This window comes from Zootoca vivipara, chromosome Z2, assembly GCF_965207765.1.
Source record: "Zootoca vivipara chromosome Z2, rZooViv2.hap1.1, whole genome shotgun sequence".
Classification (NCBI taxonomy): Eukaryota; Metazoa; Chordata; class Lepidosauria; order Squamata; family Lacertidae; genus Zootoca; species Zootoca vivipara.
This window is the reverse complement of record NC_142585.1, coordinates 32594767-32666855: the sequence shown is the minus strand read 5'-3', so window position 1 is coordinate 32666855 and position 72089 is coordinate 32594767. Positions and strand designations below refer to the sequence as shown.

General features: G+C 45.5%; 1 protein-coding gene across 2 annotated transcripts; it reads left to right on the top strand.

The window, feature by feature from the left end:
* The first annotated feature begins 15642 nt into the window (after positions 1-15642).
* OLFM1 (olfactomedin 1) lies at positions 15643-64940 on the top strand. 2 transcript variants are annotated; one of them, XM_035113493.3, is made up of 6 exons: positions 15643-16540; positions 45011-45160; positions 51710-51865; positions 54475-54694; positions 61706-61812; positions 63259-64940. In XM_035113493.3, the coding sequence occupies exons 1-6, from the start codon at positions 16475-16477 to the stop codon at positions 63931-63933; spliced, it is 1374 nt and encodes a 457-aa protein (XP_034969384.2). In that variant the 5' UTR covers positions 15643-16474; the 3' UTR covers positions 63934-64940. The 2 variants fall into 2 exon arrangements, with proteins under 2 accessions (XP_034969384.2, XP_034969383.1); XM_035113492.3 differs by lacking the exon at positions 15643-16540 and adding an exon at positions 36838-37574.
* Positions 64941-72089: the final 7149 nt, after the last annotated feature.

Sequence of the window (72089 nt, the reverse complement as noted above, 5' to 3'; positions counted from 1 at the left end):
TAATCAGCAGGACATGGAAATCTGCTGATGTGGGCAGCTGCCAGTCAGAGCGTGTCCTTTTTCTTTGCAAACCATGAACCTTGTATCCTTAATTAGGACTCCCTGATGGGCTGTGAAATGTACTGGGCTGGAGTTCACACTGAAGGTTTCTTTGCTTGTATACACAATTGCATGTTTCCATGGAATCCTTGAGTCACTGAGCACTTGCAAGGCCATCTAGCCCATCCCCTGTTTGATGCAAGAAATCCAAATACATAAGATCCCCAACAGATATCTGTCCTGCCCCTGACGCACTCTACATGGCAACCCTAGCCTACCTTTCCCAAAATTAGTGTGCATGGGGTGGGGTGGAGAGGGCAAAATTATATTTAGATCAGAAGCAGAAATATTTTGTTATTGCGGGGAAGGAAAGCAAGAAACACACAGCACAGGACATGCAGGCATAGTCCTCTCCTGCAACATTCTCCCTGTCCGCATAAAGCTGGGTGACTGTTAAGAAGGAGGGGGGTATACACAGCTGCTCAAGGGGGTCCATTTCATGCTCGAACAGTTCTTACTGTCAAAAAGTTCTTACTGATGTTTAGTCAGAATCTCCTTTCTTGTAACTTGAAGCCATTGGTTCAAGTCCTGCCCTCCAGAGCAGCAGAAAACAAGCTTGCTCCATCTTCCAAGTGACAACCCTTAAGATATTTAAAGATGGCTATCATATCTCCTCTCTGTTCCCTCTTCTCCAAGCTAAACATAACCAGCTCCTTCAACCGCTCCTCATAAGGCCTGACCGCTGGGGGAGGGCGGCGGACAGCTTATGCTGACCAGAGCCCAGCAAGGTCTGACTCTTGTGGGGGGGGGAATCCTTCAGAATTACATCCCCCTCCCCCCTCACCTAATGGCTGTAAGTTTCCCTTTGTGGCATCTGGCTGGCCACTGTGAGAATGGGATTCTGGACTAGATGGGCCATTGGCCTGATCTAGCAAGGTTCTTCTTATGTTCTCATCACTCCGGCCACTTGGGTGCCATCTCTTCCATTGAAAACCTATGTCACAAGGCCCATTGAATCAAGTGACCCCCATAGCTGTAGCAAAAGCCAGCTCTACTATCATTAGCCATGTGCTAATGTGTTAAGCGACGGTCTTCCCGATAGAGATAGAGTCTCTGGCTATCCAAGCAGACATAATCCCAATAAGAGCATCTCTTCTGTCGCACAAGCAGAAATGGTGCACCCCCCCTTCCCCCTCCCCAAAGTAAGAGGGTTAGCCAATCAGCTCAGAGCGCTGAGGTGGAGAGAGAAAATGTCTGCCTGATCTATACATCAAGCAGGCAAAGATGGCAGGGTGCACAAAGAATGAATTGAGCTCTCCTCTCCATACCGGCAGCGCTGCCAGCCTTTGTTTCTCCGCCGGTTTCACCCCCCTCAAGTATTTATTCCCCACTGCCCTCATTCTTCACTCACCTAAAAATGGGAGACCTGCTCCCCAGCCCTTGGAAGTTGATTTAATGCTACTAAATAGGAATATCAAAGTTCCAGCATGGGCCTGGCTTTAATTAAAATGACAAAGGGAAAGGGATCTACAGGGGTGATTTACTGGAGTGGGGGGCAGCAGTGGGGAGGGGAGGGGAATGTTATATTTGCCTCCAGCTTTTTTAATTAAAAATAAAGCATGCCAGGCATCTCAGGTGCGAGAAGCTGCTGGGTGAGTATGTGAATGGGAGACAGGGATGCTTTCAGGCTGAACCATGGTGGGGAAATATCAAGAAAGCTCCCCGTACATGATTGTTAAATCTCCCTGCCTGTTGCTCCGCCACCACAATCCAGCAGCCCAAAGCAGAGAGCGGTAAAGTTGTCCATGTCCCACCGCCCAAAGTAGGGATGGTGAAACCATGGACAGACATGGCTGTAGATGCCTTGGGGAATCTCTGGTGAAAATGGGCTCATCGGGGGTTATTCATAACGGTCAGAGAACGCACAAAATCGATTTAAGATGCACACATTCCCCAGGGTTTATTGGAGAATATGCATACTTGCATTTGTATTGCATCTGTTTTATTTATATCCCGTCTTTTTCTCCAGGGATCTCATGGTGATATACATGCTTCTTCTCCTCTTCATTCAATCAATCCCTGAAGCATCAACCCTGTGAGTTAAATTAGACTGAAATGGCAGTGGCTGGCCCAGGGTCAACCAGGGAGCTTCATGGTCAAGTGGGGATTTGAACCCTGGTCTCCCAGGCCTTAGTCTGACACTCTAACCACTACAGTACACTGGTTCTCATAGCTGGAGAGTGTACAAAGTTCAGTTTATATATGCACATTTTCCAAGCCCTGTTGGAGATTAGACTGGGAAATTATGGAAGGATTGTGTGCACTTTAACTTTAACCTGGGGCCCTCCCTGCTGGATGCTCCAAACTACAACCATCAGCGGAGGACACCTGGGGCAGGGTGAACTGCCCATAGGGGTGGGGTTGGGCGCACAGCACCCATAGGGAGGGACAGGATGGGTGGCACCCATAGGGACAGCACACAACAAGCAGTGCCCATAGGGATGGGGCATGCCGTGGGGCCTCAGCGGCCCAAAGGCGAGGGAGGCAGCAGGTGGACAGCGTGGAGCCTGCAGGCACCGGAGACGCATGGGTTGGGCACGCTGCAGGCCCTGCAATGAGTGCCACCCGCCATTTTGTCACACCCCCCCTCAGTGGGGACACCCGGGGTGCACCGCACCTACCACACACCCCTTGCTACGCCCCTGACTACAACTCCCATCAGCCCCAGCCAGCGTACAGCACAGGGCTAATGGGAGCTGTGGTGCGAGGATGGTGAAAAGTGCTTTCTCACTTGGCTAGCATTCTAACCTTGGAAAACCTACAAAGCAGTTGTTGTGTGTGGGTGGCTAGAGCTCTAGACCAGGCACCCCCAAACTGCGGCCCTCCAGATGTTTTGGCCTACAACTCCCATGATCCCTAGCTAACAGGACCAGTGGTCAGGGAAGATGGGAATTGTAGTCCAAAACATCTGGCGGGCCGAAGTTTGGGGATGCTTGCTCTAGACCCTGTATAAACACAGGAGGGCTGGAGGTACCTTCCTGCTATATGACACAATTCTCTCCAACCTCACCTCACCCCCCCCCCACCCCTGCTTTTGTTTTTTGAAGTAGCAACTCATGTTCAAGGCCAGCTTGTGTTCAACCTTGCAGAAGGAGCAAATTAGTGGATGAGGAGTTTGCGAGCCCCTGGGAGCCCTTTGCACCATCCTACAGTCTATCGCTATGTCTCTTGCTCCTGTCCTGATGTTTCTGCTTACATCCTATGAACTGCATCTCCCAGGTCACAAGGGGGTAGCTTTCTTCCCTCAAAAAGCTTCCCTGTCATTCATTTATTGTTTCATGTCTTTGCATCCAGCCTTTCTCCCAAGCTGGAATTCAGGGTGGCTTCTTGTATTTTAAAACTGTCGTTACGAAATACAAAGTAATAGTGCCCTAAAACTGTAGAGTTGGAAGGGACCCCAAGGGTCACCTAGTCCCAATCCCTTGCAATGCAGGAATCACAGCCAGTTCTTTTTAAATAGTTACATCAGATACATTTTAAAGATATATCAGAACAAGCAAATGAAATCCAGTTCACGCTGAAAGCAGTGCAGTGGATCAGCATCTCCTGGAACCTTAGGGCAATTCCACACTTTTGCTTCCCTGTGCTTCCTAGGCATGGGTCCTAAAAAATTTCTGTTTGCTACTTTCCCCGGGAAAAACCCACTGAATCAGAACAAATGTCAATCCTCACAAAACCCAACTGGCACTTGTTCTGATTCAGCGGTAAAGAAGGGGTTTTCCTAGGGAAAGCAATGGAACTCGTGGAAGTGTTGGACGAGCCCTTTTGGAACAGGGGTTAGGGGTTCAGGAACACATGTTGTAATGAAGGGAGGTCTTAGCCTTTCATATGCTGCTTGGTTGCGAAAAGAAAAGGATTTCCAAAAAGAACAAAACAATAGAATTAACCGTAAAAACAACTAAAGGTTTTTTTTTAAAAAAAAGAATTAAAAGCAGCAATAAAGTAAAAAACACTGGCATTCTAGATATATGGGCAGGCTTCCCGAAACAAAACTGTTTTCAGATGAGAAGAGTACAGCGGAGGTGCTCATCTGATATCAATAGGCAGGGAGTTACAAAATGCATAGGTATTACTATACCAAAAATATCTATTTTTACAAAATGCATATTGTGTGGCTCCTGTAACACACACACACACACACACAGAGAGAGAGAGAGAGAGAGAGAGAGAGAGAGAGAGAGAGAGAGAGAGAGAGTAGCCTGTGATGTTATTTACTCATATTCCAGTAGTTTATTGCTGTTTCAAGCTACAGGCAGATGATCTCAATCCTAAAATCATAGAATTGTAGAGTTGGAAGAGACCACAAGGGTCATCAAGTCTAATTCCCGGCAATGCAGGAATCTTTTGCCCAACATGGGGCTTGAACACATTACCCTCATGCTCTACCAGCTGAACCCTTTGCAGACAACCAGATTAAAAGCAGTAAGAGAACTTTCTGTGCTTTGTCTACCCAAAGAGCTCAAGGTGCCGTGCATAGTTCTTCACATCCCATTCATCCTTACAACAACCCTGTGAGGTAGGTTATTTATCTGTCTGTCTATACATACATACATACATACACACACACACACACAGAGAGAGAGAGAGAGAGACAGACAGACAGACAGACAGACAGAAAGACAGAAAGACAGAAAGACAGAAAGACAGAAAGACAGAAAGACAGAGAGACAGAGAGAGAGATTCTTTTAGACCTTTCTAGAAAAAAGTAGATTGCTCTTGCTGTTCTCGATATTGGTCTGTGTGGCTGTGGGGGAGATATTCTGCTTGATTTACTGGTAGGCTGGCCGTGACAGGGACCAGATCCCCAGACATGTTTTCTTTTAAACCCTGGGAGGTTGTCTGCTCTGCCTCACAAATGGAATTAAATAATTATTCTCTGTTCCTTGCCTCCCTCCAGGATGAGGCTTATTAAAGGCAAGAGCCGGATTGCAGACTGTCTACTATCTCCTCACAGCCTGTCTAGATTGGATTGTGTTCTTTTATCTCCATAATCCCCCAAGCGTTTTAATGCTGGGAAAGTAATGGCATCCTAAAGCCAAATTTAATTTAAGACTTTCCCTCGCTTTTCAGAGTTGGATTTTTTGCAGAGACAGCGATAAGTCTTGCTCACTGTCTGTATTTAAAATATCAATCATGTTTTGAAAGCGAGGGATCTTTGTGTGTATGTGTGTGTGTGTGTGTGTGTGCGCACGCGCACACACACACACACACACACAGAGCAGTCTGGGCTAAAGAGACAGCTGTATGGGTATGTGTTGTATTGAGATGTGATAAAAGGCAGGAAATTGCTTATTTATAGAATCATAGAATCGTAAAGGGATCCAAAGGGTCATCTAGCCCAACCCCCTGCAGTGCACAACACTCAACTAAAGCATCCTTGAAAGGTGACCATCCAACCTCCAAAAACATGTGACAACCCTTTACATATTCAAAGATGGCTATCCTGTCTCCTCTCAGTCTCCTCTTTTCTAGGCTAAACATACCCAACTCCTTCAACCATTCCTCATAAGGCTCAATGGTAGAGCATCTGCTTTGCCTGCAGAAGGCCCCAGATCCAATCCCCAGGTAAATCTCGGAAAAGACTCGTCTCCAACACCCTGGAGAGCTGCTGCTAGTCAGTGAACATAAGAACTTAAGAAGAGGCTGCTGCATCAGACTAAAGGAAGTCCCATCTGGTCCAGCATCCTGTTCTCACAGTGGCCAACCAGATGCCCTGATGAGAAACCCACAAGCAGGACCTGAACCCAAAAGTCCTCTCCCCTCCGGCAGTTTCTAGCAACTGGCAGTCAGATGCATAACTGGTTTTGATGATGGAGGCCAGATATACCCATTGTGGCTAGTAGCCATTGACAACCTTGTCCTCAATGTATTTGTCCAATCCTCTTTTAAAGGCATCCAAGTTGGTAGCCATCACTGTCTCCTGTGACAGTGAGTTCTATAGTTTAACTGTGAAGAATAGTTTTCTTTCTTCTGCAGCATTTCTTCCTAGGGGAGTTGCTCTACCACCATTTTTGTCAGTTTGGTTGCCCTTTCCTGGACCTTTCCCATCCCTGCTTAATCTTCTCTAAGTGTCTAAATAATGAGCAAGATGGACCTAACGCAGTTTCTTATAATATGAATGACCAAAAATTGTTGGAAGGTTGGAAGGCATCCTGAAAAATCAAACACACATGAGGTTTTAATTTTATTTTATTTTATTTTCAACCACTCTGCCAAGAAACATTTGTGAAAAACTGTGAGCAGTTTTTGGCTCAGCCTGGACTGCATCAAATCTAAAAATATAATGCTATGTGTGAGATAATTACGGGCTATTCGGCTTAAATCAATGTTAGCTTTTCAATGCAAAAACAGAGAGGCATTATGGGGGGGGGGGACGACAAGTGGGCAAGTTTGTTTAAGAACAGTTGCTCTGGCAGAGGCCCTTGTTGATGGAACTGAAAGAGAACCCTAAGGTCATCTAGTACAACCCCTGCAATGCAGGATTAACATTTAAATAATCCCTGATAGACAGCCACCCAACCTCTATTCAACTTAAGCATCCTTGACAGGTGACCATCTAGACTCTGCTCAAAAACTTCCAATGAGGCACACCTTTCCATAATAGGTGGGATATAAATATTTTAATAAAATATATGTTATTCAGACAGTCATTTTTTTTAAACCAACCATTATCAACTGATGGCTTTTTAATTGATGTTTTTATTCCCATCATTGATATTTTACCTGGCATATGTTGCCTTGCTGTAACTTTATGAAAGTGTAGATTACCAAATACCTGCATTGCATGGGGTTGGACTAGATGACCCTAAGGGCCCCTCCCAACTATAAAATTCTATGATTCTATGAAATGAAATAAATAAAGGAATCACCCCACCCCACCCCAAATTACAATTAAATCTGACTGTTATAAACCTTCTATCTGAGTGTGTTATTTCTTGCCAATATTCTTCAGCAAAACATTTTCTCCCGATTATGTCCACCACCCTGAGCAGGACTGCATGCTGAGCCTTGCACTGGAAGAGATGAGATTCTCATGCGTAACAACTCCATCTGACTATCTTCATAAGCACAAACCCCGAAAAAGTGTCTCCCTCCCTTTAAAAACTTCAGTTGGGATATTTTGTTTTGACACACACACACACACACACACACACACACACAAAAAGCAGGGGGGGTTACTGCTCAATTATAATAAGCAAAGTCATCTGGTTCTCAACAATTGTACCACAGTATAAGAAAGTTGGGAGCCTAAGAAGATTTTGTTTTCTGCAAAAATTCTGCAACACTTCCAATAATTAATTTTTTTAAGCATGAAGCTAAATTATTTCCAGGTATTACTTGATTTGGTTAAAACATGCACAAGAACATGAGAAGAGCCTGCTGCTGGATCAGGACAAAGGGGGCTCACCCAGTCCAGCTTCTACTTTTCCCAGTTGCCAACCAGGTGTCTATTTTGGGTCTGAGCACAACAACAGCTCTCCTCCCCTGTAGCTTCCTGCAACTGGTGTTCAGAAGCACTGCTCAAACCATGGAAGCAAGTACGGTAGCCATCGATAGCCCTCTCCTACATGAATATGTCCAATACTCTTTCAAAGCCACTTAGATCAGTGGCCATCACTGCTTCCTGTGGCAATGAGTTCCATAGTTCACCTGATAGGTCAAAAACTAGATGGACATCCAAATCATTCTTGCATCTCATTATATACAACACATTTCATTGTGCAATGTCTTGCAAACCCATTTTCCACCCCCACTGCCCCAATAAATTCACTGGTGGTGATAGTACTAGTTTTGGATATTTATCCCTGCTTAATGTTAATATCTCATAACTATGGAACTTACTCCCACAAGTGGCAGTAATGCTCACCAACTTGAACAGCTTTTTAAAAGTATTGGACAAATGAAGCTGTTGATGGCTACAAGCCATGGTGGCTTGGCTTTGCCTCCACAGTCTAGAGGCAGCAATGCTTCTGAACCCCAGTTGCTGAAATTGTAGGAGAGGAGGGGACTCTTGGGTTCAGGTCCTGCTTGAAGACTTTCCATTGGAGCATCTGCTTGGCCAGTGTGAGAGCAGGATGGATGGCTGGATGGACTGCATTTGGCCTTATCCAGCGGGCCAAATGGACTTCCTATTGGGGCATCTGCTTGGCCACTGTGAGAAGAGGTTGCTGGACTAGATGGGCCATTGGTCTGATCCAAGAGGGCTCTTCTTATGCATTTGCATTGCAAATTGACTAAAACATACAAAACTCTTGTCAGCGCATTGCTGAACAGAAACACACATCCACCAGAATTTGCCTCCTCACTTGCAACCTGCTCTGTTTCAATCCACTGCGTAGCACAAAAGCCCAGTGGAAGTATTTATTTCCAGACGGTCTCTCTTCCTACACTAACGGAAGTAAAATTAGACTTCGGGGAACAGATTGCTGGAGGGGCGGCTGGCTGAGGCTGCCAAATCACTCTCCAAGCGTGCCATCTCAGGCTTTGTAGCAAAATGACTGTCATTGTCACCATGAATTAAAACAAACTCAACCGTTGATGGATGGCTTCTTGAGAATGGCTGAGGGAGAGAGGGCGGGTCTGATGGATGGATGAACAGTGCCGTTCTAATTCATGCACTCCAAGGAAATTTTAATTAACGCAAACAAGAACCATTTTGTATTGATACAGCAAACAGCAGTGGTTAAGAACATGTGAATGCAAGTGCATGCTGGGTCATCCCAAAAGGAGCCCATCTAGTCCAGAATCCTGTTCTCACAGGGGACCACCAGCTGCCCTAATGGGAAGCCGACAAGCAGAACCTGAGCACAAGAGCAGCCCCCTCTCCTCCTGCAGTTTCCATCGTTATTCAGACTCATGACTGCCTCTCCAACTTAAAATAAAACTAGTCCTCAGTGTGGTGTAGTGGTTAAGAGCAGTAGTCTCGTAATCTGGTGAACCAGCTTCACTGTCCCGCTCCTCCACATGCAGCTGCTGGGTGACCTTGGGCTAGTCACACTTCTCTGAAGTCTCTCAGCCCCACCCACCTCACAGGGTGTCTGTTGTGGGGGAGGAGGGGAAAGGAGAATGTTAGCCGCTTTCAGACTCCTTAGGGTAGTGATAAAGCGGGATATCAAATCCAATCTCCTCCTCCTCCTCCTCCTCCTCCTCCTCTTCCTCTTCTTCTTCTTCTTCTTCTTCTTCTTCTTCTTCTTCTTCTTCTTCTTCTTCTTCTTCTTCTTCTTCTTCTCCTCCTCCTCCTCCTCCTCCTCCTCCTCCTCCATAGTTCCAAACAATGGAACTTACATAACATAAGAAGCTGCCTTAGACTGAGACAATTGGGCCCATCTAGTTCAGTGATGCCTACACTGACTGGCAGAGGTTCTCTGGGGTTTCAGGCAGAGAGTCTTTTCACAGCCATATCTGAGACGCCATTGGGGATTAAACCTAGGGCTTTCTGCATGCAAAGCAGATGCTCCACCTCTGAGCTACAGCTCCCTCTGTGTTATTATTATAGAAGCACTTGTTCTAAACCGAACAGCACTTGGATTGACTTGTTTATTACATTTCTCTATTACAAAGCAGCAGATGCTACATAAAAGAAAATTAAAAATCCTGCCATGTTAACATATAGTGGGAGTGGAATTGTATGTGCAGATTAAATACAGCAAACTTCCCTAACCTCCTCTTCTCACAGTGGCCAGCCTGATGCCCAATGGCAGAACCTGAGGACAAGAACACTCTCCTCTCCTGCAGTTTCCACCAGCTGATATCTAATTGTAGAGGCAGAAAACAGCTGTCATGGCTAGTAGTCATAGAAAACCTCCTCCTCCTCCTCCTCCTCCTCCTCCTCCTCCTCCTCCTCCTCCTCCTCCTCAGATTTGTCCATTTCTCTTTTAAAGCCTCCAAGTTGGTAGCCATCACTGCCTCCTGTGGGAGTGAGTTCCATAGTTTAACTACATGCTGTGCAAAGGACTTTCTTTTATCCATCCTGAATCTTCCTACACCCTGCTTCATTGCATGTCCCCAAGTTCGGGGGGGGGGCGACTTTTCTGTATTCACTTTCTCTGTGCCATGCATAATTTTATAAACTTCCACCATGTTACCTCTTGCTCACTTTTTCTCTAAACTAAGAAGTCCCAAATGCTGTGCCTTTTGTCATAGGGATGTCACTTTTTTGATCTTTTGGGTTGCCCTTTTTCTCAACCTTTTCCAACTCTACAATATCCTTTCTCAGGCAGGTGAGTGACCTTCACAGCCCAAACTGTAGACAAATAGAAAGATGGATAATTAGATTGACTTACAGGTAGGTAGCCATGTTGGTCTGACATAGTCAAAACAAAATTAAAAAATTCCTTCCAGTAGCACCTTAGAGACCAACTAAGTTTGTGTGCATGCAAAAGCTCATACCAATGACAAACTTAGTTGGTCTCTAAGGTGCTACTGGAAGGAATTTTTTTTATTTTGTTTAGATTTACTTACCGGTACTTACTTACTTACTTACTTACTTACTTACTTACTTACTTACTTACTTATTTCAACAGATTTATACACCACTTGATTGCCAAAAAAGCCCCACCCAAACCACAAAGCAGTTTACAAAGAGAATGAAGCAATTTGTAACTCATGTAAAATATTTGCCCATAACAAGATACATTACCCGATAAGCTATTAATTGCCTTTAGGAAGAGACTCTAGGAAGGGACTGATTGCAGCGTTAGCTGGCAGAGAAGGTATCCTAGTTTACACTTACTTTTCAGAGCCAGAGGTTGGAAAATAAACAACAGGATGGGAAATTCACTTTAATGCCTAGCTTTGAAATTCCCAGTATTATTATTGTTGTGGTGTTGCTCCTGGAAATAGTAAACGGTACCAATTTTTTTCTGTGATCTAGCAAAGTCAGTATTGATGCCAGGCCCGAGGACTAAGGAAGTTATAACTATCAACTATTTTGTTTTAATTTTTCATAAAATTTATACACTGTTTGATTGTGGGGGGGTTGGGGGGATGACGACAATGACCTCAAAGGGATTTACAAAAAGAATAAAACAATAACTTTATCAGTATATTTTAAAAATCAGCAATACACTAAAAACAGATTAAAATGTACATCACTATTCTACATGGGGTAGGCTTGTCTAAATGAAAATGTTTGTAGTGGGCTCTGAAAAGAGTACAATGAAGGGACCTGCCTGGTTTCAAGAGACAGAGTTCCAAAGTGCACAGGTGCTGCCACACTTCAAACAACAACAACAACAACAACAACAACAACAACAACAACAACAACAACAACAACAACAACAACGAGTTCTTGGAAATGTGGAATGGTTATTCTGTGCCAGTGGTTGAGTGAGTGCAGGTGGGGCAAGGCAACATTGCGAGTAAACTGGTCCCTGTATCTCGCAAGATTTGGTCCTTTTTCCCTGCTGCAAAGCTCACCTATTTCAAGCACTGTGTGCCATCAAACCTCTTCCTGGAAGATGCAAGTGGTGAGGAACAGGGCCCAGCTTCTCCAGACGATTAAAACCAGTGTGTGTCCCTTTAAGAGGGGGCTCCCCATCCCTCAGGCAAAGCATAAAGCTAATGCAATGAGGCAGTTGCCACGGTAACAGCACCAACATCCTTTTTTGAAAGGGAGGGGAGAAGAAAGTAAAAGGGAGTCTTCTAGAGCAAATTGGCATCCAGCAGTAAAACCCACATCTGATGCCAGAGCATATGTTAATCTGGCCGATGGGTAACATCTATTTAAGAGATGGCTCTTCCTTTAATTTTTTTTATTTAAAAAAGAGCCTTTGTGTTTCATGAGTGTGTCTGTGTGTGCCAGAATAATGCTTGTTTTAAACTGCTGCTCACACTAGGAGATTCTTCCCTCAATCCCCAGAGCCTGACTGCTTGCTAAATATTATTTTTTCCTATCCTCCTCCTCCTTCTCCATTGCTCTATAAACAACGTTAAGAGTACTGCCATTATTTATTGATTTATTTAAATTTATTATTATAATACCACTCACTATGGAATATTAAATTATTTGATGTTGTTATTTATTTATCTATTTGTTTCTTTAAAAACTATTTGTACACTGCTGCGTCATAATAAAAGCATCAGAGTGGTTTAGAGCAACGAAAACATAAAAGCATACAATAAAAGCATTAAAAAGTTTAAAACAGACATCAATTAACCACTGTGGAAGGATGCACTTGTGTTTTGTTGGAAATAAATGCCATTCATCAAAAAGAAAAGAACACTTGTATCCATTCTATGTTTGCATCCGTGGTCAACACTGTTTCTCTTCTAGAAGAGTCAAAGATGCAGATGTCAAAGAATCATAGAACTGTATAACTGGAAAGGCACCCAAGGGTCACCTAGCACAGATAAATAATCCCTGGCAGATGGCCACCCAACTTCTTCTTAAAAATCTCCAGTGAAGGAGAGTCCACCACTTTCTAAGGGAGTCCTTTCCACTGCCAAACAAAACCCTTACCACCAGAAAGTTCTTCCAAATTATTCAGATTCTCCTTTCCTGTCATTTGAATTTCCTTTGTTGGAGGTTTTTAAAGAGAGGTTAGACCAGTGTTTCCCAACCTTGTGCCTCCAGCTGTTTTCGGACTACAATTCCCATCATTCCTCACCAGTGGTCTTGCTAGCTAGGGATGATGGGAGTTGTAGTCCAAAAACAGCTGGAGGCACAAGGTTGGGAAACACTGGGTTAGACTCTCACAGGGATTCTTTAGCTGTGCTTCCTGAATTGCAGGGGGCTGGACCATTCGATGATTCCATGAGTCTGACATGAGGAAGGTGTGTTGTGGTTTGGGATAAATGTCCTCCTTGGCCAAATTGGGAGCCAGTGCTAAAGGAAGCTGTGGTGCAGCTGCTCACCCTTCTATGGATACCTACAGTACTCTAGATTTCCAGAGATCATTCTTTGCAAGCTGTTAGAGCATTGCTGCCTATACATTATGCCTCTAAAGCACATTTTTTACCTCAAAGAAGTCTGGGTACAGTACTTTGTGCCTCACATAATTGTGATTTCCAGAAACCCTGAACAAACAACAGCGCATGGGCGTACCCAGCATGGGGCAGGGGGGGAGCTGCCCCCAGAAGCAGTATATATATATATAAATAAAGTGAAGATCACGTGGCTCCTCAAGAAGCACAAGGCGGCCGCTGCAGCCGCCGCCGCAGTGTCGTCGGACCCGCTGGCCCTGCTCAGCCCCTGCAGCAATGCCTTGGAGCCGTCGTGACTGCGGCCCTGCCTTGCCTCACCCTCGCCCGCCCCGCCACCCCCCCTCTCACTCAAACTTCTGCCCCGTGCTCAGCCAGAGACTCCGCTGCCCGTTTCCCTCGAAGCGGGAAAGAGAGACGGCTCTGGAGCAAGTGCGAGCCTGCCTTGGAAACGAACTCCTCCTAGCAAGGCTGCAGTGCGCGGTGCGGCGAGCAGAGGCTGTGCTTGGAAGCAGCGCTCGCCGCGGCTCCAGGAGCCGATCCAGGCCGGGCAAGCGCAGTCGCTCGCGCCCCTCGAATGGCAGAAGGCGAAGCGGAGTGCTCCGCCAGGCACCCTTCTCTCTGCCGCCGCCAGCCAGGGATTAATTGAGCATCCTGAGAAGCGATTGGCTGGAGTCTTGGGAGATATTTGCATGAGCACCAGAGCCGAGGGAGGAAGGCTCCCCCTTGGATTTCTTTCCCCCTTCCCCTCCAAGGGAGGCTTCTTGTGGCTTTCTCTCCCCATCACTCCTCCCTCCCTCCCTTCCCCACGCAGTAGACCCTCAATGCCCACATTTGGAATGAGCAGCTGAGGGAATGAGACCTGGCGCAGTTCGCCACTGTCCCTAGGATCCATCCAGGTGGCTCCCGGGGAAGAGGCACCGGCCGCTGGCTATGGGACAGCAATCCAGCCCTGGGAGCAGCACAAGCGCCGGTCAGAGGAACCTGCCGGTACGCTAAGCAGGGGCGTGGGGTGGGGTGTTTGGAGGCTGCAGTTCTGGTCCGTTTGCACTTCTTTGGGAGGATGGCGATGCCGTCGGGCCCGCTGGCCTTGTAGCCCCACCCACGTTCCTACCCACTTCATGGCTCCTCCCCTCCCGTGCCTTGGCCCCACCCCTAAACTACCATGTCTCTCCCCCCCCCTAGTTTTGATCCTGGGAACGTCCATGCCACAGCGGTCACCATCTTGATAAATTGTGTCCTATTTTTATACAAAAAGTATAAGACACCATATGATTTTCTTCTGAATTTGTAAATATTGGTTGTTGTTTTTAAGCGCACTGCTGCTGCCATTGCAGATAGTCTATCATTAGGGTGTGATTCCTGCATTGCAGGACTGGATGAGTCTGTGGTCACTTCCAACTCTAAATATTCTATGATCCGATGATGATGATGATGTCCATATTGCAGTTGGAATGAACAAGCAAAAGGGGGAAGATGCTCTGAGTCAGGATCTCATTGGAAAATCCTACCACTGTGAGTTTCTGGGTGGCAAGAGGCAGCAGCACCAGCATATGGGGAGTCAGGGCTTTGGGATATAGGACACAGTTCAGAGGCATATCTAGGGGTTGATGAAACTGGTCCCCGCCATGGGCACAAGCTCAGGGTGGTGCAAAAATGCCAAAGTGATATGAAGGTAGACCACTGGAGACTATGGCGTGTATAATGTATATTAATGTGGTAATGTGACACCTCTGTCATGGTGGGATCTTGCACCATGGCACAAAGATGCGTGAGTATTTTCACCCTTCCTCCTTGCCAAATAGTTACTCCAGATGCTTCGAGAACTTGAGTAACTTAAAATGTAGTCATTTCTAATGTGGCTATTGCAGTAAAGTGTTTTTTTCCCCTGTGGGGGTGCTGATACAGCTTGCCAAAGGCAAAAGGTACCCTAGGTATGCCTCTGAAACTTCCTTTCTGTATAAGGAAGTTTCTGTATAAGGAAGTTCTGTATAAGGAAGTCATGCTGGTCCAGCTAGCACAGTGGTGTAGACACTGACTGGGAGCAGCAGCAGCAGCAGCTATCCAGAGTTTCCCAGCTCTATGTGGAAACACCACTAAGCTTGAACCTGGGAACTTCTGCAAGCAAAACAGGTACTCTTCCACCAAGCTATACATCATCCCAGAAATATAAAGTATGGTTCTAGTCCTCATGGTTCTGAATAAAGAACTGAATGAAATAGGGAGAAAGCTGCCTTATATCTCAGCATTAATTATCTACACTGACTGGCAGCAGAGCTCCGGGGTTTCAGGCAGGGGGCATTTCCAGCCCTGCCTAGAGATGCAACTGGGGTTTGAGCCTGAGACCTTCTGCATGCAAAGCAGGTGTCCTGTACGCTGAGCTACCTCTCTTCCACAGAGGGACTGCTCTTCCTGGAAAGGCTATTACTGTACTGCCAGGGCGTGTCCGCTCAGTCGCTGCCCCCACCCACCCACCCAGCTCCTTCACCTTGCATATTCAAAGCAAAGCAGTTGTCATTATTGGAGGAGGGGCACCCAATATGTCCCAATTTATCTCCAGTAAAGGTTCACTGACCGCGTGGACCTGCCCCTGAACTCCCCCATCCGTGGGAATATTGGGGTGGAGAGGGCATGAAGCGTAGCTGAAACAGGAGGTTTAGACGAGGGGCTACGTTTTCCCATTTGGAGCTGGGTGCATCTTCAGACGCGGAGGTCGGACCATAGAGAGCTGCTCTCGATCTGGGGGGAGGGGAAGTCTTTCCAAACACCCTGGACCCCTGGTCAGCCCCCTTCCCCTCCCTCCCAATGCATCCACCCACCCGATCCAGCCTCACTTTCCCTCTGTTTAGTCAAATTCACCCCGCCTTGGCTGATGTCACATCCTGCTCCGACAGCCCCCCTCCTCCCAGTCAGTGCCTTGCAAAGCTTCCTCTCTTTCTCTCTTTTTCTTATTTTTAATCCCTACTTTAGCCCCCCCTTCTTTCCTCCTTCCTCCTCAACCCCCCCCCCCGCGCTTTTTTTCCAAGGCAAACTTTTGGCAGGAGAGAGAAAGGAGAAAGACACACCATCCTTTGGGGTTGGCTTGAAATCCTTCCTCTCCGATGCTTTTCCGATCAGGGGAGCCATTGAAACACCCAGTGGGGGGGAATCATATAACCAGAGACCGGGAAAGGAAAGAGCTCTGAGAGGACGAGAGATAGAGGGGAACTGGGGGGCGCATTGCCAGAAATAGAGGAAGATGCCCGGGGGCGCTGAAGCTGGTCGCTGTCCCTTCCCAGGGTGGTGCTGAACCTCCTCAAGAGAGGCAGCGAAGCATCCTTTGCAACGGGCTGCGACGGAATCTGGGAGCTGAAGAGGCGGCGGCAGCAGGAAGGAAGAGACCCCCCCACCCCACCAAGCCCCGAGGACGAGGTGGCTCAGTCTATGCCCGAGCCTGGAGCCCCCCGCAAGAGCCATGCGACCCGCCAGCAAGCTCCTCAGCCTCGTCTTCCTCCTCCTGATGGGCACAGAACTCACCCAAGTAGGTGCCTTTCACCCTAACGTCACCCCATCCTTCCTTCCCCCCTCCCATTAATGCCATGCACAACCAACACCACTCCACACACACACACACACCCCAAAGCACAGAAGCTTTTCAGCTGTCCCCTCTCCACTGTTTCCCCTCACCCCACATTTCCAAACCAGCATGCCATTAAAGGTCATTATTTTCTCCTCCTCCTGTGTGTGTGGGGGGGCGGCTAAAATTGGTCTGGAGAGGGTGGGGGTGTCTAAGGCTGATGTATTTCATTTGTGGAGAACCGCTGCATCTTTGGAGATCAGGTGCCTGAATGCTCCCCCGCGCGCGCACACAAGCTGCAACTTCAATTAAAAGTTGAGGTCCTGCCCCAAAGGGCAGAGTCCCTTTTTCTGTTGTGCTTTCGCACTTTTCGTTTGGGGCGAAAGAGTGGGAAGGAGAGGAGACAGAGGTCGGCAGTGGCAGGAGCTATCCAATGTTCTGAGGCCGGGTCCTAGGTGCTTCCCCCACCACCCACAAGCTTGGGAGTGGTGCGGAGCAGGTGGGACGCAAGGGAGGAAGGGAGGGAGGGGGAAAATGGGGGCGTTGCTTCTAGGGGAAGCCTTTAAAGGAAGTCTGGCCTGGCAGACACTTCTCAAGTTATTTAGCAAGAGGATCAGAAAGGAGGAGATGGGCATCCAAGACTTGAAACTGAAAAAGAGCTGCAGATCTCAAAATATCTATTATTTCATAGTTTTCAAGAATTGTAGAGTTGGAAGGGACCCAAGGGGTTTTCTACTCCAACCCCCTGCAATGCTTCTGAATATATATGCTTCCGAGTTCAGATTCTACAACCTGTGTCTTTTCCTACCCTTTCAAGAAAACCAAAGGAAGTGGAGGGTGTTGGGATTTGTAGAGAGTGCTATTCAAATGCCACTTGCTGGAAGAGTGTGGGAGCCCCTCCCCCACCTTCACTTTCCCCTCTCCCAATCAGGTAAATGAGTCTGCAAGGGAGAAAAAGATGACTTTTTTCATTGGGAGTTATTTGTTTTTCTTCAGCCCGTTTTCCCATCCCGTGTTGGGGAGAGGGGATGGCGAGAAGTCCTCTGGATATTTTGTATCCGAGCTGTGTCTAAAGAGAGAAAGGAAGGGAGTAAATAGGAATAAGAAAAGGACCCTCTCCCCTGTTCAGAGGGGGAATCCTGCCATTTTCCTGCCTTTTCCTTCCCTTCCTTTGTTTCCCAGCCTGGTTTCCTTTGAACCTGAAATGTATTGAAAAGAGCACATCTTTAAAACTGCTTCCAACACAGGTCTGTTAATAATACAGAGGACTGGTGGCTGACTGGGTGGGTGTTAGAAGGTTGTGGGTTTTTTTAAAAAAAAATCAGGGATGGGGAGAAAAGGTTTGGGAGTGGGGAGGTCTGGCTTTTGGGGGGAGGCTGAAGAAGGCTTGCACCTGGCAATCAAAATTTCGGTGTGAGTGTGTGGAGAGAGAGGGGGGGTTATCATGCCTATCAAGGGAAACTGCGCATGTCCCAGGGTTGGACAAAGGCAAGGGTGAAACGGGAAAGACTTGCCCTGAAATTGACAAAGAGCAGCTGGTCTGTTAATGTGCTGAGACTACACTGTGTCAAAGTATCCTTGCTGAATGGTACAATTCTCTATCTCCCACCTATCCCCATAGATGAATAGGGGAGGCATTTCTTACATGTATTGTCTCAAACTGGTAGCTGATGCCTCTTCCCCACCCACCACCCCCACACCTCCAGTGCAGCCCATACTCCTCCAAATTGCATATTGCATTTATAACCGGAGGCACCTGTTCTCCCCACACTGATCCCCCCATCTTTTTGGTCAAGTACAATGGAGGTATTTGTCAGGGAGAGAGGGAGGGGGACAGGTCCTTGCATTCTGTATCTGGACACAGGAATAGTGAGGGGAGAGGCAGGTGGGAAAGTATATGAGGTGGACAGTCTTCAGTCAGCATCACTCTCAGTTTATTGCACATACCCCAGAGATGGAGGGTGTTGGGTGAACCGGGTGGCAGAAAGGGCATGGCTTGTCTCCTGTGTCCTGAGACTGGTGGTGGTGACAATAATAAGAAATCAAATATCACACACACACACACACACACACACACACACACACACACCATGCTTAATTGGGGAACGGCCATGGCTCAAGTGGCAGAGCACCTGCTTTGCATGCAGAAGGTCCCAGCTTCAATCCCCAATGGCATCTCCAGGTGGAGATGAGAATGTTCTCTGCCTGAAACCCTGAGGAGCAGCTGCCAGTCAGTGTCTAACTCAGTACAAGGCAGCCTTCTGTGTTCCTATTCAAATTAGCTTTTTACTCAGAACCATGAATCTTAATTTATTTGGGGGGGGAGAGGGCCACACAGCTCAGTGGCAGAGCATCTGTGTTGTATGCAGAAGGTTCCCCCATTCCTAATTATTCAGAACAATGAGGACTAGGTTGTTACTTTTTGTTTAGGGGAAGGGCCTTAGCTTAGTGGATTAGCATCTTATTTGCATGCAGGAGGTCCCACGTTCAACCCCCAATGGCATCTCCAGGTGGGGTTGCCTGAAGTCCTAGAGAGCTTCTGCTGCCAGTCAGTGTAGACAATACTGAGCTACATGGACCAATGTTTCGGCTCTGCACAAAGCAGCCTCCTAGCTTCCTATTAACTGAATTATGATTTGATAAATGCATATCAGGAGATTAATATTAATGTTCTTATTATTTCCAAACCAGAGCATCACTGATGATGACCACAAGTTGCACCATAGTTTACGGTACTGAAAGCATGTTACAGGGATTCAGTCATCCTTACATAACAACTCTGAGAGGCAGATCAGTATTGTTGTTACTTATCCCCTACAATGCAGGCTGAATGGGGAGAGGGGGTTGGCATATAGGCCGAAATGAATTTATGGATGAGGTGAGATTTGGAGGAGGGTGTCTCCTGGTCCTCTGTGCACTCTTGGCCAGAGAAGTGGTGCTGTGATAATGATGGCATTGGAAAGAATGCCTCCGAATGTGTGGGTTTCATTTTCCTGGCTTGCACTGCTCCAGTCCCGATGCAGGCCCACTTCCAGCATCCTGCAGACCTCCTGATAGGACAGTGTCTGCAGGGTGCCTTCTCCTGCACAACACAGGGCTTGGTGGGAGATGTAGGGGATTTTTATTGGTTTATTTCATGGATTTTATACACTGCTTAATTCTTTTAAAAGAAAAACAACCTCAACATAGTTTACAAAAAAAATAGGTGAATGAAATTATCAATAAGTAAAATTAAGAGTGATTTAAGACTTCCCAAAAAAGTTAAAATAACAGTACGGTAAAATCAGATTAAAACTTGGAGCAACTTTCTAAACATCCAAGTAGGTTTGTCTAAACACAAATGCTTTTAGCAGGTGCCGAAAAGAGATGAAGATGCGTGCCCATTTTCAATAGGTAGGGAGTTCCAAAGTGTAGGTGCTGTGACACTAAAATATCAATTCCTTACAAATGCACAATGGTTATTATGTGGCACTTGTCACATTGACAGTTCTACCCATTACAGCAGTCAAGTGGGCATATATGAGGGATGGTGTGACCTTTTGGGAAATCTGCATAAGGCTTTATACACCAATACAAGCACCTCAAACCTAGTCTAGATTTATTATGTGAATATTGTGTAATGGATTGGAAGCCGTGGTTGTGTGGGCTTCCAGGAGAATAGCAAAGGTGCCTTGTCTGATGTAGTTGGTTGTTGGGCATGCAAGTAGATCTGAGGTGAGGGCTGTGGAAATATTTCCACTTCCACAGTTCCAAGTTAAAAGCAGCAGGGCAGTGTAGGGAGCTCACTTCTGGAGGAAATGCTTCTCTCACACACAATTCTGACCATACATCTGACTGGATACTGCTAAAGCTTCTCCAGGCTCCCAGTTAAATCCTGGTGAAGATAAGGGTATAGGAAGATAGCTAGATGGATAGTCTATCGCTGTATACGGCAACTTTCTAAATTCTATTGTAATCTCGCCCTTTGTTCAGAACAATGAGGACTGGAATCTTGCTTTATAGAGCTGAAGAACCACCGCTTAATAGTAGAGAAACTGCTTTGTGTGAAGAAACTTGAAACCCTGCAGAGCTGTGGCCACTCAGTGTGGACCCCACACTGAGCTAGATGGGCCAATGATCTAACTCAGTACCGGTATAAGACAGCTTTACTATGTTCCTGGGAACGGCAGTAGCTCAGTAACAGAGCATCTGCTTTGCATGCAGAAGATTCCAGATTAAACCCCTGGCATCTCCTGGTAGGGTCAGGAATTTTCCCTGCCTGAAATCCCTGCTTAGATGCTGCCAGTCAATGTTGACAATTCTGAGCTTGATGGACCAAGGCTCCTATGTTCCTGCTCCTTGCTTTGCTAACTCAATGCTATTTGATTTCTGCAAAGGAATCTTCCTGGGCTGTTCAAATTGAAGCTTTTGCTCTTTCACCACCTAGCCCAGTTTCTAATTCCTGCACTCTGCAGGGGTTTCAGGTTTCCATTAATCTTGCTCACCTGACACACACAGTCCTCACTAATGGCTTTGTTCCGTACTCCACCCTGTCCCCATTGCCTGCAGGATCTCATTTATATTTCTGTGCCAAATCTACATTTCCAATTCCTTCTCCTGGCCTCTCTCTTTCTCCTCCAAGCCACTGTCTTCCCATCCCTGCTGAAAACCAGCCCAAGAAAGGCATTGTTGACCTTTTAAGGAGATACTGTACAATGTTTTGGTCCACGGGGAAAGGTTTGTGTTTGTTCATGATGGCTCAGAAAAACAGTGTTCATGGCTAAACGCAACAATGTGCATTCTGCTTTCAGAGCCAACGGAACAGACATTGCAATAGTGTAGCAAAGGCGCTGGGTTTACCCAAAGATTGGGGGGGGGGGTTGCACGTCGCACTCATGTGACATCATACACGTATCCCAACACTATGTAGGCCAGACCAGTGCATCCTACCAGAAAGCTGCACCAGCCTATGTGGTGTAGGGAGACACCACGAAGGCCGGTGCAGCCTTCCACTAGGGCTCACTGGTCCCCATGGTGTCAGAAGATGCTGCAGGGGCTGGCACGGCCTAGCATGAGGTCGCACAAGCCTGTGCAGCATCTCCCAGGCTAGCGGAGCCTTCTACTGTGTCAGGAGATGTTGCACAAGCAGGTGCAACCTTGCATCTCCTGACACTGTGCAGGCCATTGCAGCCTTCCATTGATGCAACGCTGTGCTCGGCTTGGCAATTTGGCCTTCTCCACCCTCTCAGTATTTGGGGGACTGAGCCCCCTGCTAAGGAATATTGAGGAGGCTGATGACGCCTCAACCCCCTAGAGTCTACAGCACATGCCTGAGTAGAGTAGGAAGATCAGCTCATGAGAGCATAAGAAGAGCACTGCTGCTTGATCAGGCCAACGGCCCATCTAGTCCATCTAGTCCAGCTTCCTGTTCCCACAGAGGCCAACCAGATGTCTCTGATAAAATGGTGAATGAAAGCAGACCCGAGAAGGATGAAATGGGAAGTGGAATTAAAGAGGACTCAGAAACTTTGGAGAACAATATGGATGAAGGATTGCTAAATTAGGAGGGCGAGGTGGTAGAGCTGGAGGCAACAGATGGTGAAATGGAAAAGTCCTTCACACAGGTGTCTCGAGGAACAGATCAGCCAAATGGCAGGGCTGTGATGACGTTGGAGGAGTGGAATGGAGCCATGGATAGGGAGATGGAGAGAGATTCTGAGCTGGCAGAGATAGAGTTGAGAGGGAAAGGACTCTGTGTACAAGTTGGAGTGAATTCAGAGGGGAAAGTTATCAAACCTCTGGTGCTTTTCTTGGAAAAAATAATGAAAGAAGCGTAAATGGAAGGGATAATTTTTAAAATCAAGATGTAAAACCACTGCAAATACAACAGGAAATGGGAATGGAAGATACAGATTTGGGTGCAATCTAATTAATACATAATAAGTAAAGAACTATGGAATATTATTCAATATATTATCACAATGGAGGGACTCTTGTGTGGACAAGGCTCAAAGGACTTGATTTGATTAGAGAAAATCTATTTCTGGCATTTATTAATAATAATTATTATAAATAAATTTAGGACTTTATTGTATAAAAAGGAAAATCTGTTTTGTGTGTAAGGGAATCTGGGTCTGAAGACTAGGAAAATATTGCCTAACAGAAAGTTGATCGGTTGGGTGTCATTCTAAAGTGAATATTTTGAATAATTTCCTTTATGTAACTGACAGGTGGGAAACTGGAAATCCTTTATATTTTCCTATTTTTTGTGTTTCCTTTTCTACCCCCCATTTTTGTTTTTATTTAGATTTGTTTATTTTATCTTATTGTAATACAAAGCCTTATTAAAATCTTATTTAAAAAGCAACAACAATGAAAAGAACCAGGTTCGATCCCTGATAACATGCAGCTAAGGCTACGAAAATAAAACCCTGGAGAGCCACAGCCTATCAACAGTACTTAGCTAGACAAAACAATGGTCTGACTCTGCCTAAGGCAGTTTTCAAGGTTCCTGTTTAATTCAGCTATTCATTCCAAACTAAGGGCCACAGCTCTCTCGTAGAGCACCTGCTCTGCATGCAGGAGGTCTTGGATTCAATCCCTTATGGCATCTCCAAGTGAGGCTGGGAATGTCCCCTGCCTGAACCCCGGGAGAGATGGTGCTAGTCACTGTAGGTAGAGTTGAGCTAGATGGACCTGGGGTTTGACTCGGTATTAGGGAGCTTGCTTGCTCCCTACTTAATTCAGTCCTTTATTCAGAACTAGGTGGAACAGAATCGTCTTTAATTTGGTGGTCAAGGGCCATAGCTCAGAGGTAGAGCACCTGCTTTGCATGCAGAAAGTCCCAGATTTAATCCCCAGTGGCATCTCCAGGTAGGGCTGTGAATGTCCCCTGCTGAAGCCCTTGACAGATACTGCCAGTCAGTGTAGACAATACTGAGCTGGATGAACCAGCGACCTGACTCAGTATAAGGCAGCTTTTTACATTCTAGATTTGTCCATTCATAGCAAGTCCATGACTGAGCTGGGTCTTTTCATGCTTTTGATTGCTTTATTCCAACCTGCTCTCATATGAGGTGTGGAAACATATAAACTGAGATGATGCACCAGACATGTCACTAATGACTAGCACTTAGTAATCTGTGTGCAGATCACTTTGCATTCATTATCTTAATAATTTTTATAGTAATCAATTATGGTAGGGTGTGTTTGGGGGCCTTTGCTTTATTTTGCCACCCCTTCCCCTGAATCAAACTATTTCATTCCATTTCTCATTTCTCCAGTCATAACTTTATTCCCAACCCCTGCCGTTTCTGTATCAATATGCAAAAAAGAAATATCGCTCATAAATGTTTGCCTGTGTTTTTGTGCACTTCTCTCCTAATATGCATCCAAACATGTACATTTTTGCAAGAAATTTTCCTTAATCAACATAATGTTACATGCCACCCCAATCTCCGTGAGTGGTGCGAGATTCCAGAGTTTGCAAGCAGGGCCAGATTTAGGTTTGATGAGGCCCTAAGCAACTGAAGGTTATGGGGCCCTTTATATGTCCAGCTGTCCTTTGTCAACAACAAATTGTCACTGTTTTTTGTGTTGAATATATGCTATATGGTAATTTATAGACCTAATAGGTATTTAAAGCCATTTGCACATAACAGATACGAGCCTACACAACACAAAACACTGTTGCTGTGTGTAGGTTTTATTTTGTTTGTTTTTATCTTATATTTTGGAAGTGTAAATCCAGGGGGTTTGTCCTTTAAATTTTTGTGGGGCCTCCAAGTTTGTGGGGCCCTAAGCTATAGCTTGTTTAGCTTATATGTAAATCCGGCACTAGTTGCAAGTGGTTTATTTACACATACATACAACCTGCACCTAGATGGAGAAAGTGCAGGGCATTTACATCCCAAGAGGGTCCTGTTTCTCCCATTTCTGGAGCCTCAGATTCCAAGAGACCCCAAACATCATGTCTGACACTCAGACCTGAAACATAAAACAGACTGCCTGACTTCATTCTCTGGGGCCCCCTCCTGCTTGCAAAAGAAACACTTCTTTTCCTATATTGCTTACCTCATCACCCACTGTAACCCAGGAAACTTTCCCCACCCATCTCTGGTATTGTCTTTTGCTAATTACCCAGAGTTCAGGGCAGGGTGTCCTCACACATCGAGCTCTGCTAGGCTGGCCTGGGTCATAAGCACTAGCAGGGTCTAGAGATTTCCAAGTCTGGTACAGTTTAATCAAACCTTGATTAACTCTAACTTTTACTAAATCCAAAATTTTTTGGGGAGGATCTGGCACCCAGGAGTTTAGGGGATCCTTGTCCCCTCAAAACTTATAACAATAACATAAGCATTTTGGGTCCACATTCTCCTCTAGTGTTGGAGTCAGACTGTGTACCAGCTATACTCGGAGTAGACTCATGAAAAGGAATGAGCCTAAATCAAGCATGTCCACTGCTTCTCTCTCTCTCTCTCTCTCTCTCTCTCTCTCTCTCTCTCTCTCTCTCTCTCTCTCTCTCTCTCTCTCTCTCCTTAATTTCTTAACTTATATCCAGTGTTAGAAACTGAGATATGAAAGCTAGGAGCTAACTGGCACCTTAAACCTAGGTTATGGGCGCAACAAAGGAATGTCTATGCACACTTTTTTATAACAAGAATACATAGCTGAAAATGAATGAACTGCAGCTAAAATATTATGTTCATTTTTCACAAGGTCTAGTCCTTCCCCTGCCTACCCCCCTAATATTCTTCACAGGGTCTCTTCTCCAGTCTTCAGGGAGTAGCTGGAAGAGGAGAGGCAGAAAAAAGGTCCTCCTTTCCTTCCACTCTCCTTATATCCCTGCCTTTCCGCTCGAAGGATCCCAGAGTGGCAAAGAACAGGCAATAAAATCGTAATAAACATCTTTAAAACAATTATAGTGCAGATGCAGACTGGGAAAGATCTCCATTTCAAAGGCTTGTCAGAAGGGGAAGGTATTCAGTGGATGCCAAAAAACAGTGCTTTTCTAATACCAAAAGGAAGTGAGTTCCAAAAGGAAGGTGCAGCAACGCCAAAGAACTGATTCCTTTCACTGTGCAGAACAGACCTTCTGATAAGATGGCATTTGCAGGAGGCCCTCTCCCACAGAACACAGTAATTGACTGGGTGTGTGGGACTTTATGCACCAAAATCAGCACCTTGAAATTAGCCCATGGTCAGGTGTTGTGTCTACCCAGAGAGCCAGCCAAGAGCCTCCTCCCTTCATCACCAACAGTCCAAGAGAGGGAAGGACAGAATGGATTCCAGGATTCAGCCATGGACTAGAATGACGTGTATGTGTTTTGTAAGCAAAGTTCCGTTTATCTTGAGTGTAGGTAAGTAGATAGATAGATGATAGATAGATAGATAGATAGATAGATAGATAGATAGATAGATAGATAGAATTTCAGTTGTGACTCCACACTTTTATGAAAGTCTTGGTGTTTTCTTCTATTCTGCTATGGTCTACTCTAGGGAATAATGCAATAAACACAATTCACTCATTTGTGTTGATTAAAAACTCTGGAAGCTCATATTGAAGAAGGTCCACTCTTGTGGGGAAATCCACTTCCCTTCAAAAGTGGTCCCAGATATATATATATACGTATATATATATATAGAGAGAGAGAGGGAGGGAGGGAGGGAGGGAGGGAGAGAGAGAGCCGGCCCCTGGAACCCAGAGTGGCTGGGTACTGAGATCTCCAGCCTCATCTTGGCATGCACAGGATTGTGTTGATTGTGCACTCCCACTTTGTTAAGCAGCATGGAACCAGGTGCCTGGTGTTGTGAAAGAGGGTCTCATCCATGCAGGATTGAGCACCGGAAAAAAGGACTGGACTCTGTGGCCCTCCCCACAGCTCCCACCATGCCTGGTCATTTGACATGATGACTTGAGTGCAGCAACATCTGAAGGGCACCGAGCTCCCTGACCAATGTTAGAAGACTTGGGTCTTGTCCACCTCTCTGCTTGTTCTGTGTCTAGAAAGCATGGGGTTAAGAGGGTTTTTTGCTTGTCCCATGCTTTCTAGCTAGCCACAGGCCTGAGTGGTTTTTTCTGTTTGCCCCACTACTTTCCCCAGGAAAACCCACTGTTTATGACTGAATCAGAGCAAACATCAATCCATGGAAAACCCAACAAGCGTATGCTCTAATTCAGTGATAAAGAGTGGGTTTTCCCAGAGAAAAGCGACTGGACAAGTGTGGAAGTGTGGATGAGCCCTTAACCCAGGGGCAGCAATTCAAATGGGCAAGTTGCAAATTGGATTGTGGTGGATTGAGTTCAGATCTTGCCTCTCTGCCACAGATCAGGCCAACCAGCTCCATATCTTTGCTGCTCAATCAATTCCAGCAATGCCTGTGGCTCAAATCTGGGGCACTAATCATGTCATATGTTATTCCTTGCCACCTGGCCATAAAAGAGCAAAACAGATGAAGATCAGGAAAAATAACTATGAACCCCCCAAATTTAGGATCCTCTCCAAACTGGCACCAAAGTTTTGCAGGATTTTTTCCTGCAGCATTTTGCAGCGAAAAAACAACAACCATGTTTCAGTACTCCACAAGCTGAGCAATTGATATATCAAACACGGGTTTGTACTTTGCATGAACTATGAACCCCGACATTTTGGATCCTCTCCAAATGGTGCCAAAGTGTGAATCCACAGCCAAGCAAATGGAATAGATGGCTTCTTGTTCATAAACTAACCTTGGACCCTCTCCACATACAGAGAGAGACACACACAGAGAGACACAGACACACACCCCTCCACTGGTCAATGCCTCTTATGCTCTTCACCTGTCCAATTCAGTTCAATAGCAATTAGTTTGGCATCACTTTGCACAAGGACACTAATCCTGATTATGAGGACAGATAAGACCAGTAATAAATATGACCTGAGGCTGAAAATTACCTCTCTCTCTCTCTCTCTCTTTATTGGTGAAAGCTGAAGTTGGTGAAATGTGACATGAATTGGCTCATGAGATGAGGCAGCTACCTCAAGTGATGGACTGGAGGGTTGCCATTTGATTCTTCCTCCGTTTCCACGGGTATCCTCCTCTCATCATGCTGATAACACACAGGTGCGGGGAGGAAACAAGGGCAGAGGTGCCTTAACAGGCAAGGCAAGATTTGGGCCATCATTATAATTTACAGCATAGCAGGGTGAGAGGCAGGCAGGCATGATATCTGGGACACAATCTGCTAGCAAAAAACGGAAGTTAGCTGCCAAACAGCAACTGAGCTAAAGTTCAAGGCACTGTTTCAGTTTAGGACCTGGAGGTGCCGATCGACCACTGCACTCTGCAAGTGAGGACATCACCCCACGATGTCCCTTATGCACAATATAGGAATCAGGCTTTTAGTGTTGTGCTGCCTAACTTTGGAACTCCCTGCCCTTGGATGTAAGATAGGCTCCATCTCTGCTGTCTTTTCGGCAACCACTGAAGACCTTTTGAAAAGCCTTTTAAGTGGAGATCTTTCACAGTCTGCATCTGTAATGGAATTCTTTTAGCATGCTTTTATTGCTTAGCTTATCGCTTCCTGATTTCTGCCCTGGGCTCCTTTTATTAAATATAAATTTAAATAAATAAATAAAGCTATCTAATCATCTCTTCCCTGCCTCTTCTTCTGGCTACAGTATAAGGCAAGCTGACCCTATCCACCTTTTCCTCTCTGGTCCTGATTTCAAGGCCACACAACATCTTTGTCCCCTTCCTCTCGGGACATGCTCCAGTGTGGTCCATACCCTACTTAAAACATGGAGTCTAGGTCCTGAATAATTTAAACCCAACAGCACAAATTATGCAAATATTATTTGGTCAGATGCCATCAGATTTGATTTATGAGGCAGACACCTGAGCTGGTGTCATCTCATGGATCAGTCCAAGCTTTGCTTGCGTGAAGACGCTCTATGCCGAGCCCTGTGTGCCAGAGGATGACGCAGGAAGCCCCATCAGTCTCTAGTGATCTTGGGGTGCTGAGACCCCAAGTTCTTTGAGGGGAAGAGTCAGTCAATGACCAAAGTTTCAAGAGAAAGAATAGAAAGGAAAGAAAGGGAGCAGATAAAAGAAAGGACTGCTTCACACAGTGCATAATTAAACCATGGAAATCACTTTTTCTGCAGAAGGCAGTGATGACCACCAACTTGGATGGCTTTAAAAGAAAATTGGATAAACTCATGGTGTTTTCGTAGAAAGCTACCAATAGCTACGAGCCACAGTGGCTCTGCTCTGTCTCCACAGCTGGAGGCAGCAATGCTTCTGAATGTCAGTTGTTGGAAATAACAGGAGAGAAGTTCTGTTATTGTGCTCAAATCCTGTTAGCTGGTTTCCCACAGGCAACTGTTCAGTCACCGTGAGAACAAGATGCTGGAATAGATGGGCCCAGTCCACAAGGCTCATCTTATATATTCTCAAAGCTTACTCTCCCACCCCAGTCCAACTGAATGACTATTTTGCAATTTGTCTTGCGGTTCACATCTTTAGCAACTTTCCAACTGATCCAAGTTTCATTTTGCTCTTAAACAGCACAAAGCCTGATCAGCTGGAATGTTGCTAAAGATCTCACGAAACCCCCAGCTGCTTAGGCATTGCCTAGGGAGGGCTTATTCCAATCAACTGAAGCCATGGTTCTCAAAGCAAACAGGGGCTAGGGAGGGCTAGAGGGCTTTAAAAGAGGTTTAGACAAATTCATGGAGGAGAGGTCTGACAATTGTTATGACAGCTATGTTCGTCCTCCACAGTTGGAGGCAGCAAAGCTTCTGAATGCCAGCAGCTGGAAACTGCAGAAGGGGAGAGTACTGCTGTGCTCAGGACCTGCTTTTGGGCTTCCCATTGGTTGGCCACTGTGAGAACAGGATGCTGGACTAGATGGACCACTGGCCTGATCCAGCAGACTCTTCTTGTGTTCTTATGTTCAGGGAGGTACTGAAAACTTATTGTAGGGAGTTTTTCCCTCTCTTTTGCTGAGTTTGCCGTGGGGGGGGGACGAATTGCAAAAAAGAAAGGGAATAGGAAGAATGGATTTTGTATGTGGACCTTTGGGAAAGCAGGATGGTCACGCCCCATCGATATTTGCAAAACCATACCAAAGTAGGCACCTCCTAATTCAATTTCAAAATCCTGATGGCGAGCCACCTGTTCCCATTTAAAATTAATTGTCATTTTTTCATGTACTCAAAATGAAATGAAGACTTTCCCCGTCAGCTCTGCTTTATTCTGGGGCCTTCACTGCTCAGCCTACATGCTTCTGCCATATGTGGCTTGTTCCATTGCTGATGTAAGGACCAGCTGCTCTGAGAAAGGAAACATCCTCCGCACAGAGCAGAGACATCTGCCAAGTGGGAAGAGGAGCATCACTAGATGGGCTTTAAGGATTTCAAAAACATCAAAACATGTCTTGATGTCCCTCTGCCAGTCCTCAGAGTGGCAGGTGGTTGGGTGGGAGGCAGGTTGGAAACAGAGCCTAAAGTTGCATGGAAGAATCCCAGTTTCATTTTGGGGTTACCAATTGCAATTTCAGAGGAGCAGAAATATTTATTGACAAGAAGGAAAGAAAGAAAAACAATTCACACGAACTCATGCAATACTAGGCTGCATCAAAAGAAGTCTGGTCTCCAAATCAAGGGGCGGAATAAGACTGCTGTATTCTGCCTTCATCAGGCCCCACCTGGAGTCTTGTGTCCATCTCTGGGCACATTAGTTTAAGAAGGATATTGACAAGATGGAACATGTGCAGAGAAAGGTGACTAAGATGATGAAGGGTCCGGAAACCAACCCTTAGAAGGAATGGTTAAGGGAGCTGGGTATATTTAGCCTGAAGAACAGGAAACTGAGAGGAGCTATGGGGGCAATCTTCAAATACATGGAGGTCCGTCCCATGGAAGACAGAACAAGCTTGTTTTCTCCAGTCCTGGAGGGTAGGACTCCAAACCAATGGATTCAAATGAGAAGAAAGGGGATTCTGACTAAAACTTAGGAATAGCTTTCTGGGGGTGAGAGCCATTTGACAGTGGAATGGATAAGCTCAGAAGGTGGTGGACTCTCCTTCACTGTGGTTTTTTAAGCAGAGGTTGGATGACCATCTGTCAGGGAAGCTTGAGCTGTGATTCCTGCATTCAAGGGGGTTGGACTGGATGATTCTAGAATTCATTCTCTCAGGCAATTGTTTTAGGGCTGCAGAGAAAAGTCTTTCTCAGTCATAAAATACCTGGGGTATTGACAAGAAGGAAAGAAAGAAAAACAATTCACACGAACTCATGCAATACTAGGCTGCATCAAAAGAAGTCTGGTCTCCAAATCAAGGGGCGGAATAAGACTGCTGTATTCTGCCTTCGTCAGGCCCCACCTGGAGTCTTGTGTCCATCTCTGGGCACATTAGTTTAAGAAGGATATTGACAAGATGGAACATGTGCAGAGAAAGGTGACTAAGATGATGAAGGGTCCGGAAACCAACCCTTAGAAGGAATGGTTAAGGGAGCTGGGTATATTTAGCCTGAAGAACAGGAAACTGAGAGGAGCTATGGGGGCAATCTTCAAATACATGGAGGTCCGTCCCATGGAAGACAGAACAAGCTTGTTTTCTCCAGTCCTGGAGGGTAGGACTCCAAACCAATGGATTCAAATGAGAAGAAAGGGGATTCTGACTAAAACTTAGGAATAGCTTTCTGGGGGTGAGAGCCATTTGACAGTGGAATGGATAAGCTCAGAAGGTGGTGGACTCTCCTTCACTGTGGTTTTTTAAGCAGAGGTTGGATGACCATCTGTCAGGGAAGCTTGAGCTGTGATTCCTGCATTCAAGGGGGTTGGACTGGATGATTCTAGAATTCATTCTCTCAGGCAATTGTTTTAGGGCTGCAGAGAAAAGTCTTTCTCAGTCATAAAATACCTGGGGTAAAGAAGAACATTTAAAAATTCCTCCTGAAAGTCAATAATGTTGGAGACAGGCACACCTCACAAGGGAAGCCATGCCACAAGTGAGGAATTTGCACTGAAAAGGCCCTGGCAGGGGTTAAAACCAGCTGGTTAGCACCCCAGCGGTGTCACCTCCAACAATGCCATGTCTGTCAATCATAGGATATTATTGTTACAGGTATTCAATTCAGGCTTGTGTGTGCACACTACAATTTTTATTGCATTGTGTTTTGCTATGTTTTATCATATATATATATTGTAAAGAACTTTTGAGACTTCTTTTTTTTTAACGTGTATTGCAATATGCAATAAATCAACTCAAAATCAAAGCCCTGTACACGTGCGAATCACACACAGAGATACAAGAAGGGTTCTCAGAAGTATTTACGTAAGCATCTAAAGACAAGTTGAGCATAAGCCATCCGTGTGATGCAGGAGTTACTAAAGCTAATTCACTCTTAAGGCTGTGTTAACACAAGTGTCATGTCCAGATCAAGAGAAGCCATAGTTTCATTCATATTTGGAGCTGGTCAGATTAGTCCTTGAGCTCTGCATCAAGGTGTGGGCACCACTTTTTTGACAAAGAATTGACATAGGAGCCTGTCCAGAGAGAATGCATAAACCATGATGTTTATGCAAAGGCTTTATTAAAGGAGAATCAATGGGCATCAAGAATCAATGGGCATCAAGAACCCAAAAGGGAGGTGCTGTAGCTCAGTGGCGGAGCAGAACACCCCAGGTTCAGTCCTCAACTGCCTCTCCAGGTAAGACTGGGAGAGATTCCTTGCCTGAAACCTGAGTCCCTGTCAGGCAGTGTAAGAAATCCTGAGCTATGTGGATCCAGGGCAGTAGAAGGCAGTTGCCTATGATGATTTATTTACACATTTAATCATAAAATATTTATTTACCACTATATCACAAAACAGGTGGCGCTGTGGGTTAAACCACTGAGCCTTGGGCTTGCCGATCAGAAGGTCAGCAGTTCGAATCCCTACAACGGGGTGAGCTCCCATTGTTCGGTCCCTGCTCTGCCAACCTAGCAGTTCGAAAGCACGTCAAAGTGCAAGTAGATAAATAGGTACCGCTGTAGCAGGAAGGTTCCATGCGCTGCTCTGGTTCACCAGAAGTGGCTTAGTCATGCTGGCCACATGACCTGGAAGCTGTACGGCAGCTCCCTTGGCCAGTAAAGCGAGATGAGCACCGCAACCCCAGAGTCATCTGCGACTGGACCTAACAGTCAGGGGTCTCTTTACCTTTACCTATATCACAAAAATATATATTAAAACAGTTTACAATAGTAAAGCTAAGACATAACAATACAATAAAAGCTTAACAAGCTAAAAACAAGAATGCTTTAAAAATTCTTTTATATACAGTATTGTAAATAACTCTTCATTCCTTTTTTATGAATACAGCCTTTTTTCGGGTGAGAGCTGTAGCTCAATGGTAGAGTATCTGCTTTGCATGCAAAAGGTCCCAGGTTCAATCCCCCAGTGGCATCTCCATGTGGAGCTGGAAGTGTCCCCTGCATGAAACCCTGGAGAGATGCTGCCAGTCAGTGTTGGCAGTACTGAAAGAGATGGACTGACGGGCCGACTCAAAACAAGGCAGCTTATCAATAAATAAATAAGCTGCCTATACAATTATATTTATTTATACTCCATCTTTTCCCCCCAGACAGGGATTGAAGGTGGCTTACAGCTAAAATAAGGACATGGGGGGAATAATTAAAAATCAATTAAACATTAATAAAATAAAATTATATCTATATACACAGAGAAAGAGAGATAGCTATAGCTAAATAAATAAATAAATAAATAGAGACGTATATAGAGATATGATATATTAAAAACATACAGGCCATCCCAATCAAAACAGCACAGTACCACCCACCTCATTAAAAGCAGTCAGTTCCCAAAAGCCTGTTGGAACAAGAAGGTCTTTGCCTACTGGCAAAAAAGCAGCAATAAAGGGAGGCAGCCTGGCTTCTCCAGGGAGGGAGTTCCAGAGTCTGGGAACAGCTTGTTTATTTAGAACCATAAGGACTGGGATCTTAGTTTTGAGGGAGAACCATAACCAAGTGGCAGAGCACCCATTTTTCATGCAGAAGGTCCCACGTTCAACCCCCACTGACATCGCCAGGCAGGGCTGGGAGAGATTCCCTGCCTGAAACCCTGGACAGCCACTCCCAGTCAGTGTAGACAACCCTGAGCTAGATAGACCAAAGTTCGGAATTGATATAAGGCAACTTCCTTTGTTCCTATTTAATTCACCCCTTCCTTCAGAACTCAACGGTTTGGTTCTAACTGCGGCACCTCCTGGGGGGAGACTGCAATTCCAGTCTATCCTAGAAGGTGGCACCAGAGCCCAGCAATTCCTCAACATCTCTTGTGGCAGATGTGTGTCATCCCTCCTTTACGGTCCTTTGTCTGCAAAGAGAACAGAAACTCTGAACATCTGGGTTTTGAGGGGAGGTTACTGTTTTTGTTTTGTTTTCTTGAGCAAGCCTCTGGGAGGAAAGAAAGAAAATGAATTATTATGCTGTGCTCTCTCCCTTGGCAGCAAAATATTGCACGTACTTGAGCAAATATTAGCCCCTCCGGAGTTCATGGAGAATTTCATAGGGAAACGGGTGTAGGATTGCAGCCTTTTCTTCTGGTATCTGAGGAGTTGAGGAAGAGTTTGGTATTGGCATTGAGGGACACTCTAAAGTGACATTTGGGGCTTCTGATCTTTAATGATAAATTCAATGGGGAAGCTTCATTTCACAGAATCATAGAGTTAGGAGGGACACAAAGGGTCATTAACTCCAACCTAAGAATGCATCAAAAGAGTCAGTGTGTGCCTCACCAGGTAGCTGTAGTGTGTGTGTGTGTGTGTGTGTGTGTGTGTGTGTGTGTGTGTGTGTAAAAGGAAAATACCAGTCGGTCCTGTAACTCCCAGACCACCTTTTTGAGGAACATAACTCAGTGGCAGAGCATCTGCTTTGCATGCAGAAGGCCCCACGTTCAGTCCCCTGCCTGAGACTCTGAAGAGCCAATGCTGCCAGTCAGTGTCGACAATACTGAGCAAGTGGACCATTTGTCTGACCAGGCAGAAGGCAGCTTCCCATAGTGCTATTAGATTCAGCTCTTTACTCAGAACTATGAGGACTAGGATCTTATTTTCTTTTTATGAGACAGGGTACAGTTCAATAGTAGAGTGCTTGGTTTGCATGCAGAAGGTCCCAGATTCAGTCCTCTGGCCACATCTCCAGGTAGCGCTGGGAATTCTCCACAACTGAAACCCAGGAAAAAGTTACTGCCAGTCAGTGTTAACAATACTGAGCTACATACTAGAGCTTTGTGTCTGACTCGGTATAATACAGCTTCCTATGTAAAAAGAACAGCAGGATTGCAGATCCTGAAGAGAACTCATGATCCAATGCAGCTCATGATTAGACCAGATTGAATCATGTCAGCCTGTTTTGGAATCTGACTTTGGCAGAAACCTCTCCCATCCCTTATGTGGACTTTTGCATGACTGAGGTGTGTCACCAACTGTACAAGGGCAGGTGTCATGTCTGTGGCACCACCCACTTTTTCCTCTGGCATAGCCCATGATTTACAGGAAGGGTCAATTGTGAGGGGAAGTGGCCCTTGTGCTGAATCAAATGTTCATAGCCGTTTGGAGAAAGTAAGATGCTTGCATGATCTTTGACGACATTTTGGTTGGGCTCATTTCTTGGTCCAATTAATGGATTTTTGAATTTAAGGAACAGGAGACTTTAAAGTTGCTGAGGGTGGAATGATATTTGCAGGGAGGGACACGAACACCAGAAGAATCCTGCACCTGGATCAGGCCAGCACCCTGTTCTCAGAACAGCCAACCTGAGTGCAACAGACATTCTCCCTACCTGTGATTCCCAGCAAGTAGAAGCATAGAATCACAGACTTGGAAGGGGCCCTGAGGATCCTCTAGTCCAGGGGTCAGCAAACTTTTTCAGCGGGGGGCCGGTCCACTGTCCCTCAGACCTTGGGGGGGGCAGACTATATTTTGAAAAAAAAAATGAATGAATTCCTATGCCCCACAAATAATCCAGAGATGCATTTTAAATAAAAAGACACATTCTACTCATATAAAAACACCAGGCAGGCCCCACAAATAACCTAGAGATGCATTTTAAATAAAAGGACACATTTAACTCATATAAAAACATGCTGATTCCCGGACCGTCCGCGGGCCGGATTGAGAAGGCAATTGGGCCGCATCCGGCCCCTGGGCCTTAGTTTGGGAACCCCTGCTCTAGTCCCTGCAATGCAGGGATAAGCAACTGTCCCATACCGGGATCAAACCTGTGACCTTGGCATTATCAGCATCATGCTCTAACCAACTGAGCTAGAGATGACCCCCCAAGGTACACTGTCTCCAACGGTGGGGATGTCTGGCTGCAAGATCAGCACAGAAGCCCATCTAATCCACCAGGCTGTTCCTATAGTGGCAAAGCAGGTGTCCCAATGGAATGCCCACCTCAAGACAGACCTGAGCACAACAGCAGCTCTCCCCACCTGTGATTCCCAGCAACTGGTATTTAGAGGCATCCTGCTGGGAGCAGAACATATGTAGCTGGATTAGACCAAAAAGGGTCCATCTAGCCCAGCATCCTTTCCAGACAGTGGCCAACCAGATGCCCTAATGGAAAGAAGTCTACAAGCAGGATCTTAGTGTAACAGAAACTCCGCAGTTGTTGTTCCCAGTCATCTGGTATTGAGAGGTAGACTGTCCCTGGGCATGGAGGTTCTGCTAACCCAAGAGACTTCCATAAGAAAAGCCCTGCTGGATAAGGTCAGTGGCCCATCTGTTCCAGCATCCTATTCTCAAAGTGGGCAGGCTGATACCCATTATGGGAAACCTGCAGGAAGGACCTAAGTGCTACAGCAACTCCCCTCACCTGCAACTCCTAGCAAGTGGTATTCAGAGGTAGAGTGCCCCTGAGCATGGAAGTTCTGCTATCACAATAGACTTCCATAAGAAGGGCCCTGCTATTACAGGCCAGTGACACCCATCCTGTCCATCATCCTGTTCTTTCAGTGGCCAACCAGGTACCCCACAAGCAGGATCTGTGTGCAACAACGCATTCCTGTGCTTTCCAGCAACTGGCATTCAGAAGCATTGCTGCCTCCTGATGCAAGGAAGCTGGATCCCTGCTGGATTTTTCTTTCTCCCCTTTCCCTTTCCGCTTAATCTGATATAGTTCCTAAAATTTCTTCTCCGCGCCTTACCAAGAGGTCCCCTCCTTTCTTTGCTGCTGAATGCCGCCAGGGGGCGTCAGCGGGCGTCTGAAAAGGCCGGGCGGGAAGAGGAGGGAGGGAGAAGAAGGTGGGCTCTGGAGGACGGCAGAGTAGAAGGATGCTTTAACACCAGCCTGCGCTTGCTGGGCACGGCGGCTCCTCCTCCCCTCTCTCTCCGCCATCCGTTACATCCCCGCCCCGCTCGCCCAGGCAGAGCCAGCGCAAGAGGCGCAGGAACAGGGGATGCTTTTGCAGAGCGGGCGCCGTCCAGGTTTGCAAAGGCGAGCAGAAGCAGAACCGTTAGCCTCCGCCCCTTGCGTCTCCATCTCTTCAATCTCCTGCTTTTTTTGCAGAGCTTCCTGACAACCATCAGCCTGGTGCGACGCCCAAGAGCGGGTGAGGAGCGCACAGGAAGCCTAGAGGGAGCTTAAGAGGTGGTTGTAGTAGCCACCAGGTAGGGACCAGGTTGCCAGGCGCCAGGGCGAGCGGGATGTGGCAGGGTTGGCCGGCTGGTTTGGGTGGCTGGTGGGCGGCGGAGCCCAGCCTGGCGCGAAGCATGGAGCCCGGCTCAGAATGAAGGCGGCGGCGGCCGGGCTGCCCGTCGAGGCGAGGAAGGGGCGAGTCAGAAGAGGAGGAAGGAGGTGGAGGCGCCCCCCGACGACGCGATGTCGGTGCCTTTGCTGAAGATCGGCGTGGTCCTAAGCACCATGGCCATGATTACCAACTGGATGTCCCAGACCTTGCCGTCCCTGGTAGGGCTCAACACCACCAAGCTGACTGCAGCCTCCGGGGGCACCTTGGACAGGAGCACTGGGGTGAGTTGCCCCTTTCTTTGACAGGGGATGGGCTTGAGGGCGGGTGGGAAGGATTGAGCAGCAGAGGAACATGGACCCTTAGACCATCGAGCTCAGTAGTGTCCACACTGACTGGCAGTTGTGGCTCTCTCCAGGGTTTCAGGCAAAGGACCTTTGGAATTGAATCTGGGACCTTCTGCATGCAAAGCAGATGCTCTACCCATTCAGAAATAGCTGTTCCTGGTGAATGTAGGAAGCTGGCTTATCACACCCTTGGGCCATCTAGCTCAGTAGCACTCAGACTGGCAGCAGTAGCTCTCCAGGGTTTCAAGCAGGGGATTGAACCCTGGACCTTCTGCATGCAAAGTAGATATTCTTCCGCTGTTTAACCTTAAGAGCTAGTCATACCCTTGGTCCCTCTAGCCCAGTCCTGCTTGAACTAACTAGAAGAGGTTGTCCCAGGTTTCTGGCAGGAACATTCCCAGTCCTGTCTGAAGAGGCCGTTGCAGGGTCAAACACGGGAACTTTTGCATGCTAAGCAAGTGCTTTCACTAAGCTATGGTGGCCTTTCCCCAAATGGGTGGGTTCTTGCAGAACTGGGACCCTCCAAACTCTCTCCTCCTAGCAGACACACCTTTAGGAGGACAGGGTGGGTGCTGGCTGGCTAGAAGTGTGTAGATCACCTTCTGCCACCTGTGGTCAACTTGGCAGGCATCTACCCAATAGGGAAGGTTACATAGACAGACATATTGCATTCAATCCATCAGAGTCTTGTTAGCAGGTGGGTTGGAGAGGGGCATATATCTTGTGTCACTCCCTTCCTCTCTTTCTAACTTAAAATTGTGTGTGTGTGAAATCCTCCACCCTATAAGCAAAGTTGTCTTAAAATACTAACTTTGCTTATAGGGTAGATGGTTTCACACACACAAACTCTCACACACACCATTTAGTCACCTCCCACCACCTAAATCCCCCCCTATAGATTATCAGATGCAATTTTTTTACAAAGGCTTGCCATTGCAGGCCTCACTGCTTTAAGTCCTTAGCAATGCCCCTGACCACCAGCAGCCCTGCCTGCAGTTAGACATTTTGGCTTTCAAAGACTTCAGCTCTCTTTCCTCCTCATCCAGTCCTTGGGTGTCTTAAGATTGGGAAGTGGCTGAGGCTCCTCTTTTAAAAAGAAAAAAAGAAAAAGCAAGCAGTGTTTTTTTTGGGGGGGGAGAGGGGCTCTGCCCTCTCCTCTCCATCCCATCCATCAAAGTCAGAGGGAGGAGAATGTGGTACCCAATTTTTGCATCTGTCCACACACATGACCTGGTGCAACACTCTCTAAATGAAGGGATGGTTTGCATACCATCCAAGGACTGAAACATCAAGTGAGGTCTTGGAACACCTGAATATGTTTCCACGCGTCCAACAACACAGAAATCCCCCCTAAAAAAACAGAATCACAGGAACTGTAGTTTTATGCCCCACAGGATGACCATTTTCAGCACCCTTCACAAACTACAGTTCCTGGATCACCCAGGGAAGGACTATGCTTTAAATACATGGCATGTATTCAATCATGTACAATGCTGGCCCATGCATGCAGAGTTTCATTCACACTTCTTTCAAGAAATGGCTTGTTCACCTTCATGTGTGAGCAGGTTCTGGGGTGAGATTTGGAAGTGTGCTGTGCAGCAGGACAGCAAGCGAGCCTCATAGAAAGAGAGCTTGCATCAGGGTCCCAGTCCTGTGCATGCTTATACATATGTCCCATATAAAGATAAAATTGGTGTGTGGAAAGATGGATTGAGTGGTGATTGTGATTGGTGGGGAGCATTGAAATACCCACTCTAAGGGGAATCCTCTTAGTGTTGGTCTAACAAGTGGACTTAATGCAGCGGGTTTGGAGTCTGTGATGTGCTTTACTGGTGGGGGGGAGAGCACTTTGTGGCTGAGAGCATGAAACCCCCCCCATAATCCTTCTCCCTAATTGTAAGCCCAGTGAACTGTGGCTGACCATGTTCATTCTCCTCCTTCCTGTTTATCAATCTCTTGGCCTGTGCAATGTCAAAATTGTGGTGTGTTTTTTTATAACCACCTTATGATGTTGTGCAAGAAAACGTTGTACAGGTGGAGAAGTGTGATGGGGCCCACCAGTTCCCACCTGTCGTCTCCTCCATGACCACCACTCCCTTCCTACCCCACCCCCCAAAAAAGAGGCATGAAGGATATAGGAAGGAGCCGTCTTGATTTATGCAGCAATTCATTTTATTTTTTCATCTTCCAAATGGGAGGTAGTTTTTGTCCAGGAATTAAGATGGCAGGGTGCAGTTGACTCTGGATTAAGCCCCATCGAAAACAGTGAGACGTCCTTCTGAGCAAACAGATGCTCAGATTTCTGCTGCAAATCACGCTGTTCATTGCAATATGGTGTGTGTGTGTGCTGCTCAGAAATGATTGCTGACTAGGTCAATTACTGTGTGTATAGGGTGGTGAAACACAAGATTTATAAAGCAGCTGTAAATCGTTGTGTGTGGGGGGGGGACTAAAAACAACAACAACCAACAACACCATGTCCTGTATTTGCTATTAAAACATAGGCTCTTTAAGGGATTAGAGCAAATGAAATTGAAAGAAGCAAGCTGTAGCGTGTGCAGAAAAGGGCAGCCAAATTGATAAAAGGTCTGGAAACCAAGCCTTATGAGCAATGGTTGAGGGAGTTTGGGATGTTTAGCCTGGAAAAGAGGAGAATGAGAGGGGATATACCAGTAATAGCCAGTTTCAAATATCTGAATGCCTGTCACATGAACGATGGAGCAAGCTTGTTTTCTACTGCTCCAGAGGGCAGGACCCAAATCAATGGATTCAAGTGAGGAGAAGGGAGATTCCAACTAGACATTAGGAAGAACTTTCCAACAGTAAGGTCCATTCGACCGTGGAAAGGACTTCCTTGGAAGGTGGTGGACTTCTTCACTGGAGATTTTCAAGCAGACGATGGATGGCCACCTGTCAGGCATTATTTAGTTGTGATTCCTGCATTGCAGAGGGTTGGGCTGGATTACCCCTCCAATTCTACAGTTCTACGATTCTACGAAACCAATATGCTTTTGGGAATATTCCCTGTTGCTGAGGCTGATGTGCCATTTTTACAGTAGATGTCTCAGCTGAGCAGGGAAGATGAATGATCTATTCAGGGTCAGGAAGAGGAGAGGGAAGAATCTGCTACCCAAACTCTTTTAGACTGTTCCCTCCACACACTTCAGATGAAATCCCCCCCCCCAAAGAAATCGCTCGGTTGTGATCATTATGGCTATGATTTAAGGTGTCGTTTTGTTAGCCAGTTTCCTGGATTTAGGTTATTTTGGAAAGCAGAAGTCTGATGTGGCTGGAGAAGGGTCTGGTGTCTTTTCAAGGTGTGGTTTTGGTAATTTGGAAAAGGACCAGAGTTCTTGCATATGTGAGCCCCTGGATTTGAAAAGTACATTATTATTATTAGTAGTAGTAGTAGTAATTAATTAATTAATTAATTAGGTATGTATCCCACCTTTCCTCCAAGGAACTCAAGGTGCATAGTTCTCCTGCCTATTTTATCCTCGCAACAACCCTGTGAAGTAAGTTGGGCTGAGAGTAAGTGACTGGTGTAAGAGTTTCCTGACTGAGCGGGGGGGGGGGTTGAACCCTGGTCTCCCAGATGCTAGTCCAACCCTCTAACCACTATGCCATGCTGGCTCTATTAAGATATTGTCTTCCTATTTCCAGGTGAGAAAGACAAAGGGGAGTTTGAGAGAATGTGACTCTTTGGAATCAGTGCCAAAAGGGTGTGTGTGTTGTAATTGAGACAGGATAATGTTGTTGTGGGGGTGGAAGGGGTGTGTTGATGTGGGAAGGGGAGACAGTGTGTGAAAGCAGAAGACATTCCAAGCTGGGTCAGGGATGGTTTTGCTATGTTTCCTGCATTGCAGGGGGTTGGACTAGATAAGCCTTTGGGGTCTCTTCCAACTCTACAATTATATGATCCAGTGATCCCTGACCATCAACCATGCTGGCTGTTGGGGCTGGTGGGAGCTGTAATTTATTTATTTCATAAAATGTGTATACTGCTTGGTTGTATAAAACCTCAACATCTGGAAGGCACCAAGCTGGAGTCAACTCTGAATGCAGAATCTGGGGTCTCAGTCCTCTATCTCCTCTTCTGAAACATACAGATTAAAAGTGGAAAGAACTATTTTCATTTGTAGGATTTTTTCCTTCTCCGTCTCCTCCTCCCCCCCCCTTTGGTGAAACAGACTGACCATAAAGATGCTTTTAAAGTGGTTAATTATTTACAGAGGTACAAAAATAGTCCCTAGAGCCATTCTCTGGAACTCCAAGTACTGTACCTGGAAAATTTGGACAAGATGTTTCTCTGTCCATTCTAAAAGAATCACAGTAAACGGTAATGTGCAGCATGATTGCAAATGGAAAGGTGGGAGTTGCCCAGTTTATCTCACCATTGGGTTCTAAACAACCAGGTTCATACCCTCCTGCATTTCTCTGATGAAAATAGGAATGTCCTATTCCAGTAGAAGAAGTAGTAGTAGTAGTACCCCGGACATCTGACTGGGTTTCCCCAGCCACTCTGGATGGCTTCCAAATAATAATAATAATAATAATAATAATAATAATAATAATAATAATATGCAGGGTTGCCTTCGGGTGTCTTCTAAAGGTTGTATAGTTGCTTATCTCCTTGGCTTGGGGGCCACAAAACTCCATACCTTCCAACATTTCTCCGATGAAAATAGGAATGTCCTAAGGAAAAGCAGGACATTCTGGGATTAAATCAGAAACCGGGGTGGCTTCTTTAAATCCAGGACCGTCCCTGGAAAATAGGGACACTTGGGGGGTGGGGTCTGCAGGTTTCACTCAGAGTAGACCCACTGATATCAATTGGCCAATGTTAGTCACAAGAGTTGATTTTAATAGGCCTGCCCCAAGTATGACTAATGCAGCATACAACTTCATGGAGGAGAGGGCTATCAATGGCTACTAGCCACAATGGCTATGCTCTGCTTTCACAGTCAGAGGTAGCAATGCTTCTGAATATCAGCTGCAGGTGGGGAGATGGCTGTTGCACTCAAGCCATGCCTGTGGGCTTCCTATATTGGTCATCTGGGTGGCCTCTGTGAGAACAGGAGGCTGGAATGGGTGGACTAGATGGCATAAACCAGCTACAGAGCTCTTCTACCTCCACTGTCAGAGGCAGTGTGTCTATGAATACCAGTTGCTGGGAATCACGGGGCTCTTTGCACCCAAATACGTCTTTCAGGCTTCCCAGGAGAGGGTTGCAGCAGCGTAGCGTGGGTTGCCATGAGAGCCAAGCGGGGCCTGCCCATGCAAGGGGGAGCCTGGCTGGCCAATGCAGCTCGTGGTGGGCAAATCCCCCTAATGCCCTCAGAGAGGAGTGCCAGGCTGGGCTGCACTGGGGTGTTCCATTCCTACCTCCCTCCATCTGTGCCCACTCACCGTGGGCCTGGGCTGCTCCCGCTGCTGTCTGGGGAGCGCAGTCTGCTGAGCGAAGAGCAAGTGCCTCTGTGGTTGCCGGCCTCTGCTGGGGTCGCGGTGGTGAGGCCAGGCTGGGCTCTAGGGCTCAGAGACCCCTTGTAGGCAGGCAGGTTGGCAGGCATGAAAGCCCAAAGAGCCAGGAATGAGGCCTGCCAGAACTTGCATGGGTGGCAGCCCCTGATGGGCTGCTCTGTCGCCTATGCAGGGCAGGACTGGAATCCCCACAGAAGCTGTAGGGGTGCCTGGTTGTACGCTCGGGGCCATGTCCCCCCTAGTGTCCCCCATGCTATGCCACTGTCTGGTTGTCCACTATGAGAACACAATGCTAGACTACGTGGCCCCACTTTGGTCTGATCCAGCAGAGCGCCTCTTCTGTTCTTTAATTCTTGGCAATGTTAGATGTGGAGATTGATGGGTTTGTGTTGGGCAAGGAGGGATCTCAGAAGCCCCCTTCCTCCAGCTTGAAGCATTGTGAGGCTCTAAACATTACTTCTCCCATGAGTTCACTTAGGTGGTCTTAAGTGAGTCACACCCACACACCCAAAGCCACACATCCCGCCATCAGCTGCAAGACAGGGACAAGAAAGATTTCCGGCCTACCCAGTGGTGTTGCATGAGCAAGCAGCGCCCGGGGCAGGCACATGTGTGATGGAAGGGTGCATGTGCACCAGGGGCAGGCAGGGCAAAGAGGGTGAAGGAGCCAGACGTGGCACCACAGCCAACCCTATCAGAGAGACCCTGCACCGCCCTGGAGCCAAGCAGGGGCACACTGGCCAGATGATGTGGCATTTCGCTGGTGCGAAGCAAGTGCCCCCACGCTGGGACCCCATCATGGTCTGTCCCAGTGCTCTGCTCCACAAGCATTGGTTCCACCAACATCAGGAGAGTACCAGGCTAGGCTGTGTGGGGGTTGCCTGCATGGGGGGGGCCTGCTTTACGCCACCTCAAAAATCTGCGTCCAGGGCAATGGCCTTCTGGCATCCCCATGCTACGCCCCTGGGCCCACCTTACAGGATTGTTGTATAGATTACTGAGATGATGTCTGTACTCTGAACACTTAGATGCTAAACATCTTTATCTGTAGCATCTGGATGTGTAATACTTTGAATTATATGATTATCATCCTTTCCATTAATTGTCACTCAAAACATGAAATAAACAGAATACAAAATTCAAAATAACACCAAAAGTATAAAAAGAACATGATGGACTAAAGCTGTCCATCCTAGAAAAAAATCAAAAAGGACGAACCCTACCCCACCTGTCTGAAAAAATGTGTTGTTGTTGTTGTTTTAATCTCCCCGGTAGAAGCTGGTAATACCGGTGACATGCATTTTTCTCTATGGCAAGCCCTCCTTACAGAACAACAGAGTGGCAACAGGGGGAACGAGACCTTTCAAAGATGGCTTCAGAAATCCAGGGTCAGAGAGAAATCCAGAGTCAGGAAACCACCACTGAAAAGGCCCTGTTCCTTCCATAATAACTTGTTTCTCTTCTTCCTCCTCCTCCTCCTCCTCCCTCCTTTTTCAATCTTTGATCCATTTCCTTATCTTGTCAGTCCTCCCCTTTCTACTTTCTTTCTATCTAGCTCCCTATTGTCTGTCTCTCCGGTTCGTGTGGAGGATGGGGAGAGGGCTTTCCTTCATGCATCTACCCACATTGCCAGTTTCCCCACAAGCATTTGGTGGGCTGCTATGGGAACAGAATGCTAGGCTAGATGGCCCATTGGCCTGATCCAGCAGGCTCTTCTTATGTTCCTATGGACCCTATGGAACCTTCAAGTCCAGAGGCAGTTCCTAGGTTCTGTGAGGTATTTGGCCCCTATGAGAACAGGACGCTGGCCTAGATGGCCCCTTCTGGTCTGGCCCACCTCTCAGGTTCTTATTCTGTGTTCTCTTATGCTTTCTTCCCCTATGCCAAACCAGGTGTTGCCTACCAACCCAGAGGAAAGTTGGCAGGTCTACAGTTCTGCTCAGGACAGCGAAGGGAGGTGTATATGCACAGTGGTGGCCCCCCAACAGACAATGTGCTCGCGCGATGCCAGGACGAAGCAACTGCGGCAGCTATTAGAAAAGGTAACCAGGTGTCCCGGAAGACAAGAGGGTGGGAGGGCCTAGTGGCTACTCAGGAATGCAAATGGAGCTGAGCTTTAACTACTGCAAAACCAAGCATGGATTTGAGATAAAGATTGCCCAATTGCTCTCTTGTTGTTGTTTTTTGGAGGGGGGGAGGAGTTAATATTTGTAACAAAACTTCAGCTTGAATGTGTGTGTTTCCCTATGCTTGCCATGCCCCACAAGTACAACCTCTAATGAATTTTGGTGATAGGTTAATCATCTAAAGTTTTAAGTTAATTAATTGGTGGAACTTGCTTTTTTTATTTAAAAAAAACACACAACAGGGGTTGTTGTCCCTCTACCTTCCACCAACCTACTGCTATAATCTTTAATGAACTTCAGCAGTAGATTAATCTTGCTTTTACATGCAGGTCCCCCTTTCCGAACACAATGCATCCTGTTTGCTAGGCAAGCATTCACATCATGAGCTGATTATTTCTATTATTTCCTGTGGGAACATTTCTCATCCAGGATCTGTCCCTGCCACTCTCCAGGGTTTCTGCCTGAAAATACCTGCTGTTGACCAGCAAAGCAAAAACAAGTAAGGGAGTGAGCAAAGTCCAGCTGCTCAGATATGTGAATCAGTTGTGCATGGAGCGTGGTTTCGGGGTGATTCTTTATGTTCGGGTAACTGAATTGCAGATAATTAGTGTGCTGATAGTGGGACCCGCATGTATTTTTAAAGGGTTGTGTCTCCCATCCTTACTTCACTCCAGAAATACAATATTTAATGAACTTCAGTGGTAGGTTAATCAACTTAACTTTAGTTGATTAATTGGTGAGGCTGAAAGTTGGGAACTTGTTCCTTTAAATAAAAAAAGGTCTATTATTATTATTATTATTATTATGTTAGGAAATAGAAAAACTGGTGATGAGTTCCAGCTGAGTCATCCTGAATGTCACCCAACAACTCTCCCTTCAGTGTATAAAATGTCAGTTATTTGCAATTTTATTTCATTTGAACCAACTTGATTGAGAAAAGGGCAGTTGGTAAAATGGCTAAAATGTTTAATCTTTGCATAAGGTTCACAGGTCACAATTTTGAAATTCTTGCTTTCGATCAGTAGAATTATACTGGTTAGAGAACTCAGACACATAATACCAAGTCCAGTTGTAAGGGTCAAAACCTGGGTAATTATGAAATTGTGAGCAAAAAATATATATGCATAAAATCACACAAACACCCTTCTCCAGTTCTGAACTGTGATATCTTTATAGAGGAGTTGGCATTCTCCCTTCTGCAGGTGCCTTTTATGAGATATAACCCTTCCACGGTCAAACTCTAAATACCAATGCATGTCTGCTGCCAAACCCTGCCAAATTTCAAATATAGCAATTGCATGTCATGGGGTCCTTCTCACATTTTAAATACCTGAGCACCTAGGAGCATCTACCTAGGGAGAATATCTGACATTTAAAAACTTGCAGGGGAAACTTACTGGGAAGAGCAAATTTCGTCCTGGCTTTAGAAGAGATCAATTAATTTGCTTTCATTAATTTGCCATGCTTGGATGTTACGGTGCTGAAAGCCGCAGGAAAAAAATATTTTTGAAAGCTTGAGGCACTCTGATGCATTCTTGTTAATTAAAACCGTGGAAAGATCAAAGCCTGGGTGTTGTCCCAAATAAATCAGCAACAAGAGTGGGTGAGTATTATTATCATCATCACATCTCCAATTGGCATGGTTTGCATTGCTCTCCATTCACAGAACGCTTTAACATTTTCAAAGAGCCAGTCGGCCCAATTTTTCCCCCGATATTAAAAAAAAAAACCATAGGAAGGAAGCAAAATTAAAATGGAGCACCATGCTGTTGTCTCTCTCCTTCTGACATTAAAGAAAAGCTCGAGTAAGATGACAGCATGGCCCACATCAAATGCTAGCCAAAAAGAAAAAGGAGTTGTGATATGTAGAGATGTATATTTTACACCAACACTCACGTGATCTGATTTTAATAGCCTGCAGGGCAGAGAGATCAGAAGAATCTTATTAAGGGATATAATCTTGGGATCTAGGGATTCTTTTCTTAATGGTTTCCACAGATCATGCATAAATTCTTATGAAATGACATCTTTTCTGGGCCTCCCCCCCTTTAAATTAATTGGATTCTTGTGGGTGATACCATTATCCCTGGCATTTGGAAGACTATCTGCCAGGATTTGATTAATCATAGCTGGTCCAGAATTTCTGAATCTATACTTCTGAATCCTTGCATAGGTTCAAGCTGATGTCCATTTGAGCTGTTGGTTCCCAAAAAAATTCTAGCCACCGACTCCTTGCTTCCATAAACTCATCCCCTATGCCCCCTACCATACCCTACAAAAAAGAAAAATTCAGAATAGCAATCTGCATGAACCACTAAGGAAGATAAATAAAATAAAATAAAATTCAAATCAGTCTCCATGAATTGCACACCTATTCAAAATCCAATTAAAATTATTTAGTTTAATTAATTCAACAAAATTGGTGAACTTGATCTGTTGATATCAGCTTTTTAAAGTCTGGTAGTATTTTACCCCTCCAGCATGCCCCTGCCACCCACTTGTCTCTTAGTACATCCCAGGTAATCCCATCTCCCCACAGTGGATGGTATTACCTACTTTGGGAACCATTGATTTAAACGAACACTCTATTTCTGACTGTGGACAGCCATTTACTTCTGGGAGGTTATGTCCACTGACAATGGCCTCCGAATGATATTCAGAGGTATAGTTCTCCTGAGCATGGAGGTTCCATTGAATGGTTAGAGTTCGTAGCCACCCAGCAGGCCAAATCCTCTGTGAAGAAAGGTGGACTCTTGTAACTTTTGTATTATGAAAAATCACACCATACTTCATGGAGACGTTTTAAGTGGCAGTGCTATCATAGCTAGACCTCTGGGAAGGGAAAGCAAGCTTAACTATGAATGATCAAAGATGGGCTAGCCTTGGAGTGGGGGCTTGTACTATACTCCCAGAGGGGGAATTATCCTCCCAGGAGACTGGCCTGTGACAGAGATTATCCCATAGCTGAAGGCATTTTGAAGGATAATATGGTCCCTTCTCCCCATCCCATTTGCAAAAAGTGATGGATCCCATGCACAGAAAATGGATCCTCCCTTTCTCATGACAACAGAACTTGTGGCCATCCAACGAAGCTGGATGTTGAAAGATTCAGGACAGATAAAATGAAGTCCTTCTTCATGCAATGCATAGCTAAACTATAGAACTCATTCCCACAGGAGGCAGTGATGGCCACCAACCTAGATGACTTTAAAAGAGGATTAGACAATTGCATGGAGGAGAAGTCTGTTGATGGCTACTAGACACAAAGTGCTATGCTCCGCCTCCACGGTCAGAGGCAGCAGTGGGAATCTGGTTGGCCACTGTGAGCACAGGACAATGGACTAGATGGGTTATTGGCCTGATCTAGCAGGGCTCTTCCTATGGAGACCTATTATGATAGCAGAACCTCCATGCCCAGGAACAGTCTACCTCTGAATACTAGATACTGGGGCATAAGAACTGGAGAATACTATTGCACTCAGGCCCTGCTTGAGGGCTTCTCATTGTGGTTGACCCCTCTGGGAACAGGATGCTAGAACAAATGGGCCTACTTTGGCCTGATCCAGCAGGTTCTTTTGGTGTTCTTGTGTTGGTTTCCTTATGCTATTTCCACATCACCATTTTTGCTTTTAAAGAACAGAATAGGGGCTCTTGTTCATCAGCCTCCCACACAGAGAGAACTGCAAAAAAGAGGAAAGGGAAAATCTAATTGTGTTTGGAGTTTGGAGAGATTGAAAGTATAATATACTATTAGTGGATTGTTATAGCAAGGCATGTCTGTAACAACTGCAAATGAAGGTGGTTAAACACACACACACACACACACACACACACACACACATGATTCAAATATATATAGAGAATCTCCTAGAGTGGCCTTTCACAACATTTTTAATAGAAGGTTGACATTTCTATGAAGGGGTGTAACCCTTTAGTTTACAAAACATGAAGGCTGCATACAGAACTGGATTAAAATAACCTTAAAAGTATTTCTGGGCTAATTGTTGCTCAATGTTGTAAACGACATAGATGAAGGTATTGAGGGAATGCTCGTCCAATTTGCAGATGTCACCAAACTGGGAGGGTACTCAATGCTGCAGAAGTCAGAATTGAGATTCAAGATGGCCTTAACAGATTGGAGAACTGTATCAAATCTTACAAAGTAACATTTGATAGGGACAAATGCCATGTTCTATGCTTAGGCAGGAAGAACCAGCTGCACAAATATAAGATGGGGGTGCCTGGCTTGTCAATAGTACATGTGAAAAGGATCTAGGAGTATTAGTAGATAACAAGCTTCACATGAGTCAACAATGTGATGCAGCAGCAAAAAAAGTTAATGCTATTCCAGGCTGCATCAAAAGAAGTCTAGTGTCCTGACCAAGGGAAGTAATAGTACCTCTCTATTTTGCCTTGGTCAGACCACACCTGGAATACTCTGTCCAGTTCTGGGCACACAATTTAATAAAGCTATTGACAAGCCAGACCAAAGCTAACAAAAGAAATTTCAATGGAAAAAATGTCAGGTTCTGTATTCAATAGGGTTGCCAGACTCAATAGAGGACAGGACTTCTGTGCCTTTAATTGCCCTGCTCTCTTTTGAGTCTGGAAACCTTAAAGAGAAATCAGCAGACCCTTTGCTTGGAAATTAAACAAAGGGTTTCTCTTTAAGGTTTCCAGACTCAAAAGAGAGCAGGGCAATTAAAGGCACAGAAGTCCTGTCCTCTATTGAGCCTGGCAACCCTAGTGTTCAAGCAGGAATAAGAAGCTACACAAATACATGATGAGGAAAAGCTGGGGAATGTTATGTGCTGTGTGTTATGTACTCAGCCTAAGTGTATAAAATCAGGCTGCTTACACACCATACATTTAAAGCATACACAAGCATGAACACACACACACAGAGAGAGAGAGAGAGAGAGAGAGAGAGAGAGAGAGAGAGAGAGAACGAACGAACGAACGAACGAACGAACGAATGAACGAACTTGGGAACTATACTTTACCCACCACAGCTGCCAGCTTCTAGCACCCTTCAGAAACTACAGTTCCCATGTTTATTTGTTTTTTTAATGGTGGGGTTCTTTAAATGAATGGTGCATAGCCAGGCTTGGTCTCATTCATTAGATGGCTTTTTACATGGCACCCACCTCTTCCTGAGTCTCTTCTTGTGATTGATGCTGTAATATATCAAGGTGAGTTCATGGTGCCTAGCAACTGTCTCTATCGCTGGGGTTCCCGCTTTATCTGTATCCAGCAATCGATGACTGTCGGGTGTAAATGAAGAGGTGATCATTCACCTTACAGTGAAGACATCCTTCTTAGTCAAACACACCCAGGCGGTAATGAATCGCCTCCTCTGCTTCAGAAGACAGGTGAGTGAACAGAAGAATGAAAAAAGAGGCTCCATGATTGTCCTCATTTGCACCAAAGATGATAAGTTTAACTGATTATAAGAACGTTGGGGATGGGCCATAGCAACTACATGCTTATTCAGAACCACGAGGACTAGAATCTTGCTTTACTGTATTTTTAGGGGAAGGTTGGTAGCTCAATGGTAGAGCAACTGCTTTGCATGCAGAAGGTCCCAGGTTCGAGGCCCAGTGGCATCTCCAGGTAGGGCTGAGAGAGAGATCCCTGTCCGAAATCCTTCCAGTCTGTGTTGTCAATACTGAAGGAGCTGGATCAGTGGCCTGATTCTACATACTAACACAGCTTTCTGTTTAATTCAGCCTTTTATTCAGAACTATGAGGACCAGAATATTCCTCCGTTTTTAGGGGAAGGGCAATAGCTCTGTGGGTAGTGCCTGTATCCTCGCCAATTTCATGGATAATAAAGTGAAACAGCACCATAAGTTCTGTCCATCCAGTCCAACATCCAATTCTCACAGTGGGCACCCACAACAAGAACACTTGCCAGATGTTTCTCATTCTCTGGTATGTAGAGCTAATACTCCGTGGGCATGGAGGTTCTTCTATCACAATGAGCATCTATGAAAAGAGCCCTGGTGGATCAGGCCAATGGCCCACCAAGTCCAGTATCCTGTTATCCAACCAGATGCCCACGAGAGGAAGCCCCATCCCCCAGCAGAATTTGAACACAAGTGTCCTCTCCATTCCTGTAGTTTCCAGCAACTGGTGTTCAGAAGCATTTCTGCCTCGAACCATGGAAGCAGAACATGGCCATTATGGCTATTGATACCCTTCACCTCCATGAATTTAATTTGTCCAATTCTCTTAAAGCCTGTGGTTCAGAGGGAATATGGCTTTCAGCTGATAGCCACTGATCAGCATGGAGTTGTCCATTAGAGTACCAAGCATAAGTAGAAACATATTCACTATTTTTCTTCCATTCACCTGTCTGTTGAACCTGTGTTGTGAGGTGGGGGGGAAACTGGCCACATCTCAAGTTAACGGCTTCTGTTTATCTTCTGTGTGTCCCTCCCTCCAACCCACCTTTCTGCTCAGGTACAAAACATGTCCCAGTCAATAGAAGTGTTGGACAGGCGGACCCAGCGGGATCTACAGTACGTTGAGAAGATGGAGAACCAGATGAGAGGCCTGGAGTCGAAGTTCAAGCAAGTGGAAGAGAGTCACAAGCAGCACCTGGCCAGACAGTTCAAGGTGAGCTTGCTACTTGCCCAAGGGATGAGACTGAGCAGCCTTTGTGGGGGGGAGGGTGGTCTTAGCTCAGTGGGTAGAGGGTTTGGTTTGCATATAGAAGGTTGCAGGCTCAATCCCCAGCTAAAGCTGGGAAGTTGCCCTGCCTGAAACGCCAAAGAGCCTCTGCCAGTCAGTGTAGGTAATGCTAAGCTAGATGTACCAATGGCAGAAAAGGGCAGTTTCCTATGTTCCGATTGATTCAACCATTTATTCACAACCATGAGGACTAGAACCTTGTCAAAAGAAAGGCACTATCTCACTGGTAGAGCATCCGCTTTGCATGCAGAGGGTTCCGGTTCAATCCCTGACATCTCTGGATAGGGTTGGGAAGAGATTCCCTGCCTGAAACCCCAGAGAACTGCTGCCTGTCAGTGTTGGCAGTACTGAGCTAGAGAGACCAATGGTCTGACTCAGTATCCCACAGCTTCCTGTATTCCTATTATTCAGCCCTCTAATTCAGAATTGTGAGAGCTAGAACCTTTGTTTGTGTGTGAAGGGGTGTAGCTCAGTGGCAGACAGCTTTGCATGCAGACAGCTCCGGGTTCAATCCCCAGCAGCATCTCCTATTATGGCTTAGAAAGTCCCCTGTCTGAGACCCTGGAGAGCCACTGCTAAGTCAGTGTGGACAATACTGAGCTAGATGGACCAGTGGTCTTCCTCAGTATAAAGCAACTTCCTATCTACCTACCGGTATTTAATTCAGCCTCTTTTCCAGAACCGTTAGGACTGGAATCCTAGTCTCCTCTTACCTGGAGGTGCCTAGAGCTAAACAGGGCTGTCTTAAGCATATCTGGCGCCCTGGCGCCGTGGTGCAAGGATCCCTCCGGCGCCCCCGCCCCATTTCCCAGCGCGGCTGTCTGGCGGGCGGAGCGCGGCGCCCCCCTTGCGGCCCTGCGCCACCCAGCCTTGCCATAGGGCCGGCCCTGGAGCTAAAACATTTTAGGACTGCATCGCAGATGCTCTATCACTGAGTTATGATCTTTCCTCATAAAAAGGACGCAGGGCTGTGCACTAATAGTGCAGTTTACAGAAAAGTCATGATGTGAAATCATTGGAAGGGTCACACACACACACACACACACACACACACACACACACCGATGTATTCATTTAGAAGGAGAAGGAAATTGTCCAGCTGCTCAGACTGGCTATTGATCCTGCAGGAATTATTGCCCCTGCACCAATTCTATCCACAACTGAATTTAGAAGGGATTTCTTGTTTTGTTTTTGAGAGGGACCTCTTAAACCTCAGCGTCCTTTCCCCTTTACAACCCTACCATTGACAAAGTCACTGTGTGGATGAGGCAGAAGAGAAGGATCCCATTCAAAGCCACTTTAAGCAGAGAATTCTGGGAGTTCTAGTTTGTTAAGGGTATGCTGAGAGTAGTTAAAAGGCCCCCTTAGTCTCCTCTCAGTGTGGTTTAACAGTCAATGCCTCTTTCAAGGGAACTCTGGGAATTGGAGCCCTTTGAGGAGAAGGGGGGGCGTGTCTCCTAACAACTCTCGGCACTCTGAACAAACTACAGTTTCTAGTAAATCCATAGCTGTTTAAAATAGTATCACAGTGCTTTAAAGTTTAAACATAGGGTGTAACTGTGCCCAAGCCATGAAAGTGTTTTCCTTTTCTTGGGGGTGGGCTGGGCAGGGGGGAATCTGTTTTTCCAGATTGCAATCCCGCTAACTGCATTGACTTCCAAGTAAACCCACGGGCTTGCTTGAGAGACAAGCACAGTTAGGAAGACCAGAACCCATTATTTTATTTTGTCTTAATTGATTAATTCATGTTTTAAAAAAGAAAAGAAACAGTCTGTTAATAGCTGCTGTCTGTTTAAAGAGGTTAGCAAGCTAGCTGTTCAACCGCCTCTCATTTTCTTGCTTTCAGGGCTAACTTAAAAGAAATTTTAACACCCAATGTCGCACTGACTGAAGAAGCCGTTCATTCCCCCTCCATGTAACCATGAAAAAAAAAGCAGAAAGCAGAGAGCCTTCCCCGCCATCCTTTGATTTCCTCTTCATTTGATTATTCTTAATTCTTTTTGTTTCCGTTTTTTGGCAAATTAGCACCATTATTCCAGCTTCACAAACAGCCGAGAGTTCTAACTTTTGCATGTAAAATGTTAGAGATGCATTTCATGACTAGTTTTGCAAAAATCCTTGTTGATGCATTAATTATTATTATTATTATTATTATTATTATTATTAATTTATGGAAAAAGGGAAAAAAAGAATTTGTGTATGTGACTGAAGCATGTAACCTTAAGATGTTGCATTCTAAAAAAAAAAAGAAAAAAATTCTAAATAAAGGCCTTTTTTCCCAAATAAGACGGTGTGCTCCAGACTGTTTAATATTATATAATATATTTATATTTATATATCCTTTCCACATTTGGACACCCACCCCCACCCCTACTCAGCAAGCATTAATAATACTAATAATAATGATGGTCTTTTGTTGTGAGGGTGTTGGAGAAAGCGCATCCCAGGCAGGCAGCTCTCTTAGAGGTAGGCAAGGGGTGAGCAGGGATTTTGCAGACCAGAGCATTGAAACCAAGCTTATTTTAACCTTGCAGGCGATTAAAGCGAAAATGGAGGAGCTTAGGCCCCTGATCCCTGTGTTGGAGGAGTACAAGGCCGATGCCAAATTGGTTTTGCAGTTTAAAGAGGAGGTCCAGAATCTGACGTCAGTTCTTAACGAGCTCCAGGAGGAGATTGGCGCCTATGACTACGAAGAGCTTCAGAACAGAGTGTCAAATCTTGAGGAGAGACTCCGGGCTTGCATGCAAAAATTAGGTAGGCCTGCACGACCCAAGCGAGCAGGAGGAGGAGGACCTGCCCTGGTGGAGGAGAGGGCAGGGGGCACATGCCTCTAACCCGTTTAATGTCAACCAGTCACCAAGACTCAAGAGGTTTAGGAACCATGTGTACAGAGCCAAGCTTTATGTCAAGAGGACATAACCCTTCCTTGAGGGGAAGGGGGTGGTAGCGCAGTGGGTAGAGCATCCGCCTTATGTGCCAAAGACTGCCCGGTTCGATCCCCTGCATCTCGTGTTAGGGCTGGGGGAAGGCTTGCTGGAGAGCTGCTGCCAGGCAATGTCAGAAACACTAGCTGTGATTCCTGTACTGCAAGAGGGGAGGGGTTGGGACAAGATGACTCTTGGGGTCCCTTCCAACTCTACTACAGGTGAAACCCGGAAAATTAGAATATCGTCAAAAAGTACATTTATTTCAGTAATGCAACTTACTATTTTTTTATTTTTATTTTTATTTTGACAAATGCTTTCTTTTGGAAATTCCACAGTAATACAATTACAATTATTAAAATAAAATTACAATTACAACAAATAAAAGCTTGACAGATCTTGCTTTGCATGTCATGCATCTGTCTCATATATTGGTTTCACCTTTTAAGTTGCATTACTGAAATAAATGCACTTTTCGATGATATTATAATCTTCCGAGTTTCACTTATGTTATGATTCTATGACCTTGACAGATGGTGGATTCTCCTTTATTGGAGGTTTTTAAGCAAAGTTTGGGTGGCCATCTGTCAGGGATTCTTTAGCCTTGATGCCTTCATTCCAGGGAGTTGGGCTAGATGGCACTTGGGGTCCCTTCCAACTTTACATTTCTATAATTATATGATTCTACTTGGCAAGGTACACCAATGGTATGAAGTAGCTTCCAATGTTCCTATTTAAGGCAGCCCTTTATTGAGAACAATGAGGACTAGAACCTTACTTTATTCTTAGCAGGAGGACCATAGCTCAGTGCCGAAGCATCTGCTGCTTATCGTCCCAGGAGGTCCCAGGTTCAGTCTCTGACCTGTGTAGCTAGAGCTGGGGAAACACCCTTTTCTGAAAGCCCGGAGAGCCTGTGTCCATTTGGCCCTTTAATTCTGAACAGTGAGGACTAGAAATGTAATATTTAGGGGAGAGTCCGTAACAAAGTGGCAGAGCATGTATTTTTGCATGCAGAAATCCCCACGGTCAGTCCCAGGTGGTGCTGGAAATGCCCCCCCCCTCCGGTCTAAAACTCTGGAAAGCTGTTGCCAGTCAGGGCAGATAATACTGAGCTGGGTGGGGCTTGTGTTCCTAACCCAGCACCTGTTTTCAGTGTCAAGGTTGTAGCTATTGAAAAGAGAGGGAGGGAGAAAAAGAGAAAGAATGAGAGAAAGCATAGGCAAAGGTGCTCATGAGGTGGTGCACAGTGCATTTCCTTGAGTCTCCATAGGATCTCCACAGATCAGGAATCAGGTTTCCAAACTGGGAGGTGTTGTTTGTTTAGACTCCAAAGTATCAGGCAGCATGTTTCAGCTGCTCTGTGGGGCTTTGGGTCAAGTGATTCTTGGACAAAACGGCGAGCCACTTTGGGAAGTGATAGGGAGTACTTCAATATGTGTTTAGGGTGTGTGTGTGTGTGCATTTGCTGTACAGAGAGAGAAGTGAAAAATTCCACTGAACAAGGACCAAAATATGTTCTTTGGCAGGCATAGGCAACCTTGGCTCTCCAGATGTTTTGGAACTACAACTCCCATGATCCCTAGCTAACAGGGCCAGTGGTCAGGGATCATGGGAGCTGTAGTTCCAAAACAGCTGGAGAGCCAATGTTGCCTATGCCTGTTCTTTGGCAAGCACTCTGGACATGCTCAGAGATACTCTCCTTTTTATCCAGTTTGCAAAAATAAGTCCCAGCTACCGCATGATTATGGTTCCAGCCCCAACATGTCCTAGATGACTATAAGCTGGTCTGTGAACTTGGAGACAGAGATGCTCTTGCCTTGTTCTACATCACACATTCCTGGAACGCATTGCTCATTGGCTACCGTTGGGTCAAAGTTCAAAGGAGAACCTTGAAAGGAAACATATGATTCAGGTAGCAAGGATATTGTTCATTAACTGCACACGTCAGCACATTCACACAGTAGGGAGATTTCGGAAGCATTGGAGTGATGCCCCCAACTCTGTGACCTTAGGCCCTGTCTGTTTTCCTGGAGGTTTTCTGCTCTGCCCTTCAGTTTCCAACAAAATAGGTGGCAAACGGGTTGAGAATGCTTGGAAAGGATGAGGTGGAGCCTTTTCCTTGTTTCCCGTTACTCCTGTCTCAAAGTGATCCTCAGGCCAAATGAATCAGTTGTAGCCAATGATACTCCTACTTAGAGAAGACCCGCCGAACTGATGGACGTGGCAAATTTAGGTATATTAATTGCAATACCTCTTTTCTGAGTAGAACTTAAGCTGGATGCAACCATAATTGTCCAGTGTTGTTTATTGATTATATGCCACTTACATGCCAAATTGGCCTCTAAGCGGTTTACAACTCTAAAACCAATCCGTAATTAAAATAGGCAATAACAATTCCATTGGGGCACTAAGACATCCTTCATTAAAGTAGACAATAAAACAAGCAATTGAGAAGCAAAACAGTTTTTGAAAATCAAAAGAGGTAAAACTATAAAACCAGAAGTTTGGTTCAGGGGAATGGCTGAACAGGTGTGTTCTCTGGAGTCAGCAGGGCTCATATTTCAAATCACTGCACTGAAGACCCCTAGTCTGTGTGGGAATGTTAGGGATGTGGATTAGGATATATTATTAGATAGATCCTATCCAAGCTTGTGTTAGCAAGCTTCCAATATCAGCAGAGTGACATTCCCCTTTTGTGCGCAGCAAAGCATGTGCATTAGATTCGCTAGAATCTCTATAACAATATTACACTTTATACTTCAATATTACACTTCCTGCCAAAGGTCCCCTTTGTCCCTCTTAAAAGAAATACACAACACAGTGTTTATAAAATAAGATAGAGTTTACTTACAGTTTCATCCTGAGTTAACAGCATAATCTCAGAAAGGCAGGCTTGCTTAGAAAAGTTACAAGTATATATACATCTAGAGTCTACTTAGTAAAGTGAGACTCCATGTGGTCTCACTCTTGGCTGCAGGCCTAGAGTGAGAACCATCCTAACTAGAGATTCTCTGGAGATGTGTTCCCATCGAAGGAGGAAGTAGCTAAGAGAGCGAGTGATTGCAGGCTAGGGCTCAAATCAGCTAATCTCATCTGCATATCAGGAGGGGACAGGAACTGACCTGTAGTCAGGTGTCCCTCCAGGTGATTTCCTGTTAGTGGACTCTCTAGGAACTGTTGTGACTTGTCTGCCCCAGTGTTCCATCCCACAGTCTGCCCACTTTCTGATTCACCAACTCTGTAACAAGAGGCAAATTATTATCTTCTATTTCACACACACACACACACTCATCAGAACTTCAAAACCTGGGTATTGAGTACATTGACAGACTGAGATCATTTTGAAAAAGATGCATTCTCTGAACCCACCTGGGGGGGGGGGTAAGTTTTCAGTTTGGGACAGAGAAAGGCGTAAAATTGTACATTCATTCAGAATGAGAACCAAAGCATTGCTCTCATTCCACATGGGCTTTATGACACCTGGGGATGTAACAGTATGGCCTCAACCTGCTCAGAATGCAATCCCCAATAAACTGAGATGTTAGATCTTAGCAAATGGCACCAATTGGGGCAAGGAGGAGAAGGTGTCAATACAGGTAATGTGGAGATAGGAAAGAGTCACAGAAACTGTGCGCAAAGCCTTTGGAGAGTGGTTGTTTCCCCAAGGCACCTCTTTCCACACTGAAAATGATTGCACATTATCATTTGGTGAAGCCAGTAAATGGATGCTTGGTTCATATATGTGTGAATGCTAGTAAATGAAGTTTATATAAGAACATAAGGAGAGGACTGCTGAATCAGGCCAATGGTCCAACTAGTCCAACATCCCATTCTCACAGTGGCCAACCAAATGCTCCAATGGGAAACTCAATCTGGACCTGAGCAAAAGAGCCCCCTCACTTCCCGGGGTTTCCAACTGGTTTTTAGAAACATTGTTCTCTCCAGCTGTGGAGGCAGAGCACAGCCATCATGGCTGGTAGCCAGCAATGGGCCTCTGCTCCATGAATTTGCCCAGTCCTCTTTTAAAGCCGTCCAAATCAATGACCATCACTCCCTCCTGCAGGAGTGAGTTCAACAGTCTTAACTATTTGATGTATGAAGCACATCCTTTTATCTGCCCCAAGTCTCTATCCACTTTCTCCATGCCATGCATCATTTTAGAAACTTCTATCATGTTGCGTCTTACTTGCCTCTTCTCTAAACTATAAAGTCCAAAATGCTGCAGCCTTTCCTCCTACGAGAGTCACTCCATTCCCTTGATCATTTTGGTGGTCCTTTTCTGAACCTTTTCCAACGTCCTGTCTGAGGTGAGGGGATAAAAACTGAACACAGTACTCCAAATGTGGCCACACCATAGAATTGTAGAACAGCATTATGTTTCAATTCAGCAGTTTTATTTTCAATTCCATTCCTAATTATGTTCCAAGGTGTACTTTGAGCCCCCTGTTTTGAGGGCGAGGTGCACATAGATTTACGGAACTGGTTGGGGGTTTGTGTCTTATTTCTGTGTTCCAAATAACAGCCAGGGTCCCAGACAAGAATGCAGGAAGGAAGGCCCATGGAGGGCTGTCTTGAACCAGATTCTTGCTGGAGAGGGTTAGGACCCTGGACAGAGACAAAAGTACAGAGTGGAGTATATGTGGAGCACACATGTCAAGACCATGGACCTTGCAACTGACAGCAGGAAAGCCCTATTTTAGGCATGGCCAAACCTGGCCCTCCAGCTGTTTGGGGGCTACAACTGGCATCATCTCTAGCTAACAAGACCTGTGGTCAGGGATGATGGGAACTGTAGCCCCCAAACAGCCATGCCTGCCCTATTTGGACATGCTCGGAACTGATCCTGGGACCTTTTGCATGTGAAACATGTAAAAAAAAATCCAATCTCAGTCTCCTGAACTGCCTTAAACTGAGTCCATCAGAGTCCATCAAAGAATTGATCCATCTAAATCCATGAGAGAGGAAGAGGAGTCTTTGGACATCTCCCAACACCCTTAACAAACTATAGAGCCCAGAATTCTTTGGAGGAAGTCACGATTGTTTAAAGTGACATCATAGTGCTGATGTGAACATAGCATAGGCAGTCCTAACAGCATTGAAAACATCAAGCAAGGAACTCTCAGTTAATACAGTGGCATGCCAGTCATCAAAAATGCCAGCTTAGATGACTAAGAAGCACTATAATTTTTGGCTCAATAGCAGCTGGCAAATATCAGTCATCCAACAAATCAGTGGTTTTGTAAGCAAGAGTGTAAACATGAAAGTGTTTTCTCTGCTCCATCATCAAAAGTCCTGATTCTGGTCAATTTCCTTTCTTTGCTCCTTTGCACCATTAGCATCCCAGCTGTTTTCAGAACAATTTCCTTTCTTAGGAGTGCCAGGAGGCAGTTTTCTTAATAAGGCTGCTGTTTGTTAAGAGAAGGAGGCCACTGGATGTGGCTGACAATTCTCAATTTAATTACCATTAATTAGAGGAGGAGGAGGGGGTCATAGGCACTGTAACTGCTCTAATGCACCGTGGTGGTGATGTCAGCTGCTGTTTGGAATGTGCTGTTCAGGTCTCCACTACTGCCCATTGTTTAGCACTTTCACAGCTGACTCGAGGTTACATTTTGCTATCCAGAAAGAATCCTAGAATTGGAGATTTGGAACCCCAGGGGTCTAGTCCAATCCCCTGCAATGCAGGAGTCACAGCCAAAGAATCCCTGACAGATGGCTATCTGACCTGTGTGGATGATCATTGGATCATCATTGGATGATCCAGAGGAGAACCCTTGCTGCGTCTCACAAAACCAATCTTTTTGTTTTTGTTTTCACCTGAGCAGTTTATGAGTGTTCCGTGGCATCACAAACACCCTGGATGGTGATAGAATCATAGGATGGTTGAGTTGGAAGGTTCCCAAAGGGCCATCTAGTTCAACTCACTGCAATGCAAGGGGCTACATGCCTATCTGGGTGCAAGGTGCACTGGAATCCTAACATCCTGTCTCTCCTTCACTCACTCATCTCCAGGTAACAAATGGGAAAGCCCTGAAACCCTGGAGAGCTTCTGCCAGTCAGTGCTAACCATGCTTATCTAGATGAACCTGTGGTCTGGCTCAGTTAAAGGCAATTCCCTGTGTTCCCTCTTGAAAGAGGAGTGCTTTCTTTGCAAACTCAGTTTTTGAAAAGAGGGGATTTGCTTGCAGATGGATAGAACAGAAGCTAAGAAGAGCCCAGCTGGATGAGGCCAATGGCCCATCTAGCCCAGCACCCTGTTCTCACAGTGGCCAAGCAGAAGTGCCGTTGTGAAATCCATAAGCAGGACCTGAGCACAACAGCAGCACTCTCCCCACTTGTGATTTCCCAGCAACTAGCATTCAGAGCTAGACTCCCCTTGGGCATGGAGGTTCTGCTCTCACAGTTGACCTCCACATGGAGAGCATTGCTGGGGGCCATCTAGTCCAACCTCCTGTTCTCGCAGTGTCCAACAGATGTTCATTATGGGAAGCCCCAAGCAAGACTGAGCACAATAACAACTCTCCCCTCCTGCAATTCCCAGCAAATGCTACTCAGAGTATGGCCACCAGGGTTAGAAAAGGGTCTACTCAAGATACAGTGAAGTGTATTCCTGTATAAGAATTCTGCACATGGTCTGCTAATGTTTACAGGGGCATTCCTGTTCACATTCAGGGATAGTCCTCCAGCCAAGGACCTGACTGGGTGGCATGTGAAATGGAAAGCCATCCCTATTCCCCCCCCCACAAAAAAAAATCCAAAGATAATGGCTGATTTAGACAGGGCACCATTTTTTAAAAATCACATAGTTTGCTCACTCCCATTGTGTTCAACCTTTCTGCAGCCTGTGGGAAACTGACAGCAATAAGTGACCCAATCACAGTCAAGACATCTGGATCCAGGTTTGGCTCATGGATGACAGACCCACTAGCTCCAGAGGGTGAGAGCAAGGTAAGATGATGAACCTCACTGCACCTATAACATGATCCTGAGCTTCTTCCTTTGATCCCATACTAAACCATGGACAGAATGACAAGGGATATTTGACCGTTCCCATTCACAGAATTATGCTTTCATGAAAACACACACACACACACACCTTTTCATTGTTTCTCAAAATGTGTCCATTATTTCTCAGCTCGGGGACAGATTCCCGAAGGAACTGCCTTGTCCTTTATATTCCTATGCTCCTTAGATGGGATGCTGCAGAGAGTGTCTCATGCCCTTTAGTATGTACTAGAAATGGGGCTTTTTAAAGTCATCACTCGATTGCAGGGTATTTAATTACTATATTGCTCTACAGGACATGCAGTGAAATGTGTGAACTGACTCCGTAGAAATATATTCCATCTGTAATGGTATTGTGGAGACCCCAATTTCCCAACTGAACCCACAAGCTGTCGATTAGCATTGAAGCACATGGTTGAATTAGTTCTTGGTTCATTCTTGGTGCTATTTACAACAGGCAGCAAAGCAGAGTGTTGCATACAACTACTCAGAGTAGAGTCTGCTAGATCAGTGTTCCCCAACCTTGGGCCTCCAGCTGATGTTGGACTACATCATCCCTAGCTAGCAAGACCAGTGGTCAGGGATGATGGGAACTGTAGTCCAAAAACAGCTGGAGGCCCAAGGTTGGGGAACACTGTGCTAGATGAAGCTAAAGGCCCATCTAGTCCATCATCCTGTTCTCACAGTGGCCAACCAGATGTCCATTATGGGAAACCAGTAAACAGGACCTGAGTCCAAGAGCCCTCTCCCCTCCTGCAACAACTAGCATTCAGAAGCTTCTGACTGTGGGGGCAGAGCACAGCCATCGTAACTGGTAGTCATTGGTAGCCTTCTCTATGAATTTGGCTCCTCTTTTAAAGCCTAGGTTGGTGGCCATTACTTTCTCCTGTGGAAGTGAGTTTCATAGTTTAACTATGCTCTGCATGAAGAAGCCCTTCATTTTATCTGCTCTGGATGTTGCACTATTCATCTTCTTGGAATGTCCTTGAGTTCTAACCTTATGAGAGAGGGAGAGAGAGAAATCTCCATGCTGTGCATAATTTTATAAACATCTATCATCTTACAGTTTCTCTAAACTAAAAAGACCAAAACGCTGCAAACTATTTTTTTATTGTTGTTGTTGCTGCTGCTGTTGTTTGTCCTACACCCTAAGGTCCCAGGCATTATAACAAAATAAAAAACCATTTAAAACAACTGACAGACACATATATAAGGTAGCTCCTAAAAATATGCACGGGGTATATTTTTGTCAAAAGCCTGGGTAAAGAGGGTGATGGATTTACTCTGAGTAGGACTAACTTTGGACACAACCTGGTATCTATACAGAATGTTTCTCAAACACCTTTTTTCCTTCTTCCTAATGCTGATATCTGTATGCATTTTCTGTAGGTCTGGTATATGGACAGCTATCACAACAATCGCTTTGTCCGGGAGTACAAATCCATGTCCGATTTCATTAACACAGACAACTTCACCTCTCACCGCCTCCCACACCCATGGTCTGGGACAGGACAAGTGGTCTATAATGGCTCCATCTTTTTCAACAAATACCAAAGCCACATCATAATCAAATTTGACTTGAAAACGGAGACCATCCTTAAGACTCGTAGCCTGGACTATGCCGGGTATAACAATGTCTACCACTATGCCTGGGGTGGCCACTCGGACATTGACCTCATGGTGGATGAGAATGGCCTGTGGGCAGTCTATGCCACCAACCAGAATGCGGGGAACATTGTCATCAGCAAGCTGGACCCCAACACTTTGCAGAGCATCCAGACTTGGAACACCAGTTACCCCAAACGCAGCGCTGGAGAAGGGTTCATAATTTGTGGCACATTATACGTCACCAATGGTTACTCGGGAGGTACGAAAGTGACCTACGCCTATCAGACCAACACCTCCACTTATGAATACATCGATATCCCCTTCCTAAACAAATACTCCCACATTTCCATGTTGGACTACAACCCCAAGGACAGAGCCCTCTATGCGTGGAACAACGGTCACCAAATCCTTTACAATGTCACCCTCTTCCACGTGGTCCGATCAGACGAATTGTAGTCCACTTTTTTCGTCGGGAAAGGAACTGAACCCTTTAACAAACAAAACAAAACAACCTGGAAGGGATACATACTATGGAAATATATTTTAAAAGAAAAAATAGATATAGAAATGGAAAACAGCTGCCAAAATGTCAATGTGGGAGTCTCCGGTATTTAAACCTGCAAGAGATCTGTACTCATACCTCTCCGAATTTTCAATCAAACATCTAACTCGTGTTATAGACCTTTGGGAGGGGGGGAATGAAACCAACTTATTTGCAGCTGGAACTGCACTTGACAAATTAATTTTCAGTTCTTGAGTGTCTTATTTTTCAAGGGCAGGTGGTCTGTCTGTTCTCTTTCCCTACTGTTCTGATAGCAAAGTTGTAGTTATAAAGTACAAAGTAAAAGGCGATGACTGTTGGGGGGAAAACTTTATCATGGGGATGGGGGGGAGGGGGAACACCTGATTCTTCAATTGCTCTCTTATTTTTTGGTGCATTGCATGGACAGTTCCTTCCATCACAGCCAGCTATGATGAGGTGTTGAAGTTGACTCACATCAACAGGCTTCTCAATTTTAATTTTTTTATTTTGCTTTTAGAAGGAATGTTGCAGGTAGATATTGTCTCCCAGGCGCTTACTCTCAAGTATTTCACTCTCTGCTTCTTCTTTTTTTAAAAAACAAACAAACATCTCCCCCCTCTGTGTTTTATGTCACCTTTAGATTCATTGTCCTGGGACCCAAAGTAGCTAATGGATCTGTGTCTCTTTAAGTAGATATAAATACACAAATAAAAAAATTGAAAAAATATATATAAAAAGGTATGTATTATGGACAAGTTGTTGTACCCAAATATTTGTTTGAACATGTATCCAGCCAATATCTTGTACAATGTTATGTCTGTTATTAACCAGAGGTGGTAAAAAAAACAAAAAACTTTGTATGTCCAAGTTTATGCAATGAATGTTGTAAATGCCAATGATGTCATTTGGATTAATAAATGAAGGTTTCATATCTTTAAAAGTGATTAAAGGTGTGGTGTTTAAATTCATAGCACCATAGAACTGTAGAGTCAGGGTGTATGGGGTGTACGTATGGGGCGTTAGAAGAGGGGCAGTACCTCTGGTGGGGGACACGTCTTGCTTCTAGGGTACTTCATACACCTTGGTTCCCCACTCTTACCTGTGTCTCCTAGAAGCTGTCTGCAAGTGACAGCGGCCACATCCCGGGAAATGGCTTTGACTGGCTGGCTAAAACAGCTGAAGGTGGGTCTCAAACCCTCAGTAAGTTAGGGATTTCGCCTGCATACGAAGACAGGCTCTGGTAGACTGAGCGGACGAGACCACTAGTGGGCCAACGGTCAAGAAGGCGGTTTCTGCAGCTGGGGCTTGTCAATCTGAGAAGGTAGCCCTTCTCAGAGAAGAAAAACTGTTCCTAAACCTTTATTGCCCTGTGGGATATATTTGGGAAAAGAAAAGGCTTATGGAGTAAACCTACACAAATCTGGAGTGGGGTCCCTAAGGCGGTTGGGTGGCGCCTTGTACGTCTCCTTTGGGAAACTTCTCCAGCCAAGTTGGTACCAAATGCATTGCTATAGTTTCCTTTAGACTACATCAGCGAGGCTAAGAGGGGTGTCATGTTGTCTGGGCGCCCCAGGACCTCCATACACACTGTGCTGCTAACCCCTGAGGCACACTCCATTGTCTCTCAAGGCAGATAGACGCCAACAACCGTTAGAAGGGATCCCAGAGGTCATCCAGTTCAACCCCCTGTCATGCAGGAAACACCACAAGCCTGGGGGAGGGTGGGGGGAGGCCCTCACACAGGCTATACAAACCTTATTAGTTTGCTTCAAACAATTCACACTTTTGGTGTAATGAGAACCATGGGTTAAATTACACAGTGCTTGGGTTCATGTCTTGAGGAGCACACACCCCACATCTGGATGTGCTGAGAAAAGGTACCAGGCGCACTGGGTTACCATAGCAACACCAGCCAGGTCGACTGCATGCCTTTCTGAGACATTCACCCTCCCATTGGTCCAGGCTGTATGCCTATGTGTAGAGACGAGTATCATAGTCTCCAGGGCATTGCTTTCATGATGTCTAGTCCTGTTGCATGTTCATGTCCTGCCCTGTTTTGCTGACAGGATCTCACTCTGAATATGTGAGAGTTAAGGGAAGAGACTGTGGGTTTTTCATAGTTACCCTGTTTCTCATATTTTAAGACATACCCATAAAATAAGCCATAGCAGGATTTCTAAGCATTCAAGGAATATAAGACATACCCCGAAAATAAGACATAGTGATAGGCGCAGCAGCAATGCCAGCCGCGCCAGGAGGAGAAGGAAAAAAATAAGACATCCCTTGAAAATAAGCCATAGTGTGTTTTTTTGAGGAAAAAATAAATATAAGACATGTCTTATAATATGAGAAACACGGTAGCTAGCATGATGATAGTGCTAGTGGATCTCTCCGTACATATGTATCTTTACTTCAAAGGCCATAAGGACTGCACATAGTAGATCGCAATATTTAGCTTTGTCTTGCATCTGGAGACAATAAACACTTGGTTACTTTGAACTGTGTGGGAGAGGAGTTTTCCTCTTAATTGGGGACTCTGGAAGAGGATCTTCTGCTGGGAGCAAGAAATCTCTGAAGACTCTGTGGGGCTCCACCTACCCTGCAGATAACATCACACTGGTTGGGGTGTGGTGAATGACCAACTGATTTCCACAAGTCCCAAGACACACAACCTAGCTAATGGAGATAGCTAATGAACAGCACTGGCTTTGGTTACAGGTAGGTAGCCATGTTGGTCTGCTGTAGTCGAAACAAAATTTTAAAAAATATTCCTTCCAGTAGCACCTTAGAGACCAACTAAGTTTATTCTGGGTATGAGCTTTCGTGTGCATGCACACTTCTTCAGATACACTGAAACAGAAGTCACCAGACCCCTGTGTATAGTCAGAGGGTGGGGAGGGGTATTATTCAGAAGGGTGGTGGGAATGGGTGATTGGCTGATAGGAGTGGTAAACCTGTTGACGACTACACCCTTCTGAGTAATACCCCTCTCCACCCTCTCACTCTGTTGACTTCCGTTTCAGTGTATTTGTAGAAGTGTGCATGCACACGAAAGCTCATACCAATGACAAAATTAGTTGGTCTGTAAGGTGCTCCTGGAAGGGATTTTTTAATTTGTTACGCGCACTGGCTCTGCAGAGCCTTCGTGCCTCACCTTCAATGCTGCCCCCAGACTATGGGAGCTTTTCAAACAGCCAAAGCATACCATCCGTTCCCTGTGGCCCCTCTCTGGTGTGCAAGTTAACTGAATTTGGTAGCTGTTGGGAGCATCCACAGCATATTACTTTTCAGAAAAGCAGAGGTTTGTTCCACTGGGAGAGCTGACAGATCTTTAATTACCAGCAGTCATTACTGCATTATCATAATGAGAGTACACACAGAATTCCCTTTCAGCCTGCCAGCTGTTCTCTTGACTTGGAAACATTTCAGCCCTCTGGCATCTGCTGCTTGACTTCAAATCATTCTTTCTAGGTGGCCTGAAAAACCACAGTCAGTTGTATGGAACTAAGTGCATGGCACTGGACGATCAGCAATGATTGTGGCAAGACTGTGTACTTGTCACCAGGTTCTCCGGTCACGCCATGCACCTGATGTCAACCAAGGATCAAGATACATTTGTGAGGTTTGGGAGAATCACAATTTGCGAGCAGGATCCTGAAATTTCTACCTGGCTCACCTTTTACCGTAGATTTGTATCTTATTTGTATCTAGTCATCACAGAATCATAGAGTGGGGAGGGACCCCGAGGGTCCTCAAGTCCAACCCCCTGCAATGAAGGATTCTTTTGCCCAACATGGGGCTTGAACCCATGCCCATGAGATTAAAAGTTTCATGCTCTACCCACTGAACAAAGGCTTGACAAAATGAAAATTTTATCTGTGTTTTGCATTTTTATTTGTATGCCACCTTAAGTCCCAGTCCGGGGGAAATGAGGCTTGTAAATAAGAAAAAGAATAATAATATATAATGAATGCACTAAGTTTAAATAAAACTTCATGATGTGGAAGCAGCAGAAGTTTCACCACACACAAACACAGACTCAGACTGATGTCTCCGTTTAGATGGGAGAGGCTGGTGGCTAGTGACTCTTCAGGAGAACGCTGGGTTGGATTGAGCAGTTGCTGACTCTCAATATTATGTAGTTTCCTGTGTTTCAATGGAACCTCATACCCATCACCCTCCTTGGGTGACAAGGAGGAGCAGATCCTAAGTCTCTCCCTACAAATAACATCTCCAGTCTTGCCATGAACCAGCTTCACTAAGTCTCTCCCTTTTGCTTGAAATGGTCCTCGGCTCTCCGCAGGGAGAGAGAGAGACAGATTCATCCTGGGCAAAGCAGGATTTGGATTCCAGGGCCATATGGTTCTCCTGCAGCAGGAGGAATTGAAAAGGAAATTGCTCTCTTTTCAGATAATCAGCTGAGGAGGGTGGAGGGAGAAATGACAAGAAGGCCATCTACTTAATGCACGCGTTCTGGAGACTGATTGACGTGTTGTAACAACATAAGCCTTCCACCGAGCGATAGAGAATCCCCTAGCTGCTAGAGTTAAAGACTGGATTGCTAGCTCTGCTCTGAATGACACACAAACGCACACACACAGAGGATTAGATTTCTTCAGCTGGAGACAGAATCAATAAGGTGATTATGACCTTGTTTTTCTTGCTACGGTTGGGAGATATCCGTGGAGCTGGGGCTTCCAAAGACGGGAAGGGGGAAGCATTCGCAAGGCAAATTGCAGGTCTGAGGCTGGATAAGCCTATTTTTTTTCAGCATGCTGTAGCAGATGGTAGATAGACTAATAGAATAGTAGAGTTGTAAGGGCCCCCCAAGGGTCAACTAGTCCAATGCCCTGCAATGCAGGAATCATGGTCCTCCTGGCAAGGCAGCTCTAACCTCTGCTTGAAAACCTCCAATGAAGGGGAGTCCACCACCTTGCCAGGGAGTCTGTTCCACTGTTGAATGGTTCCTACTATCAGAAAGTTATTCCGAAGATTTAATTGCAATCTCCTTTCTTGCAATTTGGCTCCATTGGTTCAAATTCTGCCTTCTAGAGCAGCAGAAGGCAAGCTTGTGCCATCTTCCATATGTCAGCCCTTTAGATATTTGAAGGTTGGAGCCCTTCCAATATTCCAGAATGAAGACTGTTAAATTTGGCCCTGCAGAAGCCACAGCAATACTTAGGGAAAGTCAGATTATGTCCTGTTGGCATAGGAACTTATACTGAGTCAGACCCTTGGTCCATCCAGCTCAGTATATTGGTGGACTTGTAAAAGAAAAGCTAAGAAATATTGGATACAAATATGTACATGAGGTCCAGCTCCAAGGGCCTTCTGACAGTTCCCTCACTGCAAGAATTGAAATTACAGGGAACCAGGTAGAGGGCCTTCTCAGTGGTGGCACCCACACTGTGGAACACCCTCTTGTCAGAAGTCAAAGAAATAAACAATTACATGATTTTCCAAAGGCATCTGAAGACAGCCCTGTATCGGGAAGTTTTCAATGTTTGAGGTCTCACTGTGTTTCTTTATTATGTTGGAACCTGCCCAGAGTGGCTGGGGCAACCCAGTCACATGGTGGGGTATAAATATTATTATTATTATTATTATTATTATTATTATTATCATCAATCATCGTCATCTTCATCATCTTCATCATCATTACTACCACTACTACTACACTGATGCAGAATATTTTAAAGTGTAACATTAAAATGAAGCTTGCTAGGAATAATGGATATAAAATTGAACATTACAGTATTTCAATACATGATCACAGTGGTGAAACTTTTATATGCACAAAAATGGAAAGATTCATCATTACCTACGATGGTGGAACAGTTATTGAAATCATAGGACTTAGCTGAGATTAGGTGCTTAATCACAGAAAAATAATTGTCAATATTTACTAAGGATTGGAAACTCATGCAAACTTTAAATCTGGGTTTGAGGATCAAAATATCAGCTTGTAGAAAGAGGAATTGTTGGGTGTTATCTTGGAGTGGATGTTCTGAATAATTTTTTTGTATATAGATGACAGATGAAGAAACGTAAGTTCTCTCCCCCCCTTTCCCCCCCCCTCTTTCTTCCTTCTTTTCTTTCTTTTCCCTTTTCCTTCTTTTGGTTTGCGTTTTTATTTGGATTAGTTATTCTTTGGTGAGAAGCTATTGAATATTAGCTATGAACCATTGTAGATTTCCTTTTTGATTTTTAATAATAATAATAAGATTATTGGAAAACAGGAAAAGTATTGTCTACAATCCCTGGCAGCAATGGCTCTCTGGGGCTTCAGGCCGGATTTCCTCCCAACGCCTACTTCCTGATGCTGGGGATTGAATCTGGAACCTTCTCCTTGTAAGACAGATGCTGTAATGCTGAGCTATTGCCTTTCCCCACAAGGACTGACAGAGCCACACTGAGGCCTTTTCCTCCAGGGCACAGTGATGTTGAGCTTTAGGTGGCAACTTCCCACCTAAAGGTAGGCTTGTCCCTGTTGCAGCATCAGGGAGAGCAGCACAGAGTGGCTGCAGAAAGTGACCCACTTTCCAAACCAGCTGCATGCTGATGGGGCAATCCAACAGCAGTCAAGATCTCCATGGCAACAGCCTTTAATTGCTTCCCAATGCAGATTTTTTTTGGGATCACTGGTAAAGAGGTGTGGGGATTTTATATATTTATTTATCCAGATAAATATCTGTGTGTTGCTTCTCAGGTTGGGGGTGGGGGGGCATGTATAAAAGTGGATCAGTGAAACGCACGCACGTAGCCTCACCACAGACCAACCTACTTGGGGTGTGGGTGCAGAGAGTGAGGAAGGAAGGGGAAAGCTGCAGACTCTGCTCCCAAAGCACCCATTCCGTGCCTCTCTCTCTCTCTGACAGACATGGAACCGTTTTTTCCAGACAGTCCACGTAGCTCAGTGTTGAACCCACAGACTAGCAGCAGACCCCAAGGATTTCAAGACACAGCGGGGTCTCTCCCAGGACTACCTGGAGAGATGTCACTGGGGACTGAACCCAGGACCTTCTGCATGCCAAACAGGTGGAAATAGGGAATTTACTCCCATAGGAGTCAATGTTGGCCGCCAATGGCTAAGTTGTCCTTCAAAGAGGATTAGACAAATTCATGGTGGCCGATAAGGCTATCAGTGGCTACTAGCAACAATGACTTGGCTCTGCTTCCACGGCCAGCGACAATAATGCTTCTGAATATTGTTCTATGCCACCCCAGTCACCGAGTGGTGCAAGATCCCAGGGGCTTGGGTTTCCCAGGTTTGGGGTTTCTTTAGATATGAGACACAGTGGAGACTCCTGGGATCTGTAGCTTGTTAAGAGTGCTGGATATTTTAGGGGTAAACGACAGCGCTCAGGATTCTTTGGGAGAAGCCATGTGCTTGAAGTATGTACAGTGCATATGCAGCCCAAGTGTATCAAATATCTGTCGCAATTGTAATATGTCCACAAAAGTAAAGCTGTGATTTACCAGGGGCACATGCCAGATAAAGGGCTTGTCTGGGGAAAGGAAAAGCTAGGTCAACAGGGCACAGAGTGAAGCAGAATGAGGCTCCCCCCCCCTTGCAATGTGCTCCATTCCCTTGCTCCCTCCCCCTCCCCTTTGCTCCCTGGATGATAGATGCTACCGGGTGTTTGTATGGGCACCATAGAAACTGGATGGGTATGGTTTAATTACTAAATCCCCCAGGTGCATTCTTGGAAAGATAAATGGATGCAATATATATATATATATATATATATATATATATATATATATATATATATATATATATCCCTATTGCAGCTCTCCCTGTATCTATATTTAGAAACCATTGCTCCCCCTTTATCCACATATGGCACACAGTCAGTAGCAGCACAGTTCAGAGAAGGTGAGCCAAGAGATGCCACAGGACTGCAGGTGCTTTTCTTCCCCAAAGCTTGAAGACACACAAAACGAAAACACAAAATGCTATTGTTAGGGAAGTCATTTAAAACAGCACAGAGTCCAAAGAGAAAAGCCATGGCCTCACTTTACTGAGCAAACAAGAACAGCCTATAATTATTATTATATTTATTTGTATCCCACCTTTTTCTCGACC

What these genes read in the sequence shown, in the direction of transcription:
- OLFM1 (XM_035113492.3), top strand. Translation starts at nt 37,425, where the DNA reads ATGTCGGTGCCTTTGCTGAAGATCGGCGTGGTCCTAAGCACCATGGCC. An exon ending in CCTTGGACAGGAGCACTGGG is followed by an intron (nt 37,575 to 45,010) that starts GTGAGTTGCCCC and finishes ATGCCAAACCAG; the next exon opens with GTGTTGCCTACCAACCCAGA. An exon ending in TGCGGCAGCTATTAGAAAAG is followed by an intron (nt 45,161 to 51,709) that starts GTAACCAGGTGT and finishes CTTTCTGCTCAG; the next exon opens with GTACAAAACATGTCCCAGTC.